General features: G+C 49.2%; 1 long non-coding RNA gene and 1 other non-coding gene across 2 annotated transcripts; one reads left to right on the forward strand and one right to left on the reverse strand.

Annotated features, from left to right (window-relative positions):
- Positions 1-5,448: 5,448 nt before the first annotated feature.
- Positions 5,449-33,941, reverse strand: LOC122706337. The gene is made up of 3 exons (XR_006344378.1): positions 33,905-33,941; positions 26,101-26,185; positions 5,449-5,502 (listed from the first exon to the last, which is right to left on the reverse strand). It is a non-coding gene; the product is annotated as an uncharacterized LOC122706337 (long non-coding RNA).
- Positions 13,195-13,267, forward strand: TRNAR-GCG. The gene has a single exon. It is a non-coding gene; the product is annotated as a tRNA-Arg (tRNA).
- Positions 33,942-72,089: the final 38,148 nt, after the last annotated feature.

The following is a 72,089-nucleotide window of genomic DNA, read 5'->3' on the forward strand; positions in this document are numbered from 1 at the left end:
CCCCGGGCCTCAAAGTGGTGAACTGGGTGAAGGCCAGCCTTTCTCAGGCATCCGAGCCCATGTGATGTTTGGACATATCTGAGCATCTTAGTTGCAGAGCCCCCCTGTCTAGAGCCAGCTGCCCCTCATTGTCCAGAGCCCTCTCTGCTCCCCTGGTGTCTGATCATTCACTTGGTAAATATGGGCTGTGCCCTGTTATGGATTGAATTGTGTCCAACCCACCCCCAAATATGTTGATATCCTAACACCTGTACCTGGGTGTGTAACCTTATTGGGGAAGAGTCTTTATAGATATCACTTGTTAAGGCACCCTTACGCTGGATTAGGGTGAACCCTTAATCCAATATGACTTGAGTCCTTATAAGAAAAGGAGAAGATGCACAGAGAGAAACGCAGAGAAGAAGGCAGGATGTCCATGGAGACAAAGATCAGTCCAGCAGCCATCTGAAATGAGAGCGGCAAGGAAGCATCGTCCTCTAGGCCTTCAGCAGGGGTATGGCCCTGCTGACACCTTGATTTCCAACTTCTGCCTCCCCACCCTGGAATGGTGAGACAGTAAACATCTGCTGTTGTAAGTCCCCCAGCCTGTGAAGCTTTTGTCACGGTGGCCCTCGGAAGCCGGTACACGCTCCCGTCATGTGCCAAGCCGGGATCGAGGCACAGAGAAGAAAGCAGAAGCTGAGATGATGGATGCTGGGTTCCTCCTTCCATCCTGGACCCCCAAGTATACACCTCTGCTGGCCTCTTGTTCCCACTTGGCACTTGCACGAACTTCAGACTCCTATTATAAAGGCAGAACTTGGGGAAGAGCAGAAAGTCAGTGGGGGAAATTCTAAGGGTACAGAAGGGCCTTCCCATCAGCCCTCAGATCACACCTCCCCCCAAGTAAACTCACACCCAGCATCTCCACAAGGCTGACTCTAAAACATGAGCCTGTGCCTCTGAAATCCTTCAGCCGCTTGAGGTGTTAGCTTGGCGTGTGGTCAGGTTTCATTTTCATTTTGGGGTTTAATAAACAAAGAATTTCAAAAAGTCAGAGACAACAGAGAATTAACCACTTTGCAGTGTAGCCGACGACCACTCAGGGCTAGGGATATGGGGTTGGATAGGAGTTGGGTCTCTGGAGTTCTACTGAAAAGTATTTGGGGTGAAACAGAAGACCCACTGGCCTCGCCTCCCCCACCACCCCTCACACTAGTGAATCATCCAAGCCAACAAAACCAGCCCAGCTCCTACACGTGCCAGATGGGAAAGAAAATTCTTTTCTTCACCCCCTCCCCTCCACCCCACCTCCCATGGACCCCTCTTAAGAAAGCTGAAGCCTGGGCAGGACTGACTCCGGATGGCTCTGTCACCTTCCAGCCTGTGTGTGCAGCTGTGGGGGAGCTGATTGGAGGGTTCACACTTCTGAGAAGTGCTGGGTCCACGCCCAGACACAGGCATCTGCAGCTCTGACCAAACGCAGGCATGAATGACGTGGATGTAACAGGACTGCCTTCCTGTTAGGCTGCGAAGGAGTGGAAACACGGGGATGGGCTTCCAGACGAGAACAGACACAGTCTGGGCCCCTACTACGCGCCAAGCCTGGGCTGGACTGTTGACATCTACCCTTCCAACGTCCCTCCCCACCAGTTGGATATCAGTTAGTTTCCCGGAGGGGAAACCAAGTTCCACAGCCAGCCCAGTGCTCCCAGGCAGGAGCTTCAGAGTTAGAACTCCCAGTCCGGTGATGTGGGTACCATTCATTTCTACATCCTCACATTAGTCAGCCTCAGACAGGCTGTGCTGCAGAAACAAAATCATCTCTAATGGTGACAGTTTGACACAAGAAAGGCAGATTCCCTGCACGTCAGCGGCCCTCCTGCCTCTCCAAGCCACTCCTGGTGGCCCCCAGGAGAAGAGTGATATCAAAATGTCCCCTTGGCTCTTACGTGCCACAACCGGGAAGGCACACATGTCACTGTTACTCACAGCCCATTGGTCAGAGCTAGTCATGCGACCCAACAAAACCTCAGAGGGGGCTGGGAACCGTGAACCAGCATCTGGAATGCTGGAGGGCTGTGCCTGTCAGTCACCATAGCCAGAAACAGCATGAGCTTGAACAGAACGGCAAATGGACCTGAACTGGAAATACCTCCACCAGTCAATTTGGGGAGCAGAAGTATGGCTCCGTGAGAATAATAGCATGCCTGATTTGTTACATAACTGTACTTAGGATTCTTATTCTGAGCTCTTCCCCCTGCCCCATCCTCTGATATTTACTGATGGCACTGTTTTTTTTTTTAATCCGTCTCTCACTGAGCTTGCCCCCATCACACTGAAGACGTGAGGGCCTTCAGAGTAACACAGAGACCTTCATCACTGTGCAACTTCCCACTGGGAGCAAACAAACCTACAGGATGTAGAGGGGAGTAGTCAGCTCCTCAGAAAAAGAGGCTCATGAGACAGAGCCCCTCTGGTCCAGAAATGTGTTCACCTGAGATGCTTGTCAAAAGAGACTTTCAAACCCTGGGAGCAGTGACATAACTGTGCTGTTGTCGTTGTTCAGTCTGTAAGTCATGTAAGACTCTGCAACCCCATGGACCGCAGCACCCCAGGCTCCTGTGTCCTCCAGTACCTCCCAGAGTTTGTTCAGATTCACGTCCACTGAGTTGGTGATGTTATCTCGCCACCTCATCCTCTGCCGCCCCCTTCTCCTCCTGCCTTCAATCTTTCCCAGCACCAGGGTCTTTTCCAATGAGTCAGTTCTTTGCATCAAGTGGCCAAAGGATTGGGGTTTCAGCTTCAGCATCAGTCCTTCCGATGAATATTCAGGGTAGGTGTGTAGGTTGATGTAAAACACCCAGGCTTCACTTCGAAACCCTCAAAATAGTGTTTGATGGATGGATTTAGATCAGAGAACTTTTCAACTGGGAGGAGCCAAGAGATGATGCGGTCCACCTACCTCAGAGGGAATCTGAGGCTGGGGAGGGGCTCACCCCCAGAGGGAGACCCCGAGCCCTGGGGGGTGCCCCCCTGTCCCTGTGTCTCCCAGGCTGTGGCCACAGCCCCAGAGGCCCCAAGTCCCCTTTCCACCTGTCAGTCATCACATGAGAAATGATCAGTTAAGAAGCCACAGGACTGTGTCTCCCATAGCCTGACAACGGCTTAGAAAAGCTCACAAACCTCAGCCACCTCAGATGACAATGGGTGACAGGAAAACGGCGGGCGTGATGGGAGCCTTCCATCGTCAGGGGAAGGAAGGGGCAGCTCCACACCGGCCTCCCTCCCCGCGCGTCATCTGCTCCTCGTCTCCCCGCATCCGCCCCTGGGTGCCATTTATGCCCTGCTCGAGGTCAGACCGGCAGCCCTCACCTGAGTAAGGTGTTGCCTTCCGGGAGGCCACCAGGTCCTAAAGAAGCAAGAACCGACTCAGGAGGCACAAGGGCATGGGTTGGGGGTGGGGCACCGTCCAGGCCACACGGCCCGCACTGAGCCCTGCTGAGATCCCGGTCGGGGCAGGGGTCTTGCCTTGGCACGCAGGCCACCCAGAGGCGAGCCTCACCACTCTGCCACGTCCCTGTGGGTCAGGAGGCCCAGCATCCCTCCAAGAGGAAAACGGAACCCCCAGCCTGCCCCAGACTCGCCATCCTGACAGGTCGGAATGGACACCCGAGATGAGTGGCTGAGCCCCAGTTGGTGACGGATGGGGACACTGAGGCCCACTGAAGCCGCATCCCCAGCCGGCCACCCCCTCCCTGCAAACCAAGCGCCCCTTCCCTCTCCCTGGGCAGAGGCATGGGCCCTGCTCCTGCCCAGATAACAGGCTGCACCCCGGAAGCCCGTCCCTCTCACCGCCCCCTTCTCAGGGTCTGGCTCCATCCTCCTGCCTCCAGACCGCGTAGCCCTGCTCCGGGGGCTTCCACCCCCACCCCGTCCCAGGCTTTAAGAATTTTCTGTCTGTCCTGAGCAGCTGCGGGCAGAGACCAGGGCTCACTCGCCTGTGTGTGGCCAGCCTTCCTTCCAAGGAGGCCCCCGGGGATTAATGAAGGGAGCCGCGACGGGAGGGGCAGCAGGTGGAGGCGAGGACGCGGGGCTCCAACACGCCACGGGGGCGGGGCGGGATGCGGGGCCGGACCGGAGTGACTCAGCGCAGGGCTGCTGGCCTGGAGGAGGAGGCGGTCGGCTCCCTCACCAAACACAGCACCCAACACCCCGCGCGATCACAGCTAAGAAAAAGAAGTGTGCGAAAGGAAATCTTCTCGGTCATTTTTAATACAAGGAAAAGAAAGAAAAAGAAAAAAGGGAGAGCGAGATTTAAAGGCAGAAAGAAGGGGAAAAAAAGAGGAAAGAAGGAAGGAAGGGAACTTCCCCGCTGGTCCAGTGGCTAAGACTCCAAGCTCCCAATGCAGGGGACCCAGGTTCAACCCCTGGTCAGGGAACCAGATCCCACATGCCACAACTAAGAGTTCGCATGCCGCAAGTAGAGGTCTTACAGACCACAGCAAAGACCAGAGATCACGCGTGCTGCAGCAAAGACCCAGTGCAGACAAATAAAAATAAACAATTTTTTTTTAAGAAAAGGAAGGAGGGGATGGAGGAGAGGGGAGAGGGGAGGGATAGGGAGAGGCCACAGAGGGCCCCCTGGAATTAGAATGTTTGTTTTCCTCAAGGCTCACCTCTTGGCCCAGGCAACCAGGTACAAAGCACTCAGCTCCCCGCAGCAGGTCCTGTGAAGGGTTACCAGGGATGCAAACCTCCTCCGAGCTCTGCGGCCAGGAGACAGTCTCCTCCTCTGGCCTCTGAAAAAAAAGCCTCACTTCGTTTTTGTGTCATCTCAAAAAAAAAAAAAACAAACAAACCATTTCCTGAGCCCCTGCTATGTGTAAAGGCCTCTGAAGTGAAGTTCAAAGGTTGCTAGATAGGGACCAAAACGAATTCAAATCAGAGCTCTGATACGGCCTGGCAGGGTGACCTCGGACAAGGTACTTCAGCTCCAGTATCTCACTTTGCTCATCTGTAAAGTGGGAGTCCTAACCAGACCTCAGAGCCCCTGCGGCCTGGCTGAGCTAAAACAGGCGAAAGTACTAAGCATCTGGATACGGCAGGTCCTGGACACACAAATGGGATCCAGATAAATAACCAGCACCAAGCAGAACGAAGCAAGTTCCAAGGCGACGAAGATGTGGGATGTTGTGCAAAAACAAAGGCAAGATAACTCTGACCAGGCAGATCAGGGAAGGCTTCCTGGAGGTAGGGGCTCCTTGCCTCCCTTTCAAGACTCAGCAGTGCCACTTCCTCCAGGAAGACTTCCGTGCCTGCTCAGCTGGGTCAGGCCCCTCTACAGGGCTTCCACCAGCCCCTGGGGCTTCTTCCTCACACTCCAGCCTGCCCTGGGGTGTAAATCTCTGTAGGTCCATCGCTGCTGCTAAAATGCATGGGGGGCAGAGATGGTGTCGCCTTACCTCTGAGTCCCCAGAGTCCCATGTGAATGACACATCCTAGTCGTGGAGTAAACAGCTCCTGTATTGGGGGTTATAATTAAAACATGCTGTGATTTCCCCACACCTCTCTCAGGGCACCACCCCATTTCTCCAAGGAATGCAGATTCTTGAAAGAAGTGATCTACTCTTACTCAGTTGAATTGCTGCCTCCCACCCCCTCCAGAAGCCACTCCATCAGCTTTGGCTCAGTCAGCTCCAGCCAGCCGCTCTTGACAAGGTCACCATTGCCCTCCATGCTGCTAAACCAAATGGTCACACTCGGTCCGCATGGTACCAGACCCCTCAGCAGCCTACAGTTCAGCCCACCACTCCCCATTCTTCAGCGGGCTTCCAGGAGGCCACAGGGCCAAAGTTTTTTTAAACCCTTTGCACTAGTCAGCAATCTTTTTTCTGGTCCCTCCCCGTCTCTCCACCTCTGGACATAGAACAACCCCAGGGTTCATGTCTTGGACCTCTTCTCAATTTACACTCACCCGTTTGGTGACATCAACTTTACAAGTCCTTTCAAAGCTACATGACACTGACTCCCAAATTTATGTCACCATCCCCTGCACTCTGACTCCATCTACCCAAACACCTGCTCGATCTCCTCACGGGGTCCCTAACAGGCACCTGACTCTTAACCTCTCCAAAACCACGCCCCGAACGTCCTCCCCAAACCTGTCCCCTCACCGGGCAAACGGTCACAGCCCGGGCTAAAGTCCAGAGTCCATCCTGACCTCTCTCTTCTCCCACACCTGACACCCACTCCGTCAGTCCATCCTATCGGATCTACCTTTAAAGTCATTGCAGACACAACCAGTTACCACCACCTCCTCTGTCACCTCCCTGGACCGAGAGCCTTCCATCGAGGCTTTCCCTGTCTACCCCGGAGTCTGCTCCCACTAGGCATTCTGACTGTTTGAAACATAAGTGAGAACTCAGCTATATTCTACTCAAAGCCCTCAGTCACTCAGAGTAAAAGCCAAAGACCCTGCGATGGCCGGGATGCTCACAGGTGGTCTGGACTCCATTAACTTTCTGACCTCACCTCCATCACTCTTCATCTCTCTTGCTCTCCACTGGCCTGCACTTTTGTTTTCAATTTACCAGGGACACGCAGGCCTCAGGGCCTTTGCACCTCCTGCTTCCTCTCTCTGCTGTACCCGCCCCCCTCCCCAATATCTGCATGAGGTACTGCCTCCGCTCCGTGAGCCCAGCTCCTCCCCACCTCTTTTTACATTAAAACACAGATAACGTCGATGAAATAAACTAATTTCTTTAAAAACACAGCAACTGAAATTGACATAAAAGCAAGCAGAAAAATCTCAGCAGTTGTGTCTATTAAAGATTAAATCTGTACCTTAAAACCTTCCTTCCCTCCTGCCTCTTCCCCTGTCTCTCCCCACCCCAAGCAAAAACAAAAACAAACCTTTAGGTCCAGAAGAATTCACTGATGAATTTTCCCCAACATTTAAGGAAAAAATGATACCAATTTTACACAATTTTAAACTCTTACAGGAAACAGAGAAAGAGGGAGCATGTCCTAACTCATTTGATAAAAGGACAAATACAATGATACACTTGATCTTAGACAAAAGGCCAAGAAGTGATAGGACAAATAATGCTCATAACTATACCTGATGAAGATACTATAAGAAAAAAAATGACAGCCCTTTATCCCTCATGAACACAGAGGTGAAAATCCTAAACAAATTATTAGAAAACTTTATATCACAATGTATTCAAAGGAAGATACACCATGACCAAGTGGAATTTATTCTAGTAAAGTATACTTGCCTTCTTCTTCAGCAACTGATGTACTGGTGTGGAATGATCTCCAGCATATAGTAGAGGGTGACAGAGTAAAAGAGTATCTATAGTGTATTGCATTTGGTGTAAAAGAAAGTGAAAATTAAAAAAATATACACTCATCTGCTCCTCTGCGCAAAAAGGAACAGGAAAGATAAATCAGGGACCAGTAACACTGATTACTGTACTAGCTTTCTAGGACTGTCATCACAAAGTACCACAAACTGAGGGGCTCAAACTACTGACATTGATTTCCTCACCAATCTGGGGGATGGAAGTCCAAGATCAAGGTGTCAGCAGGGCTGGATTCTTCTGAAGCCTCTCTCCTTGGCTTGTAGGTGGCCACCTTCCCTCGGAGGTACGTCTGTGCTTTGATCTCCTCTTTGAGAAGGGCACTAGTCCTACTGGATTAGGGGCCCATCCATCTGACCTCATTTTAACGTAGTTACATCTTTAAAGGCTCTGTCTCTGAATACAGCCACATTCTGAGGTACTGAGGGTTAGGACTTTAACATAGGACTTGGAAGTTTTGCAGTTCAGTCTGTAACAGTTACCTACAGGGCTTGGGTTAGAATGCGGTGGGAAGGATGGAGGGAATGGCAGATGGCAGGATAACATTTCTGAGTATGTGTGTGTGTTAGTCACTCAGTCATGTCTGACTCTTTGCAAACCCAGGGACTGTAGCCCACCAGGTTCCTCTGCCCATGGGATTCTCCAGGCATGAATATTGGGCTGGATATCCATTTCTTTCTCCAGGGGACCTTCCCCACCCAGGAATGGAACCTGGGTCTCCTACATTGCAGGCAGATTCTTTACCATCTGAGCTACCGGGAAGCCCTTCTCTGAGTACAGTATTTTATGTAATCCATATTAATGTTTCACATTCTCAAAAAAGAAGAAAATCAACGAGGATGGAGGGAAAGACCTAAATTAGAATAGAAATAAAACAAGAGCTGTATTTAAAACAAATAACTACACTGAATGGAGAGAACTAAGTAACTTTTGGACACAGTATTTGCATTACATGCCCACAGACAATAAAAAAAAAAAAAAGAATTTGAAGCAAACATGGAATTCTAATTAGCAAGCTCCTGTCTTTGCAGAGGTGGTTGCTGTTGTTCGGCTGCTGAGTCGTATCCAGCTCCTTGCGACCCCGTGGACTGCAGCTGCCGCCCGTGGGGTCACAAAGAGTCGGGCACATCTTAGCAACTGAACAATAACAACCACCACTTCTGCAGAAAGGAGGCTTACTAGTTAGAATTCAGGGTGGGTTAGCAATTTTGAAACTACTCTCCGCACATTCTAGGATGGGACAAATAAGTGAGTAGATTATTGATAACAGGAGCCAGGCTTTCCACTGCTGAGAAGGGAGTTACAAATACGGAGAGAGGGAGGGGGACTTCCTTGGTGGCCCAGTGGCTAAGACTCCAGGCTCCCTATGCAGGCTGCCCAGGTTTAATCCCAGGTCAGGGAATTAGATCCCACAGGCCACAGCTGAGAGTTTGCATGCTGCAGTGAAGATCCTGCATGCCACAACAGAGATCAAAATCCTGCATGTGGCAACTAAGACCCAGTGCAGTCAAACAGAGAAATTAATTAAAAATATAAATATCTTAAAAATACAAATATGCAAAGAGGGAAAGAACATGAATATGAGATACTGTTGGAAATTGGAGTCATTAGCGTGAACTCATAGTTTTTAATATATGTATAGATAGTTAAATACAGAAATAAGTGTAAAGGCACGTGGACATGTATGTATGTGTGTGTGTGTACAAAATTTCCCAGATCTGTTGATAACAGAGCTGAGTAGCAACGAGCATACACAAAGATGAGATCTTGTTTTATAAATAATATTCTCCACTCAAAGGAATCACTGGCTGATTCCACTGGTGCAGGGGAAGCACAGATGAACAACTTATGGCAAAAAGTAAGAAAATGTTCAAAAACATGATGGAGGCATGTCAAAAGTACAAGAACCAGACCAAAGGGGCCTCCACTTGGCCAGTCTGGGACAATTCAAACATCAAATAAATAATGACAAGTGATTATAACCTAAAGAATAAAGTAAGACTCTGAGTCCATATGATTCATAAATAAATGAAAAGAAGGACTCCCTTACAGCAGAAAGTCAACTAATAAAGGTAGAAAGAATGACATCATTAGAATTACTACTATTTGGTAGTAGTAATAATAATAATAACAACCCATTCTATCAGTAGAGTAGAAGCATAGAATAAAAACCATTTTAAAACATAAGTGGCCTGTGCCCTTTAAAAGTATCAGTGCCATAAAACAGGAGACTGAATGAGGAGGCATGATAAATTTGTCCAGTAGATGACCTTGGGTTTCCTTCTAGAATAAAGGACATTATAGGGACAATTTGTGAAATGGTGAAATCTAAACAAAGATTTAGATAATAGTTTTGCACCAATATTCATTTCCTGATTTTGATGACTGGACCATGGAGACATATACATTTGTATAGATGGATAGATAGATATAGATACATAAATATATTGATATGTATCTCTCTATATATATGTGTATATATGAGAAATTCTTATTTTTAGGAAGTACAAACTCTGAAATATTTAGAGATAAAGAACCATCATATCTACATCTTACTGTTGAATAATTCAGGAGAGAGAAAGAGAGGGACAGAGAAATGTAAATGTAGCAAAATATTAGCATTTGAGGAGTTTGGATGAATAGTATCTGAAAATTACTTGTACTGTTCTTACAATCTTTCTGTACATCTTCATTGTTGTTATTCAGCTGTACAGTTGTGTCTGACTCTGCGACCCCATGGACTGTACATCTTAAATTTTGTTAAATAATTACTCAATGTAGTAAATAGGATACCATTCTTGACACTTTCCATCTCCTCCCTGTGCTTTATTTTCTTCTGTAGCAGATATCAACATATATCAGTGTAGTGTATTTTACTAATTTTGTTTGTTGCCTGTCTTCGCCTGCCAGAATATAAGCTCATGAGGGCAGGAAGTGGGATCTATTTTGTTCTCTGCTGTATCTCCAGCAACTAAAACAGAGGTTGCCACAGAATTTTAACAATAAACGTTTAAATAAATCATTTGCCCAGAGTGGTGCTCAACATATATTTGTTGAGTGAATTAGTCGGGGGGAAATGAATGTGAAGTTGGGCTTGAGCACAGCGTTCATGTGGCCTCAAGTTTAACATCTGAATGCAAACGTTAATGGAAGCATCCTCCACATTCCACCGGACTTCCCAGGCGGCTCAGTAAAGAACCCTCCTGCCGACTAGTACAGCCACTATGGAGAACAGTGTGGAGATTTCTTAAAAAACTGGAAATAGAACTGCCATATGACCCAGCAATCCCACTTCTGGGCATACACACTGAGGAAACCAGATCTGAAAGAGACACATGCACCCCAATGTTCATTGCAGCACTGTTTATTATAGCCAGGACATGGAAGCAACCTAGATGCCCATCAGCAGATGAATGGATAAGGAAGCTGTGGTACATATACACCATGGAATATTACTCAGCCGTTAAAAAGAATTCATTTGAATCAGTCCTAATGAGATGGATGAAACTGGAGCCCCTTATACAGAGTGAAGTAAGCCAGAAAGATAAAGAACATTACAGCATACTAACACATATATATGGAATTTAGAAAGATGGTAACAATAACCCTATATGCAAAACAGAAAAAGAGACACAGAAATACAGAACAGACTTTTGAACTCTGTGGGAGAAGGTGAGGGTGGGATATTTCAAAAGAACAGCATGTATACTATCTATGGTGAAACAGATCCCCAGCCCAGGTGGGATGCATGAGACAAGTGCTCGGGCCTGGTGCACTGGGAAGACCCAGAGGAATCGGGTGGAGAGGGAGGTGGGAGGGGGGATCAGGATGGGGAATACGTGTAAATCTATGGCTGATTCATATCAATGTATGACAAAACCCACTGAAATGTTGTGAAGTAATTAGCCTCCAACTAATAAAAAAAAAAAAGAACCCTCCTGCCAGTGCAAGAGATGCAGTTTCAATCCCTGGGTCGGGAAGAGGCCCCTGGAGGAGGAAATGGCAACTCACTCCAGTACTCTTGCCTGGAGAATCCCACAGACAGAGGAGCCTGGCAGGCCACAGTCCATGGGGTCGCAAAGAGTCGGACACAACTGAGCTACTGAGCACACACACACACACACACACACACACCCCACATCCTGTCCCTGGAGCTTGCTCTCCAGTGCTGCTGCCTAAACCTGGCTTTGATGAGTCTATTCCCACCTCCACGAGGAGTGAGGGCACTGTTGGCCCCAGAAGAAATGTCTGCAACTTAGCTCTCCTTAGCTCCCAAGGTGAAGTGGAAAAAAATTCTCAAGCAGCCCCCAGAACTCACCAAGATCCAATCACAATCCCAGGACTATGAGCCAAACCTCCCCAAATAGTCTCTCGAGTGTACTCACTGCTTCTCCTCGTAGGCATGACTGGAGGGCAAAGGAAGATCTAAGAATGCCTGGTTTCCAGCACGGTTTGGGGAACAACTTGGGAAGATGCAAAGGGAACCAAGGAAGTTAAGGTAGCAGGAAAAAATACCTGCTCCCTCCTCTCCCTGTCTCCCCTCCCTTCCAGAAAATTTGTAATTCCTGGTGTTTTAGCATTCCTAGTCAGTTTCTCATTATAACCTCCACTCCTATTTTAAAACAGTTGTTCTCTAATTTGTAGGGCTGTGAGACTCACCTTAACTGATATGCAGAGTACATCATGAGAAACGCTGGGCTGGATGAAGCACAAGCTGGAATCAAGATTGCTGGGAGAAATATCAGTAACCTCAGATATGCAGATGACACCACCCTTATGGCATAAAGTGAAGAGCCTCTTGATGAAAATGAAAGAGGAAAGTGAAAAATTTGGCTTAAAGCTCAACATTCAGAAAACTAAGATCATGGCATCTGTCCCATCACTTCATGGCAAATAGACTGGGAAACAGTGGAAACAGTGGCTGACTTTATTTTGGGGGGCTCCAAAATCACTGCAGGTGGTGATTGCAGCCATGAAATTAAAAGACACTTACTCCTTAGAAGGAAAGCTATGACCAACCTAGATAGCATATTAAAAAGCAGAGACATAACTTTGTCAACAAAGGTCAGTCTAGTCAAGGCTATAGTTTTTCCACTGGTCATGTATGGATGTGAGAGTTGGACTGTGAAGAAAGCTGAGTGCCAAAGAATTGATGCTTTTGAACTGTGATGTTGGAGAAGACTCTTGAGAGTCCCTTGGACTGCAAGGAGATCCAACCAGTCTATCCTAAAGGAGATTAGTCCTGGGTGTTCATTGGAAGGACTGATGCTGAAGCTGAAACTCCAATACTTTGGCCACCTCCTGTGAAGAGTTGACTCATTGGAAAAGACCCTGATGCTGGGAGGGATTAAGGGCAGGAGGAGAAGGGGACGACAGAGGATTAGATGGTTGGATGGCATCATCGACTCAATGGACATGGGTTTGGGTGGACTCTGGGAGTTGGTGATGGACAGGGAGGCCTGGCGTGCTGCGGTTCACAGGGTCTCAAAGAGTCGGACACGACTGAGTGACTGACCTGAACTGAATGGTCTAAAATTTCCTATATTTGGTGGAAAATGTTAAGTTACAAAGAGAGAAACTAAACAAACTCTAAGCAGGATAAATACAAAGAAAATGACACCCAAGAACCTCATAATGAAAAGGCTAAAAGTCAAGACAGAAATTCTTGAAAGCTGTCAAGAAAAATGGTACCTTACATAGAAAGGAAAAAGAATAAAATTAAATAATGCCTTTTCATCAGAAGCAGTGATGATCAGAATGTATTAAAATTGCGTTTTCAAAGTACACAAAGAAAAATAAAACTACCAACTAAAAAAAAAACTGTTCTTCCAGAATGAAAACAGGGACTTCCCTGGTGGTCCAGTGGCTAAGACTCTGCACTGCGAATGCTGGGGGCCTGGGTTCCATTCCCAGTCAGGGAACTAGATCCCACATGTAGCAACTAAGAGTTCACCTGCTACAACTAAAGATCCACATGCTGCAGCTAAGACCTGACGTAACCAAAAATATATATAAATATATGTGTATTTTTTTTAATGAAAGCAAAAAAGCCAAAAAAAAAAGAGAAAGAAAGAGCTCAACATTAAAAGAAATGCTAAAGGAATCTGAAGGGAAATGACACCAGATGGTAATTTATTTCTATAGGAAAGAATAAAGAATAAAATGCACCAGAAAAGGCCATCATGTGGGTGAATTTTAGGATGTATTTATTTCTTGTCTTAATGTCTTTAAAAGGCATATAATTGCTTAAAGCAAAACAACAACACTGTATTATTAAGTTTATAATGAATACAGATGTAATATATGTGATAGCATTAAAGGAAACCATTGTCCCAAGGTTCTTCTACTTTACCTGAAATTTGTATAGAAATACAAATCCTAAGCAGATAAAGATGCCTAGTGTAATCTCTAGGACAACCATTAAAAACAATGTTAATATATATAGCTATAAAGATGAATTTAAATAAAACATCAGAAAATTTGGTTAACACAGAAAAAGAGAAACAGAACAACAAGAAGAAATACACAGAAAACAAATATCAAAATCATAGACCTAACCCCTACCAAATTAGTAATCAGTTTTTTTAAAAAATGAGTCACACAGTAAAATCAAAAGGCAAAGATTGTCAGACTAGATCAAAATGCAAAATCCAGCTAAATGCTGTCTGCAATAGATGTACTTTAAGTGCAAAGACTGTTTGAAAGTAAAGTCATGGCGTAAAAGGTACCATGCATATAGTGAGCACAAGAAATTTGGAGTGGCTCTGTTATTATTATACAAAATAGGCCTTACAAAAAGAAGCCGTACTGAAGTGAAATTCATAATGATAAAAGAATCAATCAAGCAGAAAGATGTAAAAATTATGAACATGTGTGCGTTTAAAATCGGGGCTTCAAAATAGAAAACAAAAACTAATAGAACTAGAGAAAGGAAAGCTGCCACTGGAGGCTCACGGGCAAAGAATCCACCTGCCAATGCAGGCGACATGGATTTGATCCCTGATCAGGGAAGGAGCAACTAAACCCCTGCACCCCAACTGTTAAAACCCATGTGCCCCAACTCTAGAGCCTGCGCTCTAGAGCCCAGGAGCCACAGCTGTGAGTCCACGTGTACGACATTTGAAGCCCGCTTGCCCTAGAGCAAATGTTCTGCAACAAGAGAAACCACCGCCGTGAGAAGCCGGCACCCCACAGCTAGAGCGTGGCCCCCTCTCTTTCTCTAGAGCAAGCCTCCTCGCAGCAAGGAAGACCCAGCACAGCCAAAAATAAATGAACTAACTAAATTGTTAAAACAGAAAAGGAAGTTTTAAACCAAATCCCTTATAAAAATACACAAAATCCTTGATAAATATTAGCAATCAATTCTAGCAATATATAAAAATGATAATACATCATAACCAACTAGAGTTTATTCTAGAAATGAAACAGTTTAAGATTTGAAAATCAATCAGTGTAAGTTACCATATTAATAGAACAAAGAAGAAAGCTGACATAATTATCTAAATAGATGCAGAGAAAGCATTTGAAAAATTTCAGCACTCATTCTTGATTAAAAACTCAGCAAACAGAAAGAAATTGCCTCATCCTGCAAAAGGGTATCTACAAAAAAAAAAAGAAAACTATAGCTAACATCATACTTGGACTTTCCTGGTGGCTCAGTGGTAAAGAATCCACAGGCGACAATCCATGGGGTCACGAAAGAATCAGACATGACTTAGGAACTAAACAACAACAACATCATACATCATGGTGAAAGACTAAATGCTTTCCCCCTGATAAACAACCCAGATGTCTATCAGTGGTAGAATGGATAAATAAATCTTAGTATGGTCATACAACAGAAACGACAGATCAATGAGCAAATATTGATAAAGGAACCATTGAAATATGCAACAAAAGGATGAATCTCATGAAACCAGATACAAATTTTTACATACTATATGAGTCCATTCCCATAAAGCTCAAAAATAAACAAGCAATTAAGCCACAGTGATAGAAGTCAGGATAGAGGGTACATTTGAAGGAAACAATGGCTTCTGGGGTGTTGATAATTTTCTATTGCTTGATATATGTGGTGGTTATACGAATAGGTTGGCTTTTAAGAAATTCATTAATTTATACCATTGTGGTCTGTGTATATTTTTCTATGTATGTTACATCTCAATTTTTAAAGTTACTTTAAAAATGATGGTGCCTCCACTCTATAAAATGCCAAGTAACCATTTTTTAATGAGGTAGCTTTTCCTACATGTACTAATTTGAAAATCTCCTCAAGACACCTTAAGGGAAAATAACAAAAAAAAAAAATCATATAGCATGATAGTACATTTTAGAATGGGCTATTTATTATGCATGTAAGTGCTGTGTGTGTATACACACATTCACATACATTTTAGATGGATAGATAGGTATAGAAAGATAGATATTAAATTGAAAGTTTTGAATGAAGCATGAAGATAGAATAAATTTGAAATTCAAAAATGAGAGTCCCAACCGAGATGAAAATTTTCAAAGGAAATACTATGTCAGTGGCATATCATAGTACCAAGTGTGGCCCCATGAGAATAGTCCACTCTGGGTGCAGACAATTGTCTATACATAATTTGAAAACAATAATAAAGCTAAGTAGGCATTACTCTGCTTTTTATTAACACCATGCATTGGCCATTCTAAATAATGCTAGTAATAAAATACTCCTCCTGGAGTGGGGAAACCTTTTGTTGATCTAAGTTCTAAATAATTGCTACTATCACATTTGAGCTTTAATAATATGTAGGCAAGTTTAAAAATTAGCACATTTTATAATGTACCCTTTATAAAATATTGTATCCTACAAGGAAGTTAATGCAAAGAACTTCCAGTTAAATGGTTTGCACCCACGACACATAAACTCAGTTCCATGTGTTCATTTGGAAAGTAAGTTCATAATGGTGGGAATTATTCAAGCTCGCAAACTGAGAGATATGGTGTCTTTGACATGAGCATATTTCAGCTCATGAATAAAAGGTTTTACTGAATTTAAATGTACTTAACATTGGGCTTCCCTGGTGGCTCAATGGTGAGGAATCTGCCCGCCAATGCAGGAGACACAGGTTTGATCCCTGGTCTGGGACGATCCCACATGCTATGGGGCAACTAAGCCCTTGCATCACAGCTATTGAGCCTGTGCTCTCGAGCTTAGGAACCACAACTACTGAAGCCGGTGCTCACTAGAGCTGGTGCTCTGCAACAAGGGAAACCATAGCAGTGAGAAGCCCATGGACCACAATTAGAGCGTAGCCCCCTCTCTCCTCAACTAGAGAAAAGCCCACACAACAGCCAGGATCCAGCACAGTCAAAAATAAATAAATAAAATTATTTTTAAAAATGTACGTAACATTGGTAAGTTTTTTTTTATGGTTGTTAGTTTTTAAGAACAAAATAGCAGCCAAGAAAACAATTATCACTGATTATTATGTGATCATAACTAAACATTTTATTATACAGAAGAAGTGTTAAAAATCATTGACTTTGGGTGTTAACTACTCTAAGTATGCTACTGACCACAAGGATACTATAAAGATTCAAAAAGAAAATATATACAAAACTTATGGCATAGTGCCTAGTATATAGTAGATGCTCAATTTATGGTAGCTTTTGTTATTAACATTCATAAGTGATTGATCCCCATTCATCCTCTTAAACCATGTATCAATTTCCATCCTTTGAGAAGCTGAGATTCAAACTGAAATCAAAATTTCAACCATGTGCCAAGCCCTGTGATTAGTGTCTTATATGCATTGTCTAATTTATTACTCACAGAAACTCTAAGAGCACTATTTTTATTCCTAGCTAATGTATGACAAAACTACAGAGCTTTTCCTCAAACTTGTTTTCTTCAACTCATTCACCTAATGTGAAAGTGTTAGTAGTTCAGTCATGTCCAACTCTTTGCAGCCACATGGACTGCAGCCTGCCAGACTCCTCTGTCCATAGAATTCTCCAGGCAAGAATACTGGAGTGGGTAGCCATTCCCTTCTCCAAGGGATCCTCCCAACCCAGGGATTGAACTCAGGTCTCTTGAATTGCAGGCAGATTTTTTACCATCCAAGAAATGTAATGATCAAACCTATGTTCCTTGATATTAATCCTTCACTCTTTCTATGTAACCATCCTGCAATTGTTATACCGTCATCATCAACAACAACATCATCACTACTACCGTTTATGAGCATCACATACCAGATACTCCCAGGCTTTGTTTTACATTGTCCATATGAGACAATTGTGGGGGGCTTCCCTGGTGGCTCAGAGGAAAAGAATCTGCCTGCCAGTGCAGGAGACACGAGTTCAATCCCTGATCTGGGACGATTCCACGTGCCATGGAGCAACGAAGGCTGTGCGTGCACCACAACTATTGTGCCCGTGCTCTATAGCCTGGGAGCCACAACTACTGAGCCTCGCGCTGCCACTGCTGAAGACTGCATGCCCTGGAGCCCGCGCTCCACAGCAAGAAAAGCCACCAACGAGAAGTCCATGCGCCGCGACTGGACGGTTGCCCCTGCTTGCCACAACTAGAAAAGAAAAAAAAATCCTGGGCAGAAACAAAGACCCAGTACAGCAAAAAAAATAAGTAAATAAATTTTTTTAAAACACCATTTTTAACCCACATTTTACCACTTTCTTGGATCTCCCTTCCTTCATGCCGCTCATACACTTCATGGAGTCATTTTCCATCTGCTTAACGTATATATATCCTTCAGAGTTCTTTTAGTGAAGGTCTATTGGTGGCAATTTTTCTGGTTTTGTTTGTCTTAAATAAAAACTGCATTTAATCTCAATTGCTAAAAGATATTTTCACTTAGAATCCCAGTTTGATTTTTTTTTTCCTCTGCACATTTAAGATACCATCCCACTGTCTTCTGACTTCTATTGTCTCTGCTTAGAAGTCAACTGCCAGCATATATCTCCTTTGCGTGTGTGTGTGTGTTAGCCACTCAGTCATGTCCGACTCTGCTATTCCTTGAATTGTAGCCCACCAGGCTCCTCTGTCCATAGAATTCCATAGTATTCAGGCAAGAATACTGGAGTGGGTAGCCACTCCCTTCTCCAAGAGTTTTTCCCAAACCATGTCTCCCACACTGCAGGCAGATTCTTTACCACTGAGCCACCAGGGAAGCCCTTTATGTATTATCTATCTTTTCTTATAAAAGAAAACCTTCTTCTAGAATCTTTTGGTTTTGGTGCCCTGAGGTTTCATTGTGTTATGTTTTACTTCAATTTGCTTCTGGGAATTGTTCTTTCCTCAATTCTGGAAAGTTCTCAACTGTTACCCCTTCACACTACTGGCCTTGCCCCATTCCCCCACCCCCATGTCATCTCCCTCTCTCTCGTCTTTTCTTTTCTTCTTCTCTTCTTTATTTTTCTTTTTTTTTTTAATATTTGCTTATTTATTTAGCTGTGCCAGGTCTTAGCTGTGGCATACAGAATCTTTTATCTTTGCTGAGTCATGCAAACTCTTAGCTGCTGCACATGAGATCTAGTTCCCTGACCAGGGATCAAACCCAGGCCCCCTGAATTGGAATATGGAATCCTAGCCACTGGATCACCAGGGAGCTCCCCTTCTTCTTTTCTTTCTTTTTGCAGTTGGACTTCTTTCTTTATCTTTTAGGTCTCTTACACTCTTGTTCATATTTTCTGTATCTTTGTCTCTAAGCTAATTATCAGTAATTTCCTTATTTTTATCTTCAAATTCACTAATTCTTTTTTATTGAAGTATATAGTAGTTGATTTACAATGTTTCAGGTATACATTCAGTTATATATAACTGAATCACTTTGATGTACACCTAACACATGTGTGTGTGCTTGTGTGTCTATGTGTGTATATTCTTTTTCTGACACTAATTCTTTCTTAAACTTTTTGTAAACTATTATTAAGTCTGTCCATTGAGTCTTTAACTCCAATTCTAATATATTATTTACATTCCTAGGAGTTCATTTTCTAACCTACTTTCTTCCCACTCATTCCAAACTTCCTCTTATATCTTAAATATATTAAACACAATTTTGTGCGTTTTTTGTATAATATTGATATCTGACATTGTTGAAAGGCTGATTATGCAGTACCTGATTTTGCTTTCTCCCTCCCCATCTCATTTTCTTGTCTGTCTAGTGATTTTTACATTGAAGTTGCTCATTTTCCATGGAGAGATGGAAAGTGTTTAAAAGCCTGGGATGAAACAGTTTCCTCTGGAGAGCGTGTTTATTCTGTTCTGTAGGTACCTGGAGTCACCACCAGTCTGGGGCCACTTTAAAGTCTCAGCTTGAAATTCTTTGGGCTCCCAGGCTGCGTGAATTTGGGCTACAAACCCTCCTTGTCTACAGATTCTCAGAGGAAGCTTCATTTTCCCTCTCACCCAGCCCCACAGTCCAAGACAGACGTCTTCCCTCTCAGTCTCGGGAGGGGAGCATTGATTTCGAGTCCTGTCTCACAAGAGGGTGTGCCCTCCTGTACTCCTAACTTCAGAACCAACTTCTCATCTCGAGCAGGTCCTGAACTGTGTCCTCTGACGCCCTGTTCTCAGGATATATAAAGTCGGTTCTCACCTTCACCTGGTTCAACACATGTCCCCAAGGCAAAAACAAGCTTCAGCCCTCTGCTGACCTTCCTGAGTCTCCATCTTCACTCACAACCTGCCCTCATAGACCTTCTTTTCTCACCATCTCAAGGATGCATTTAAGATTTTTTTCAATCCAAGATTTGTAGTTTTTTCCAGTAAGAGAAGTGTCCATTTGGTCCACAGTGTTACCTGAAATAGAAGTTCCTGGGCCTCAATGTTCCTATCATTAAAACAGGCTACTACCCATGCCCCCTGGGATCATTGGGAAGACCAAATGGGCTAACAGTTTTTAAGATAATTAGTAAACCAGTGATGCTGTTGGGAGAAACCAGAGTCAAATACCTCAGAAAGCCATGAGGGTGCACGTAGAGACGCACAGTCCAGGGCTCCACGTGGATCCAGCTGGGGGAAAGGCCGTCATTCCGTGCTCTCAACCCTCAGCATCTCAGTTCCCTGCAACTAAAGACTGGGGGACCCAGGCTTCAGAGACGAGGCGGTGTAGGAGCCGACCTTGAGGGGGCTTCAGGGGGAGCTGGGGAGAGGCTAAGGAAGAGCATTCCAAAACGGAATTGTGGACAAAGGTACATACACATGTCTTGGCCACTCAAGTCATGTTTGACTCTTTGTGATCCTCTGGACTGTAACACACCAGGCTCCTCGGCCCATTTGATTTTGACTGTAACACACCAGGCTCCTCAGTCCATGGGATTTTTCAGGCAAGAATACTGGAGTGGGTTGCCATTTCTTCCTCTAGGGGATTTTCCCAACCAGGGATAGACCCCGCATCTCCTGTGTCTCCTGCATTGCAAGCGGATTCTTTACCCGCTTAGCCATTGGGAAAGCCAGACAAAAGCACAGAGGCCTGCAAAGAAACTTGCCCATGAGAGCAGTGAGGACTGAGGTTAGAAAGCGAGGCTGAGCTGGATGGTTGACGCCTCGATGGCCAGGCTCAGCAGTCCTCACTCTGTCCTCAGGCATTGGGAGTCCATGCACGCTTGTGAGTGACGTCATCAGGGAAAATGGAGGAAATTTCTCTGTTTCACTCATCAGTTTATGTCCAATAGCAGGTTGCAGGCATGCAACAAACATTTGAGGAATGAATGGATAAGTGAATGAATGAATGAAGACCATTGGCGTGGTCTCTTTAAATTGTGGCCACATTATACGTCTTTGCTAGTTTAGTCTGGATTTGTTTGGAGCTACAAATGTGGATGGAATATTAAATAGCTTCAATAAACATTTCCAAGCATGCATTCAAATGTTCCAAGTGATCAATACTGTCATTGACAATGTACTGGCAGTTCCTGAATTCCCTTCTTGTCCTTGAAGAGCTTCTCTGGACATTCTCAGGCAATTCCCCGGACATCCAGTCACCTTCCTGACGAGCTTCATCTTGTTGCTGTCTTTTTCAGTCCAGTCCAGCTCCTCATCTGGGTGTTTGGGGAACAGATCCCATCCCCTAACTGATAGGATGAGCCCACAATCCAGGCTGAGCCTGCTGGTCACCATGATTGGTCCAGACATGGCCATAGGATGCGAGGCCAGTCAGGCCCTCCCCCAGAATGTCTTCTGGATAGACCCAATGGAGAAGAGTTGTCTTTGCTCTCAAGTCACTAGCTGAAAGCGTGTGATTCCAGAACTGTCTGGGGCAGTATATTCCTCCCCGTCTGTTCTGCACACACATGGAAGCAGCGTGCAGAGAGGAGCTGAGATGATTAAAAGATGGAGGGAGAGAGCCAGCCAGCAATGCTGTCCAAGCCTCCATCTCCAGGCATTCCGAGGTCATCAGTACCCTGTCCTGGAAGGTGTTTTACCATCTGAACTCTTTTACACCTCGACCCAACATGAGTTGGAATTCTCTCATTTGCAATCAAAAGGATTCAGCTAATTCAGAACACTCCGCATGACATGCTACTTTGAGATTATTCATTCACTCATTCATTTATTTATTCAACCATTTGTAGACTACGAAGGCAGTTTTCCACAAATTGCCTCAGGCAACTGGTAGCACAGAATTTTTCCAGATACCATCTCCACCTGCTCTTCTTCCAGAAGCCTGTATCTGTCAGGACCTCGGGCCAGGTGTGCTGGCTGTCAAGGGACATGTGAGATGATGGGAAAATAAGGATAATCTGGCCACCAAGCATCACCTGTGTGTGTGTGTGTTTGTGTGTGTGTATGTGTGTGTGTTATATATTGTGAGTGTGCACAAGGAACTGCTGAGATTTTCCAAGCTACTCTGACTCTGAATTCCCACACCCACACACACTTCTACACACACACACACACACACACACTTAGAAACCTGGGTGGGGGCAGCTTACCCTGAGGAGATGCCCGTGGTTCCACCAAGGTGCAATCCCCTCCTCTCCAAGTTCACCCAGCAAATATCACACCTTCCCCTCATCTTCCAAGGGAAAACACCAAGGCTCAGAGAGGTTCAGAATGTGCCCCAAATGACACAGCTACCAGGAGATGGAGCTGGACCCTGAGTCCAGGTTTCTCGGCTCGCATCCAGGGCATTTCTTCTGGAGACTGTGAGGTTTGCGGGTGAAGATGAAGGGGGAAGACCTGGATGCAGGCAGCACCCATTTGGATACTTACTGCTGAGTGACCCTCAGGTAATTACCCAACCTCTCTGAGCCACAGTGTCCACCTCTTTAGAGCAAGGGAATGTGTTTCGCCAGTGCCTGGTGCAGATTAACCACTACCGTATGGCGAATAGATGGGGAAACAGTGGAAACACTGGCTGACTTTATTTTTGGGACTCCAAAATCACTGCAGATGGTGATTGCAGCCATGAAATTAACACACTTCTTGGAAGGAAAGTTATGACCAACCTAGACAGCATATTAAAAAGCAGAGACATTACTTTGTCAACAAAGGCCCGTCTAGTCAAGGCTATGGTTTTTCCAGTAGTCATGTATGGATGTGAGAGTTGGACTATAAGGAAAGATGAGCACCGAAGAATTGATGCTTTTGAACTGTGGTGTTGGAGAAGACTCTTTTTTTTTTTTTTTTTTTTGGAGAAGACTCTTGAGAGTCCCTTGGACAGCAAGGAGATCCAACCAGTCCATCCTAAAGGGATCAGTCCTGGGTGTTCATTGGAAGGACTGATGTTGAAGCTGAAACTCCAACACTTTGGCCACCTGATGCAAAGAGCTGACTTACTTGAAAATACCCTGATGCTGGGAAAGATTGAAGGCAGGAGGAGAAGGGGATGACAGAGGATGAGCTGGTTGGGTGGCATCACCGACTCGATGGACGTGAGTTTGAGTAAGCTCCGGGAGTTGGTGATGAACAGGGAGGCCTGGCGTGCTGCGGTTCACGGGGTTGCAAAGAGTTGGACACGACTGATCGACTGAACTTGTATTTACAAGACGAAGAGTAAATTGGTTAGGGTGGGGGTGGTTGTGGAAAGCGGTGGGGGGTGGGGGGTAGGACTATAAAGGGGAAGCACAGGGGGCTCCTTTGCCACAAGAGAAGAGTTCTGATCTAGACTGTGATGGTGGCCGTACGAATCTACACGTGTGATAAAACATCATAGAATTATAACCAAAAACAAGCCCAAAAGACCAGTGCAGGCCACAAGTGGCACAATCCAAGTGAGGATTTGTACTTTAGTTCATCACCTTGTGCCAACCAATTTCTTGGTTCTGATAATGGACAGAATTATGGTCACATTTCTCCATTGGAAGGAACTCAGTGATGACTAAATGAGACCACTCTTCTATTTTTGCAATGTCTTCTAAGTCATTATTTCAAAACAAAACTTGTTAAAGAAAAGAAGTATAGGCCGAAAAAAAAAAAAAACAACCCCACAGAGGTACAGATGGTTCCTGTGACTTTGCAGTTACAGATATCTCGCAATATAACTTTCACTCATCACTACTTAGAAATGACAGTGGTTGGTAGATCTGGTCATTGGCTAGGGCTTGTAACTGACATGCATTCATAAAGAAGCCTGTGTTTTTCTGTATCCCACGTTTCTTTTCAAGTATCTTGATAGCTGTATTTCAGTATAATCAGCTCCCTTTGTAATCTTCCAGATTTATATTATGCACTAAGACCTTCTGCTTCCCCAGCTCCATAGCACAGAAAAGATTAGGAACCTTGTCTGGGGCATGGAATGTAAGCTAGCCATGGTCTAGATGAGGAAACTAAGGCCAAGGATGGGGGCTGGTTAGCAACATCACGAGGTCTCTGATCCCCAGACTCACCCAGAAGGAAGTATCTCTGCCAGAAAAAGAAGACAACTGTTCTCCCTATTTGCCACCAGCCACATCGGGGGGGAGGTGTTTACTCTGCCAGGTGGGGTCCGTCTGGGTCCACTCTGGGGCCGCACGGTGGCCTTTGAGACAGAGAACAATGCCACATTGTGGCTCTGGCCTCAGATAAAAGGGAAACTTGGCCCAACTGCCCAGGCAAGGGTGACTGTCCTCTTAATATTAATACACGGAGGGTGTGCCCCCTGCCCACACCCTCACCACTTTTGCCGTTGACGGTTGTATAGAATGTGATCCCACTGCCTTCTAATGGATGGTCAAAGGCCAGTGTGCCGGGCACTTTTATTGTCAGCTGCCTCAGTAATCTTTAACCTCCCACTGGCCAAAGGGCTGAAACCCAGAATGACAAAACAAACATGGGCTGGGCACCAGAGGAGTGATTGAAATGATCCGGGGCTGGAGGGAGCCAGCTCACCCCCTTCTCAGCTCACCCCCCAACCCTGGCCAGTCTGGATGCTGGGGGACAAACGCCCACCCCCCGGATGCCATCAACATCTCTCCCTTGCTGGTGGTGGGAAGCAGGACTCCTGGTAACAGTTGTTCGCTTGTCACCGCAGGTCCAGGGAAAGACAGCAAATGCCACGTTAGCCATGGTCACGCCCAGCCTCTGGCCAACGTGTGGGGACAGCTGGGCCCCTCCAGAAGCAAACATTTCCTCCGGGTCAATCAAGGAGGGAAAGAGGCTCAGCGGGCAGTGGGGTGTGTGTGCATCAGATGGGCTGGGGCTGACCCAGCCCCACCATTCACTTGAACCCCCTCTTGGAGCCTCCGTTTCCCGGCCTGTGAAACGGGGCCACTGACATCTCCTCTCAGCACCGGCACCATCTGCTGCCATTTGCAGAGCATGTGCCACCGCCAAGGGCAGAATTGACTCCAATTCTCACAACTCTGGAGAAGTGGCCTCCACGCTCCCCGCTCTGCAAGCAAGAAACCGGAGCCCAGAGAGGTCGACTTGCCCAGTGGCGACACTGAGATCTGGACCAGGTCCCCATGATTCTGAAACGTTCCTCTTTCCACTCGATAGCACACGGCATGCCCTTTCAGCACGCAGGACCCCTTGCATGATGGCCGTGAGGTAGGAATCTTGGCTCCATTTCACAGATGAAGACACTGAGGCTCAGTCCCCGCAGAAAGGAGGAGTGAGTCCTGCCCAAAGCCCTCATCATTTGATTCCATGTCTTCTTACTTCCTCTCAGGCTGAGGAGGGGCTGCCCACACCCATGGGCGACACTTCTCGTCACTATCATGAGAAGCTATGGACACAGAGCCAGGGCCTGAATCTATTTCCAGGTGCAAAGACAGAGATCTAGGCGTCCCTAGTGGCCCCTGGTGACACGGGGCAGCTGTCCCTTTCAGTGGCCTTGCTCTCTGATCAGAGCTGTCGTCATTATGTGGGGAAAGGTCAGACAAGGAGAAAGCAATGGAATCCACTCCCCCAATTCTTGCCTCTGAGGTGCAGGGACTGTTAGTCGCTCAGTCGTGTTTGACTCTTTGAGACGCCATGGACTGGAGCCCACCAGGCTCCTCTGTCCGTGGGATTCTCCAGGCAAAAATACTAGAGTGGGTTGCCACTTCCTCCTCCAGGGGATCTTCCCGACCCAGGGATTGAACTCAGTTCTCCCGTGTTGCAGGCAAACTCAACCCGCGCCACCAGGGAAGCCCTGTGAGCTGAAGACAGGGGAAAATACGCTGGAGGTAGGCAAGATGCTATCAGCCTGGATTGGATTCCTTAATTCCTTTCTCCACAAGCTGGGTGGCTCTGGGTCCTTGCTGCGCTGGCAAAATCCGCACCTGCCCCCAACCCTTCTCTGACCATCCCAGGCTGGGGCCCCAGCCAAGCCCTCACCAGCCCTGCTAATAAAGTTACCTTCTGTGCGTGGGGCAGAAGGTCAGGAAAACCCAGCAGCGGTTTGAAGAAGGCGATGGTCTTGCGATCTGCAGCAGGGTGGGGCCTGGGGAGGGAGCAAGATAAGAGTGGACAATAAAAGATAGTCAGAGAGAGGCCGGGGCAGGGGCGGGGGGGTGCTGGCACAGGAGTGCGGCCCCCGGGGGTGCCATCTCTTTATGACCCATAAAGGACACACACTCTGGCACCCGTGCCAGCCTTATCTGCCCCTCCAGATCTGTAAATGATCACCCAGAGTCCACCACTGGCTTCAGAAACGACAGTTGCGCTGGTCACACTATGGGAAGCGAGCCATCGGGCAAAGGGGAGCCCAGGACGGAGGGGCTCTGCTGGGCTCCGCCCACGGGCTGGGAGACCCGGCCCAGCCAGGCAGCCCCACTGTGGGAGTACAGGGCCCATGGCTACTGAGCAACAAGGCCCCGGAGGCTTCCATTGCAAGGAGGTGTGTTACAGGTCAGGGCTACCCCGGTGGCTCAGATGGCAGAATCTGCCTGCAGTGCAGGAGGCATGGGTTTGATCCCTGGGTCGGGAAGATCCTCTCAAGAAGAAATGGCTATTCACTCCAGTATTCTTGCCTGGAGAACCCCATGGACAGAGGAGCCTGGTGGGCTACAGTCCATGGGGTTGCAAAGAGTCAGACACAATTTAGTTACTAACACTTTCACTTTCAACATAAGTCAGGGCAGCTCCCCACCCCTACCCCCCCAACACACACAAAGATAATGGCCCAGATGGGGCCAGGGGCCCCTTCCCTTTAGATGGTGCAGGCCATCGGGGGTCAGCATTTGTAGGGTAAAATGTTCCTGGATGGCAAGGATCACAGTAGAAAAACTGACCCCCATTGTGTGAGAGATGCTTTCTTTGTCCATTATTGTGAATAACTTAGCTGCGTCCAAAGCGGTCCACAGGATGGCATAAGCACATGATAAATGGTGAGTGCTGTTATACTCATAATTCACACAACAGGCCTGCAAGAGGTGCCTTCTGTCCGGAGCCCAGGAGAACTCCAGACTCCAGGCTCAGGGGCTCCACTGACCTGCACACCCCCTGCAACACCCTGGAATTCATCATCTCTGCATTTGCAGTGGGGCCGAGGCCTGGCTTCCCACCGGCCACTCCCAGCATGGCAGGGTCCTCAGAGGCGGGCAGGCATGGAGCCCTCTCTTCCTAGGGTCCTGCTGAGATACCAGGAATGTCATGGATATTGTTGTTATCATTCTGTCACTAAGTTATGTCTGACTCTTTGCAATCCCATGAACTGCAGCATGCCTGGCTTCCCTGTCCTTCACCATCTTCTGGAGCTTGTTCAAACTCATGTCCATTGAATCAGTGATGCCATCCAACCATCTCATCCTCTGCCACCCCCTTCTCCTCCTGCCCTCAATCTTTTCAGCATCACGGTCTTTTCCCGTGAGTCAGCTCTTCGCATCAGGCAGCCAAAGTACTGGAGTTTCAGCTTCAGCATCAGTCCTTCCAGTGAACATTCAGGGTTGATTTCCTTTAGGATGGACTGGTTGGATCTCCTTGCAGTCCAAGGGACTCTCAAGAGTCTTCTCCAACACCACAGTTCAAAAGCATCAATTCTTTGGTGCTCAGCCTTCTTTATGGTCCAACTCTCACATCCAGACATGAGCACTGGAAAAACCGTAGCTGTGACTAGACAGACCTTTGTTGGCTAAGGAAATGGAGTGGGGACGGAGGATGGAGTGGGGATGGAGGATGGAGTGGGGGCCCTCCCCTGGGGCCCGGCGTTGGTGGTCAGGGCCCAGAGCCACCCGGAGCCTTGGTGACTGTGAGCATCCTCCAGGTGCAGCACCAGCTCATCCACAATCCAGTCCCCGCCCCTTTCTGTCTGCCCTGTGCCCCCATTTCCTGTTGGGCCCAGCCAATGGGAAACCGCAGTTGGGGATGGGAGGGAGGACAGAGGGAGAGGCTAGGTCTTTCTTGCCTTTTTTAGCTTTGTCCTCAAGCGACTGGGGCGACTGTGCACCTGTCAGGCGCCTCCCCTCCAGCGGGCTCCCTGCTTCCCCAGGCTGCTGCTCCCGGGCGCAGCAGCGTCCTCCCGACTCCTTCATCCCGGCTCACACCTCTGCGAAACGTCCCAGCGTTACTTTCCCGTCCTGCATGGGATGCCGCCGCCTACACGGCCTTGCTGGCTGAGGACCAAAGCCCACTCTCAGGGAGGCTGGGCGGCTGGCACCAGGAGGGTGTTGCCCTTGACCATCACCCCCAGGCAACCACAGGAAGTGACCGCCACCCCTCCCCCAGCTTCCTGCCAGAGCTTCTCTCTGCCGGCCGGGCACCTCTGGGGGCAGTAGGTGGGCCGCCCTGCCCCAGCAGGCCTCTCCAGGGAGCCGAGAGAGACCAAGAAAGACAGACAGTGGCGGAGAGGAAGCAGAGGACTGCGAGGGGGTGGGGGAGGGGCACGTGTGAGTCTCCCAAAGGCCAAGAGGATGAAGGGCCAGGGATGGGGTCTGGGCCCCTGCTGCCTCCTCACCTGAGACGGCCACCTGGGAGAGGGTGGGTGCTGGTTGGCGGCCAGAGGCACGGGAGGACCTGCTGCCCAGGGGCCAGGTGAGCCTGCCAGGGAGCTGGGCCCTGGGGTGGCCCCTGCACTCACATCGCCTCCCCCATGAGAGTCATCATCCCAATGGGGCCGGCCGCCCAGGGGACACCAGGTGTCCAATCAGATGGGCGGGGAGCCCTGCCCTGGATGTGAGACTGTGGTTCTCAGCTGCCCAGGCTTTTGACAAGGGTCCAAGGGGTTAAAAGAGGGCAAGGGTGAGGTGACACAGTCCAGACGGGGCCAAAGAGTGCAGAAAAGCTGAGACATTTTGTGTCTGGGTCCAGCCCACCTGGAACCAGTCTGTAAACCAGACACATCGGGCCAGGTTCCCGGGCTTATAGAACTGGGTTTGAAACACCTAAGCAGAAACGATCCCAACCAGTGAAGCTGGTTGAATGGTATCACCGACTCCATGGACAGTTTGCTTAATTTGAGCAAACTCCAGGAGATGGTGAGGGACAGGGAAGCCCGGCGTGCTGCCGTCCAGGGGGTCACAGAGAGTCGGCCACGACTGAGCAACGGAACAGCAACAAAAGCTGGAAAGAGGACAATGACTGGGCACCCTCTGCCTGCCCCCTCACCTCCTTCCTCTCCAGGTTCAGTCCCCTCCTTGGTGCACACGTCCCTGCATGCCCTGTCCTGGGCTGAAGCCACAGCTCCAGAGGAATAGACGTTGTAACGTAGCTGGTTGCAGAACCAGCTACAGCACGCGCTGCCTTGGGACCACGGTACACCGCACAGCAAGGAGCACGCCCCCCAGAGGTCAGAAGAGTTTAAACTCAAAGTCAGAAGACGCGGATTATGCAGAATCTCTGTACCCATCTCCTTTTTCGAAAAAAAAATCTTTTGGCAGCTCCATGAGGCATATGGGATCTGAGTCCCTGAACCAGGAATTGAACCCACATGCCCTGCATTGGAAATGCGGAGTCTTCACCACTGGAGAAGGGGGTGTCAGAGGATAAGACAGCTGGATGGCATCACCAATGCTACGGACCTGAACTTGGGCAGACTTCGGGAGGTGGTAAGGGACAGGGAGGCCTGGCGTGCTGCAGTCGCAAAGAGTCAGACGTGACTGGGTGGCTGAAAAACATCCACGGGACCACCGGGGAAGTCCCATCTCTGATTTTTAAACATTGAATGCACACCCGCTACACATCAAACACCACCGAGTCCTTCTACACATGTTATTCCATTTAATTCTCATTACAGCCCCAGGGCCTCCCTCACTGCATGACCCTGAACCTCAGGCCCTGCATCTATAAAATGGGGCTCCTAATATCTACGTGACTGTCTTAGACTGTGGGTTAAGGGGATCAGCGTCCCAAAGGCTTTGGAAATGGAGCGTCTGTGAACTTCTGTCCCCTGATGGTCCGTGAGCCCTCTGAGCACACAGACCTGCCCTGTCCATCTCACTACCCCAGTTCTGTGGATAAAGCCAGACATGGGGCGAGGGTAACCCCTGGGAAGTTAATTTACTACTTTAATATAAATAATTGGGGGCCTGTGATTTTACAGGTAGACGTAAGAGACATGGTTTCAATCCCTGGGTCGGGAAGATCCCCTGGAGAAAGAAATGGCAACCCACTCCAGTATTCTTGCCTGGAGAATCCCATGGACAGAGGAGCCTGGTGGGCTATAGCAAAGAGTCGGACATGACTGAAGCAACTTAGCATGCATGTGATTTTAAAATAGATCCAAACCACATACAAATGAGCTAGCTTTTATGCAAGGTCAGTTGGCAGGGTTTTGCTGCAGCGTGATGGGACAGAAATCTCAGTAAACGAACACAGTTGGAATTAAGGTAAGTCGCGTCCCCCACCCCGCCCCACACACACACTCATTTTAAAGCTCATCAAGAAATCATATAAAGTCAGTGGTGGGAGCGGGTAGAGGGCGCTCTAAACTGTGTTTGGGCTCTTGCCACACGGGGGCACCACCTTAGCTGGTAAACGGTCCTCCTGGTATCCTGGTCCACATGGTCCCTGGCTGGAGGGAGGTCTGTGGACCCCAAGCTCCAGGGGACCAGGCACCCCGTGCAGAGAGCCAGCAGGTGGTGCCAGGGCACCGGGGTGGGTGGAAGGCCCTCCTGGAGGTCTGGTGGGACGGACCAGGACAAACGGGCCAGGAAAGGCCAGTCCCAGAGGTCAGGTGGCTCCTCCGTGGTCCAGGAACCCCCTGGGCCAGTTTCCGGTGTGGTCTGAGATGCTGTCACGTAAGCCCTGCAGAGGCGATCCCCTCCCCAACGCTGGGGGTCCAGGGTGACCTTCCAGAGTCAAGCTGGGGCTGCTGGCCGCGAGGCGCTGGGCCGGCTGGGCAGGGCCTTTGCAGAGGGGGAGCCACGCCTGGGCTGGGCTCTCACCTCCGCCCACCCATTTGCCCCCTGCTTCTCTTTCCACTTCGTCTGTCCTCAGCCCTGACCCTCACTCTGGGGGTGCCCTTGGAAGGAATGCAGATCTCCCTCCTGCTCCAACTTCCTCCAGTGCTCCTGTCCCACCCTCTCTGCTCAGCAGACAGGCCAGGGGACCCCAGGGACAGACGGCCAGAGACACCTGGCCCTCCTCGTCCTGAGGATACTGCAGCCACATAGCAACGCCACCAAACCACCAGGGTCGGCTGCCCACATGTGGGTGGTCAGCATGTGGCAGGACACGAGCTGCCACCCTGACCGGGCACACGGCCAGCTGTCCAGGGAGCAGCTGGGCCCTCGGACACACCTGGGCGCCATCAGGGCTGGTCTGCTGGGCCTTGGCCTCCCGCGCACCCGCTCACTCACCGCCTGTTCGTAGCGTGCTGGTGGACATGTGCACATGCACAGTCGCACTTGGGTTACACACTCACGTGTGCCCCAGGCACGCTGAGCACCTCAGGGAAGGAGTCTGAAGGTCTCCCGCTGCGTGTGCATCTGCAGCCCCGTTCTCTGTCTCCCCCTCCCATCCATCCACTCTCCTCCGTCAGCCCAGCCCCCGAGAACAGAGGGGGTCCCCTTCCTCAGTCCTCCCAGGATCCTCCACTCTGGTCACACCCCAGCATGAGCAGGACACGCCTTTGCCGGCAGCCACCCTGTCACCCCGGGAAGCCTCTTTGGGAATCAAGGTGACTCCATGTGCCTGGACATAGACCCAGGCCTCGGGCTGGTCGCCTGCGTTCAAACCTTGGCCTCACTCACCTATAGCTTCCCATGTTAACTCCGGGCAAAACTCTCCTAACACCTATGAATCTCCATCTCATTGTGTTTCAACATCTCAGATACATGCCCAGGTGGAAACACCCCTCCCACTCTGGCCTAATTCCAGTGTATGTCATCTGCCGATTCCTCCAGGAAGCCCTCCTTGAGCTCTCCAAGCAGAGTCCGTGCCTTTCCCCACTGGCCACGTTTGTCCTCCCCCACCTCCCATCTCTGCGCCTCTCCACACGTGCTGTAACTCCCAGGGGGCCCATGGCTGGCGGCCACGCAGAGCCAGGCTGGAGGGACCCCAGTCATGTCCCCGGAAGGCCCCGGAGGGAACAGAGAGGAAACGGAACGGCATGCTGTGGCGGGACGGCTGCCGCTCCCGGCGGCAGGCAGCGTGGAAGACTCTGGGTTTTCCATATGCCGAGTGCTTCTCCCCTCCGCGGCATTCGCCTGGGAGCGAACTTTGGGTTTGGCAGCGACCCCAGGACTCCGTGTTTCTCTGTTCCTTCCAAAGCTTTAGGAAGCAGCCTCCTGCCCGATGACAAAGTTTGGATCCTGGGGACTCTGTGAAGAGGCTCCCCTCCCCAGGGCGGTTCTCCCTCCCAGGCTCCCCAGGGCGAATCCCCCTCCTAGGCACCCCTCCCAGGGCAGTTGTCCCACCATTGGTGGGAAGGTCCAGAGAGGCTCCACCTGACCTGAGCCAAGAGCCCTTGCCCTGGCCGTGCCCTGGGAGGCCAGCCCCATCTGGGGGACCGATGGCCCTGCCTTTGTCCGCAGTTCCTCCAGCCCCCCTCCTCCCCCAGCACTGGCACTGATGCTTGGCTCCTGACCTGGTCCTGTGGCTGTGTCTTTGCTCCATGAACTCCCACCTGCTACAGCCCTGACCCTGGCCCCAGCCTCCAAAACCACCCTGCTGGAGTGAAGAAAGCAGGGTTGAGACTTGGGGTTGACCTATTATCTGCCCACGGAAACTGGGCCTCACTGTTCTCATCTGTAGAATGGGGACACCAGCTCCAACACAGCAGGGGCTGAGGATCCCCTGTGCCCGGTCCCACCCTTACCTCCACGGTGCCTCTGTGGCCCTGCATGCACCTGCCAGCCCACCCATCCTGCACCCTGACTCTGGCCAGGCCCAGCCTGGACTGCCCTTTTCCCTCCTCCGCCATTCCAGTGTCTCCTCCTCCAGGAAGCCCTCCTATTGCCCAGCCTCAGGGGTGGCTCTCCCCCAGGGCCCTCAACCTAGCATCACGCCTGAGTACCATCAGACTCCCTGGCCCTTCCCTCTGTTCATTTCTTTTCTTCCCATCTCTGAAAGCAAAGACGGGCTTCATCCACATGCCAAGCATGCTGCCTGGGTTGTTAGGGGTGTCCCGGGCCTCAGGGGGCTGGAGGAGCCTGACTCTTCCCCTTTTGGCTGCAAATCACTTCCCTTCTCCGAGCCTCAGTTTCCCCATCTGTACAACGGGGATGAAATGGGTGCTGCCTTCTGGAGTGTGGTTAGAACTCCTGGAGGCACACGCGTGAGTACTCACAGAAGTGTTTCATAAATGGCAACAGAAAACAAGCCTCTTCCTCCTCCTCCCGTCTTCCCGGACATCAGGCCCTGTTTGGGCATAAACTCCTTGAGTCCCCATCCTGGGCCATCTCTGGTGACATAGATAATTCTGGCAGCCCACTGGCCCGTCCCTGCTCTGGGCCTCTTCCTGTGAGTCTGGGCACTCCTCCTGGGGCTGGGAGGCAGTGGTCAACAGACACCGCCCGAGGACCATAATTTGAGTCCAAGCTCCTCTGTTTCAGCTGTGTGACCCAGGGAGAGTTACCCAGCTTCTCTAAGGCTCAGGGTCATCATCCATAAAATGGAGACAACAATGAAGATTAAATGAAAGAATGTATATACAGTGCTTAGCATGTATAGCACTGGGCGTCCCTGTAAAGAATCTGCCTGCAACGCAGGAGACCCAGGTTTGATCCCTGGGTCAGGAAGATCCCCTGGAGACGGAAATGGCAACCCACTCCAGTATTCTTACCTGGAGAATGCTATGGACAGGGGAGCCTACAGGCGGGCTACAGTCCATGGAGTTGCAAAGTAACGACTGAGTGACTAACAGTTTCACTTTCACACTTGCAGTGCTTAGCACAAAGGCTGAGCGCTGGTTACTATGACTGTCATTGCTACCATTATTAGTCTGGAGGATTGCAGGCTTGGCTTCCAGGGCTCTTCTGAAGGACAGAGAAGCCTCCTGGGGAGGACCTCAGGCCCTGGAGAGGTGTGTGTGAGCACAGGACGGCAGGTCCCTGTCACTCTCACCCTGGGGACCTGCAGCTGGGCCCAAGACGTGCAGAGTCTTGCCCAAGGCTGTGGGGTGTCGCAGAGACAGTCAGCCCCAGGGGGCCAGTAGTGCAGGTGGCCCAGGCTCTGGCAGCCACACGAGGCCATGTCTGAGGGTCCCCTGGACAAGGGGGCAGAACCAGAGAGGAGGAGAATGGCAGGCACCTGGGGGGCACTCTTGGAAACATCTAGGAACCTTCTTGGGGGGGCTTTACTTCCTGTTGCAGCAGGTAGAGCCGAATCAGGGAAATACCGTCAGACTGTGCTCCCGGATTTTATTAATGGGAAACATTTTTTTTCTTTTTTAGAGGAAACCAGGTGAATTGGGCAATTCAACGTGAGCTTCCGTGAGGTCTATGCGACCGCCTCCTGCCCTCTGTGCTCCTAAGGACACCCTTTCTCTAGACTTACAGAGAAGGGTGCCATTTGTTTACCCGAGTATTGACTGACGGCCCTGCAAGTGCCAGACCCTGCTGATTCCGTGTTGAGCAAAGCCGAGCCCCAGTCCTGCCCACGGGAGCGGACTGACCGTCAGGGCTCCAGCTGCCCAGAGCGAAAAGAGTGCAGACTCAGAATCGACCACACAGGCTCCAGTTCAGACCGCATCTCTGCCACCCCCTGTGCCGTGACTCTGCATGACCGTCTGTGAAATGGGCGTGCAAGCTGACACATCAGGTGTCCTGAGAAGTTCATCCAAAGATGCTTTTTTATGAAGTTTTTTGAAAAAGTAAAACTAAACAACACACCTTTTCTAATCCTCACATGTGAAAAGTGCTTTAACTTTCTGTTTAAGTTTTGTTTTTGTTTTTTTTTTCTGTTTAAGTTTTGAACACAACATTCAGGAGTGTGGTTCCCTGGGCAGGGAGAACAGAGGCCCTGGGTGGAAGCAAGTTATAAACAATGTTCTGGTTCTCACGTTGGGTGGCCAATCCTTGGGGTTTATTATTTACAGACGTAAAATATTAATGAAAACACACTGGGCCAGTCATGAGCATCTGGCATAAAGTAAGGACCACAGTGACCAAGTCCTATGTTCCCAGGGTCCATACAAGGGTGAAAACGGGATGATGTGGTGCCTACAGGAAGCCTAGTTCAGAGAAGATGCTTCATAAATGCCTCCTCCCCATCTTCCTTCCTGGAAGGTGACATTTCCCTTGCTTTTAAAAAGCAGATTTATGCCATTCCAGTGAACTTCAGAAGAAACAAAGAGCATGTCTCCCTGGTGAAGAATCAATCTGTTTCCTCCTCGAAGCAGCTCCGAGAACCCCTCAGACATCACACAGGCAGGTGACAGGTGTCTGCTTTGTCTGTCCAGGCAGAGCCATTAGGACATACATCTTTATACAAAGAGGTTTATTACAATGCATCGTTTGTCATGATTATGGAGGTGGGCAAGTCAGCAGTCAGCAAGCTGAAGAGTCAAGGAGAGCTGACGTTTCAGTTGGAATTCAAAAGCAGAAGAAGCTAATGTCCTAGCTCAAAAGCAATCAGGCAGGAGGAGTTTTCTCTTACTCGGGGGAGGGTCAGCCTTTTGTGCTATTCAGGCTTTCAACTGATTTGGTGAGGCCCACCTTAGGAAGAGCAATCTGTTTTACTTTTTTTTTCTTTCCAGTGATCTGTCTCTCTTTTTTAAGTGTACATTGGAGTGTTGTTGATTTACACTGTTGTGTTAGCTTCCGTTGTACAGCAAAGTGACTCAGCTATGCATTACATGTATCTATTCTTTTTTTCGAATTCTTTTCCTATTTAGGTTATTAAAAATTATTGAGCCAAGTTCCTTGTGCTATACAGTAGGTCCTTGTTGTTTACCTATTTTAAATATAGTAGCAGTGTTAGTCATTCAGTGGAGTCCAACTCTTTGATACCCCACGGACTGTAGCCCACAAGTGTCCTCTGTCCATGGGATTCTCCAGGCAAGAATACTGGAGTGGGCTGCCATTTCCTTCTCCAGGGGATCTTCCCGACCCAGGGATGGAACCCGGGTCTCATGCATTGCAGGCAGATTCTTTACCATCTGAGCTACAGGGAAGTCCATTTTGAATATAGTAGTGTATATATATATATATGTCAATCTCAAACTCCCAATTTAGCTCCCCGCCCCTGACTTTTCCCTTTGAAAACTGTAAGTTTGTTTTCTCTGTCTGTGCTATTAAATGTTAATCTCACCCCAAAACATCCTCACAGGAACACCCGGAATAATGTTAAACAAATGTCTTTGGCAACCCATAAAATCCACCATCACAACTGTCAAGAGCTCACATGGGGCTCAGCACCGAAGGACCTCCTCACTTGGACCCTTAGATCAGGCCTCGCTGAACTACACTTTGGCATTTTCCCCTAATCCAAGACAACGTAAGATGCTGCTAGGAAAGAGAGCTGGCACCTTGAGGGTGCTGACAGCACCGTCATCCCATCTCCTTGGGGTGTACTTTGCCTGACTTGGTGAATAAGAACCCAGCAGGCCCAGCTAAATGTGAATTTCAGAGCACTTGAAACAATTGCTTAGTGTACTGGTGTCCCAGGAACTACTTCTACAACTTCATCTGACTTCCCTACTGTTGTTTCTCCTTTATTCTGATTCCCTCGCTTCCTTCAGGTTTAGGAGATGAACAGAGAGACTAGGCTTGGGGCTGGGCTCCCCGCCCTGGCTTGGGTTCTGTGTGAGTCACCCTCAGAGTGGCCACACTATGCATGCAGGGCCCCTCTGTGACTTCCACCCTCTGCCTTCCCCTCACAGAACTCTCTCTCTCCCTCCCTCTCTCTCTCTCTTCGCACCCTTGGATCAGAGCATATTTACTGAGCAATATCATCTATGTCCACAGCACAGGGCCCGCGGCTCCTGTTTCATGAAGACCCAAGCTGCTCCAGGTCACATCTCCCAGGGTGTTCACATGACCCCAGGGGCACCTGAAGGTCAGATGCTTAAGCCCAGGGTGGGAAGAGCCTGAGACCAAAATGCTGGTGCCAGGACCACCCTGCCGGCAAGATGCTTCTGCTTGGGAGATGGACCTACCCACCTCGAACCCCTTCAGACAGGCTTGTGGGCTGGAGTCTGATCACAGATAAGAGTGGCTGCCCTGAGAGCTAGGAGAACCAGGCTGCACCCCACCGTCCATGCAAGGTTTCTGCGCCATCTTAAATGATCTGCTTCACCTTGCAAGCTTGTTTCCTCATCACCAGAGTCCTACTTGTCAATCTAACGTTTGTTCTTCTACCCAAAGTCCTGTGACCTTTACAGGTAAAGCAGATAAGCTGGCTGGTGTCAAGGTAGGCAGGGTAGAGAGGCTCATCCAGCCTTCAATCTGCCCCCAGAATAAACACTCATCCGTTTGTTCAACAAACAGAGAAGGTTTGCTCGTTAATGGTGCTTGGAAAGCGTCCCCCACACGCTAGAAACGCTCACAAATGCTGACTTCCAGGGGTGCCAACTTAACAGTGAAAATACTGGAAAGAATGGTTTGGTCTTCCAAGATCAGATGTTGGCCAGGGCCATCTGGTTAATGCCAAAAGGAGCTAGTTGATTGTGACATTGGCAGGAGCCCACATTTTGCCATTTTCTGTGCATTGTGCTTAGCGGGAAAGACGGAAGAAAGAGGGATGGACACAGAGATGCAGAGGCCAAGAGATGGCTGGTGATAGAGAACCTTCTGGTCCTCAACCGTCCCTGCCTGTACCACACGGACACCAAGTGAATCCTCGCTAGATGGGCATCTAGTGGGTCAGCCATCAGCTCCCTCCACAAGCTAAGTTCACATCATTTTGCTGCTGCCAAATCTCTCCCCCAAATGACAGATTATTATCAGGTTCCCCATAAGAATAGCTTAGAAGGCCTTCAGACTCTCCACCATAGTAGTAAAAGTCATTCAAGTTGTAAAGACCCATTAAACTTCAAACTGGGATACTTCTAATAAATCACCTATGCCTAACATCTTAGTCTATGTTGAACAGATGGGGAAACTGAGGCTCAGAGAGGGAATGTGACTTGTCAAGATTGCACAGACAGCCGGGGTGGCTGACAGAGGACAACTCTGGTCCCTGAACCAACTGGAGAGACCATAAAAGCACTCTGGGGCCTCGTCACAGGATGCCTGCCCCCTAAACTGCCAAGACACCAGACTCGACCAGCCAGTTCAAAAAGCAAGGGCAGCTTCTCTGCAGTCAGCAAAGCCCTGTCCGTCTGCCCCTGCTTTGGGCCACATGGGGGCTTCTACCTTCGGAGGACAGTGGACGTCCTCATGCCAGTAATTATCAATCCTGTGGCTCAAAAAAAAAAATCCTGTGGCTCCAAAAACCAACATCAATGACAAACAGACTTTGCCTCCAGTTCTTAGACAATTGGATGCTGAAGAGAGTCTGTGCTGAGACCACACATACATCCTGATGGCTTTGCTGGCCTCTGAAATCCGGGCTGCACGTGGAGCCCTGCTAACCCCTCCATCAAGCCCTAACATGCTGCCAGCATCTCCCTGGCTCGGGGGCTCTTGTGCTTGATAAAGGGATGGCCCAGGAGACAGAGGAGATGAATTCCAGGAATGTGATCTTTCAACACCCAAGGAGCTGGAGCCTGGGGTGAGAAATTCCTTCCTGCCTCTTCAAGTGGCTTCAGTGCTTCTAGGACATGACAGGGCTGGGCCTTCTTCTAATCCGTTCTCATTCACCCACCCAACCGCTAAGAGGCAGAGAGCACCGGCAGTGTGCCAGGCCAGGGGCCGTGGGGGCTCCAGCTCCATGGAGCCCTGCTTCCCCCCCACACCCCGTGCTCAGGACCCTGTGTCCACCCTCTCAGGACACACATCTCCTGAGCATGTGTCAAGTGATCCCCACCCCCTTGCACCTGCCATTGACCTGTCCGAACCCCTCCCCAGACCATGATGCCCATGGGAGACTCACACAGAATAAGGTCTTTGCTGTTGGTCAAGCTAAGATGAGGTCAGGAAGGTGGACCTTAATCCAGTATGCATGCATGCATGCTCAGTCGCTTCAGTTGTGTCTGACTCTGTGTGACCCCATGTAGGCCACCAGGCTCCTGTGTCCATGGGATTTCCCAGGCAAGAATACTGGAGAGGGTTGCCATTTCCTCCTCCAGGGGATCTTCCCGACTCAGGGATCGAACCTGCATCTCTTGTATTGGCAGGCAGATTCTTTTCCCCTGAGCCACCAGGGAAGCCCCATCCAATATAACTGTGTCCTTATATAATGGGAAATGTGAACACAGATGCACACACACACAGACAAAGCCATGTGCAGATGAAGGCAAAAATTAGAGTGATGTGTCTATAAGCCAAGGAAAGCCAGAGGCCGCCAGCAACCAGCAGAACTCCATCATGCATGAACGCCGGACGCCCCACGCACAGTTAGGTCCGCCTCTTCCCCCACTGCCTTTGTTCCTGCGGTTCCTTCTGCCCAGAACGCCCTTCCTGCCATCCGGCACCCGTGCTTCCTTCATTCACTCAGCACCGCCCTGGCGGCTGCGCAGGTTGCCCCAGAACCCCAGGGGTCTGCCGCCTCCCCACCTGCTCTATGCTGCACCCCATGGGGGTCCCTAAAATGTGCCAAAGAGCAAGTGCCTCACCCGCTCAGAAACCATCCATGGCTCCCAAGGCCTTCCCCCTTCCTGAGTCTGCCCCCCACCGTCCGCCCCTCTCAAGCACAGCCCGAATTTGTCCTGTGCCCTCCTGGGGGCTGGATGCACCTGGGTTTCACTTTCTGCTCCCATGTGACCTTGGAAGCGATACCTGCTCACTGAACAGCAACCGCCCCCCCACCCCCACCAAGCTGTCAACAGGAAGCTTGAACTACAGGTGTCTCTGAGCTCCCTTAGGGCTCCCAGGTCTCGATGCTGGAGGAAAAGCTCATTGAGAACATCTATGACCCAGCAATCCCACTTCTGGGCATACACACCGAGGAAACCAGATCTGAAAGAGACACGTGCACCCCAATGTTCATCGCAGCACTGTTTATAATAGCCAGGACATGGAAGCAACCTAGATGCCCATCAGCAGATGAATGGATAAGGAAGCTGTGGTACATATACACCATGGAATATTACTCAGCCGTTAAAAAGAATTCATTTGAACCAGTCCTAATGAGATGGATGAAGCTGGAGCCCATTATACAGAGTGAAGTAAGCCAGAAAGATAAAGAACATTACAGCATACTAACACATATATATGGAATTTAGAAAGATGGTAACGATAACCCTACATGCTAAACAGAAAAAGAGACACAGAAATACAGAACAGACTTGTGGACTCTGTGGGAGAAGGTGAGGGTGGGATGTTTCGAGAGAACAGCATGTATATTATCAATAGTGAAACAGATCACCAGCCCAGGTGGGATGCATGAGACAAGTGCTCGGGCCTGGTGCACTGGGAAGACCCAGAGGAATCGGGTGGAGAGGGAGGTGGGAGGGGGGATCGGGATGGGGGATACATGTAACTCCATGGCTGATTCATGTCAATGTATGACATAACCCACTGAAATGTTGTGAAGTAACTAGCCTCCAACTAATAAAAAAAAAAAAAGAGAGAGAGAGAGAGAGAACATCTCACCACGCCCTCGGGGAAGGGTCTGGCTCCTCCTGCCCGCAGCCTCCGAGCGCTGGTGCTGTGACCCTACCGTGTGATCTGCAGAAACCACTAACCTTTGGAGTCTCCGAGAGGATTAAAATAGGAAACTGTCTCCGCCTCCCACACGGGGTAGACGGTTTTCACAGTTCACACGGCACTTTGGCTCAGCGAGCCACGGCTGCCGTTCCAGCATCTTCAGACATGACGATCAATACTTAAAAATGGATAAAAAAAAAAGAGAGAGAGAGAAGGTGAGTGGTGGTGGCGACAGGAGGTCTGCCCCCCGGGGCCTCCACGTGCCACCAGAACGCGTCCTCTTGTTTCTGAACAGGTCTGAGGTGGGACGTCACACACACACACACACACACACACGTGAACATGCATGCAGACATCCCAAGTAATGCCTGTAAACACTCAAATGCACCAACATCCACAAACCCGCACACAGCCAAACACTTACATCCGCCCTCCGCCACCCACAGGCGCGTCCACCGGCCACACACACGCCGCGTACCCATGTGCATGCACCCGTGTGCTTGTATGCACACCTCCCCCTCGTTGTCTGACCCGCCTCTGAGCGAATCCACGGGATGGCACACGAAGACACGAGCCCCACGCACCTCCTCGACCACCGAGAGGCACACAGCGCACGGGGCGCCCACATGGACCTCTCCGTGGGGCGGGTGTTCTGCGGGATGGGTGGAGCTCCAGCTTCGGGGCTCCCCCGCACTGCGGGGTCCCTGGAGAGTCTGGTCGGAGTGGAGGTCCGGTGGGCGAGCGGAGCCGCAGAAGTCAAGGCAGCGAGTCTGGCCAGGACGACCACTTCCTCGAGGAGACGGAGGAATTCAGATGCCCGGAGCCGGGCCTGGGGAGCGGCTGGACGGCCTTCACCCGCAGCATCCTGCCAATGAGGAAACTGAAGCCCAGTGGTGGAAAAGACAAGCCGCCCACCCCAGGCTGGCCACCTTTTCACACCCGCTGTCCTCACCTCGGGGGTCCAGATACAGGTGACCCCTCCTCTTGGCGGCCAGCCCGGCGATAGGAAGGACTTCAAGGCTTGACCTCAGTCCACGTGCAAAAGGCTGGTCTCCAGGAAGCGCCGTTTGTTCACTGGACACAGACAGAGGGCTCCCTCCTACGTGCCAAGGCCCCAGGGGGTGGAAGTGAAGGATGCAATCTAGAAGATGAAGGCCTGCCTGGGGTGGGGGGCTGCCCTGGCAGAGCTGAGCTGAGGTGGGGGGTTTGGGAGGGGCTGTCAGGAAGGGGACTCCGGAGGCTTCGGGACAAACACGCAGAAGCTACAAGCGGTGCGGGGCAGGAGCCCTGAGCGGGCGCAGGGGCGCTGGCACTCATCGCCAGCTTGCCTGGGCGCGGGGCGGGCTCCTGGCAAGCACAGCGTTTCTTCTGGAGCTCCTGGCTCCAAGAACCCAGAGGAGGAACTTCCCTCGGCTCCTAGCTAACAGTTTGCATTCTGGGCAACCTTTACCATCTCCGAGTTACGTGCTCGGAGGAGATCTCAGGGTGTCGCGCTGACATTTCAACTCCTCCAAGCGGCTTGTCACCTCCGTGTTTTATTTCCATGCGGCTCCGAAGAGGGTGGTGTCTGGCCAGCCGCGGAGCCCAGGGAGCGGGTCTGGCCTTTTCTTGGGGAACATTTGAAAGGCTCTTGGCAGAACCCCGAACGCATATGGGAGGGGGCTGGCGGGCCCACTGGAAGAACTCCAGAGCAGGAGAGAAGAGAGTTCCAGAAACCCTGAGGACTTTCTGAGCCTCCGGTCTAAAGAAAGCACCTGCTGGCAGGCTTCCCCTGGCGACCGGGTCAAGGCAGGCAGGGCTGGACATCTGTGAAAGGTGACCGCCCGTCAGAAGCAGTGGACTCAGGGGCCGCAGGCGGGACCTGCGTTTTGGTCCTAGTCCCATGCCTTTCTGATTGTGGGATGCTTGTCTGCTTGACGAGGGCCTCCAAGCTTCAGTCACATCATTTCCAAAACTGGGATAATAATAAATAGCTCATGGGGGTCCTGTGCTCTGTAAAAGGCCCATGCTTTTAAAGTGGAAAAACATCTGTGCAGGAAGGATGATGACTTTCCCCAATGACAAATAGGATGGGGAGGCGGGTTCAGGATGATGGGGGGACACATGTATACCTATGGCCAGTTCATGTTGATGTACGGCAAATCACAATATTGTAATTATCCTCCAACTGAAATAAATAAATTAATTAAAAAAAAATAGGATGGAAGGGTGGACCTGTATCCCTGAGTCATCCCCAGGAACAGAGCCACCCACCAAAGGAGCCTGCTCGCCCAGGGCCAGTGGAAGTGGGACCCCTCCCATCTTCATGAAGCCACTGGGTTTGTGGGGGCACCTTGGTTAGCAGAGCTCAACCCTCACCCTGACTCACACATGCTCCTTTGCGGGTCACCCTCACAGGGTGGCATTTCATCCTCTAAGCATCATTTCACATGTGATGTGATTGCCAAGGGACCAGCAGGCTGGGCAGCGTGCAGGTCGCCTGGGGAGACTGGAAAAGGCAGAAGCCAATCTGGAGAGGGCTGAGGGTGGAGCGTGAGAAAAGAGTGAACAGAGCAATTCTTACAGGAAGTCTTCACTGGAGGGCCATGTAGAGTCAAGGGAGGGGTTTTGTTTGTTTGTTTGTTTTTTAAAGATTTTTAGCTTAAGTATTAGTAGGAAGGAACCAGATGTGGGGAGGTGCCAATCAATTGATTGTATAAGGTCCCTGAGAAGGGAGGAGATAAGTTTTGATGCATGATGGAGGAATCAGTCTTATGTAGAGGAGTGGACCCATCTCAGGAAGCTGCTATGGATATTTAACATAAACCTAGACAGTGTTAGGTCCTAGAAAGCAGAACCTAAGAAAGCAGAGACATCGCTTTGCCAGCAAAGGTCCATAGAGTCAAAACTGTGGTTTTTCCAGTAGTCATGTAAGGATGTGAGAGTTGGACCATAAAAAAGGCTGAACGCCAAAGAATTGATGCTTTCAAACTGTGGTGCTGGAGAAGACTCTTGAGAGTCCCTTAAACTGCAAGGAGATCAAACCAGTCAATCCTAAAGGGAATCAACCCTGAATATTCACTGGAAGGACTGATGCTGAAGTTGAAGCTCTAATACTTTGGCCACCTGATGTGAAGAGCCAATTGATTGGAAAAGACCCTGATTGGGAAAGATTGAAGGCAGGAGGAGACGGGCATAACAGAGGATGAGATGGTTGGATGGCATCATTGACTCCATAGACATGAGTCTGAGCAAACTCCAGGAGACAGTGAAGGACAGGGAAGTCTGATGTGCTGCTGTCCATGGGATTGCAAAGAGTCGGACATGACGGAGTGACTGAACAACAACACAATATTAAGTCCTTAGCAACTTGGTAGCACATAGCAAAAACTATTTCATATTAAATAATATTATTGAAGAAAAGGAATAACTGTTCATTTGAGCCAAAGGCCTTTTAGATATCTATTGTTGTTTAGTCACTAAGGTGTATCCAACTCTTCTGTGACCCCACGGAGAGTAGCCTGCCAGGCTCCTCTGTCCACGGGGATTCTCTAGGCAAGAATACTGGAGTGGGTTGCCATGCCCTCCTCCAGGAGATCTTCCTGACCCAGGGATAGGACCCATGTCTCCTGCATTGGCAGGCGGAGTCTTTGCCACTGAACCACTATTGAGATATAACAATATATATCTGTGATATGATTTCTTATACTAATAGATTTTCCTTAACATTAAAACATTTTTACATTCCTGGGACAAGGTCTACTGGACTTGGATGAATAATTAACGTGCTATTGAATTTGACTTGTGAGGATTTTATTTAGATTTTTAACATCTGCATTCACAAGGGAGACTGTGTAATCTTGGTGACAAGATTACTTTAACTTCGCAATAGTATTTGGGCAAATTTTGGTCTTTTCTATGCTTTGGAAGAGCTATACATCTCTTCCTTAAATATCTTAAACAACTACATACAAAACTATTACTACTTGACCCCACAACCTTCTTTTAAAAGTGCCCATCAGCAGACAAATGGATAAGAAAGCTGTGGTACGTATACACAATGGAATATTACTCAGCCATTAAAAAGAATTCATTTGAATCAGTTCTAATGAGGTGGATGAAACTGGAGCCCATTATACAGAGTGAAGTAAGCCAGAAAGAAAAACACCAATACAGTATACTAACGCATATATATGGAATTTAGAAAGATGGTAACGATAACCCTATATGCAAGACAGAAAAAGAGACACAGACGTACAGAACAGACTTTTAGACTCTGTGGGAGAAGGCAAGGGTGGGATGATCTGAGAGAATAGCATCAAAACATGTATATCATCAAATGTGAAACAGATCCCCAGTCCAGGTGGGATGCATGAGACAAGTGCTCGGGGCTGGTGCACTGGGAAGACCCAGAGGGATGGGATGTGGAGGGAGGTGGGAGGGGGGTTCCGGATGGGGAATACATGTAACTCCATGGCTGATTCATGTCAATGTATGGCAAAAACCACTACAATATTGTAAAGTAATTAGCCTCCAACTAATAAAAATAATTGGGGAAAAAATAAATTTTAAAAAGTAGTTTTATAAAATGTTCAATCATTTATAAAATATTTTATCATTATTTACATTTTTGAAGTTTTTATACATTCACAAAAGTGTTGGTAATCTACCGTGTTCCAGATAATTGCCTATTTTCTTTGAGATTTGCAAAGTATTTGCATAATTATATATATATTATTCTTATTGTAAACTACCCTTCTGAAATTATATCCTCTTTATCATATTGTTTGTATTTTGTATATTTTTATTTAATTACAGTCACTAGATTACTAAAGGTTATTTTTTCAAATTGACTCATGTTTATATGTCAGCTCCATTTTTCACTACATTAAGTTTGGCTTCATCTTTTTTTATTTTACCACCACAGAGGGTAGCCATTCCCTTCCTCCAGGGGATCTTCCCAACCCAGAGATCGGACACAGGTCTCCTGCTTTGCAGGCAGATTCTTTACCGTCTGAGCCACTGGGGAAGCCTCTTTTTATTTTATTGGGGTTGCTTTTCCCTTCTTTCCTAATTTATTGAATTGAACACTTAAATCATACATATTTTAACTCTCTTTCTGGATAAATAATTCATTTAATAACTATGGGTCTGCCTGGGAGAATAGCTCTATTCCTACCAGGTAGAGAGTTTTTATTTTCATTAGTTTCAAAGTAGTCTGTAAATGTATTTTGTCCCTCTGTGTTCCCATTGTTATTAAAAAGACCTTTTAAAAATTAGTTATTTATAGTTTAATTTTGCATTGATCAGAAAATGGGACTTATTAAATTTACATTTTAGGGAACACAGTAGGATTTTTATGACCTAGCATATCCTCCACTCTGGCCAATATCCCACAGATGCTAGAAAATAAGGTAAATTCTTTATGTGTAAAATGGTAGACACTTGGGAGTTCTCAGCAGTACAGAGGTTAGGACTCCGCAATCTCACTCTCAGGGCCAGGGTTCAATCCCTGAGCAGGCAACTGAGATCCCGCAAGCCACACGGCATGACCAAAAATTTTTAAGGTAGACACTTTATTAATATTACTATTCTGATAGTTTCGGCCTTTTTAAAATTGTTTAACTCGTTTCCAGCCTTCTTTCTGTTGTCTTATTTTCTGCTTTCTGCTTCTTAGTTTCCTCGTTATCTTTTTCCTCCGTTTCTTGCTGTCTATATAAGGAATTGCTCGCTTTTACCTCCCCCCCTGGAGGAGGAGGGAGGGAGGGATGATAGGGAAAATATTTAGGTGTGATGATTTGCTCACAGTCTCAGGGGGGATGATGGCTGCACAGGTGCACACCGATGCCAAAATGCGTGAAATTTTATGTCTGAAATATGTGCAATTATAGTATGTCGATTATACCTTAATTATACCATTTTTAAAAATGCCTGCTGCATGGCTCCAAAAGACCTGAACACTCACTGGAGATCAACCCCATGGAACCCAGGCTCCCTCCCCAGCAGAGGTCCAGCCCCGTGCAGACCTTACAGGTGTGTGGATCTTCCTCTTACACAAACGTGCAAAACCCTTCTACCATGGCTTTTTCTCATCGAACATATTTTGGTACAAACTTTTAGCTCTATTAGTGATCTCCTTTCTGATAAGCAAATGCACATGCAAGCTAATATGTTTTATAGTTTCATTTATGAATTTATTTTTGGCCACATTGGGTCTTCACGGCTGCTTGTGGACTTTCTTCTGTTATGAAGGGCAGAGGCTACTCGCTAGTTGCGATGTGCGGCCTTCTCATTGCGGCGGCTTCTCTTGTCGTGGAGCATGGGCTCTAGAGCACAGACTCAACAGCCGTGGTGCACGGGCTTCATTGCTCCACAGCACGGAGGATCTTCCCAGATCAGGGATCAAACCTGTGTCTCCTGCATCGGTAGGTGGATTCTTTACCACTGAGCCTCCGGGGAAGCCCTCAAGCTTATATGTCTATATTTGCCAGAATCAAGAACAATATAATAAGCCTTGACAAGCCTGAAGAAAAGCTTTATTTTGTCCTAGTGTGTAGTATTCAGAGGAGAAATAAAAAACAAGCCTATTTGTGCTTCCTTTATAGTTAAGCTGTTTTTTAATATCTCTCTGCTCAGTGAAGAAAACTTGGGAAACACAGAGAAAAATAACTGATTGCCTAGAACCACACCCAACGTAGATAAGGCTGTTGATACTTTGGTGTGGGTCTTTCTGATCTTTTCTCCCCTCTGTAAGGTACGGGGAGTTCCCTGGTGGCCTAGTGGTTAGGATTCTGGGCTTTCACTGCCAGGGTCTGGGTTCAGTCCCTGGTTGGGCATCAGAGACCCCACATGCATGCAGCATGGCCACAAAAAATATAATGACACATACCCACTTGAACTGAGAACAAGATCCACAGATTAAAAAGCATAGGAAATGTTTGGTTGAACTTTTCCAGCTATTTGGAAGAGAATTAATAAATGACTCTGCTTCTGAATGCATTTTTTATTAACAGAAAATCCCTTTCTCCTTCAAGGGATGAAGAAATTCTTCAAGAGATGGGAATACCAGACCGCCTGACCTGCCTCCTGAGAAATCTGTATGCAGGTCAAGAAGCAACAGTTAGATCCGTACATGGAACAATGGACTGGTTCCAAATTGGGAAAGGAATATGTCAAGGCTGTATATAGTCACCCTGCTTATTTAACTTATATGCAGGGTACATCATATGAATTGCTAGGCTGGATGAAGCACAAACTGGAATCTAGATTGCCAGGAGAAATATCAGTAACCTGAGATAAGCAGATGACACCACCCTTATGGCAGAAAGCGAAGAAGAACTAAAGAGCCTCTTGATGAAAGTGGAAGAGGAGAGTGAAAAAGTGGGCTTAAAACTCAACATTCAAAAAACTAAGATCACAGCATCTGGTCCCATCACCTCATGGCAAATAGATGGGGAAACAATGGAAACAGTGACAGACTTTATTTTCTTGGGCTCCAAAATCACTGCAGATGGTGCCTGCAGCCATGAAATTAAAAGATGCTTGCTCCTTGGAAGAAAAGCTATGACCAACCCAGACAGCATATTAAAAAGCAGAGACATTATTTTGCCAACAAAGGTCCATCTAGTCAAAGCTGTAGTTCTTCCAATAGTCGTGTATGGATGTGAGAGTTGAACCATAAAGAAAGGTGATCATTGAAGAACTGATGCTTTTGAACTGTGGTGTTGGAGAAGACTCTTGAGAGTCCCTTGGACTGCAAAGAGATCAAACTAGTCCATCCTAAAGGAAATCAGTCCTGAATATTCATTGGAAGGACTGATGCTGAAGCTCCAATACTTTGGCTACCTGATGTGAAGAACTGACTCATTGGAAAATACCCTGATGCTGGGAAGATTGAAGGCAGGAGAAGGGGACAACAGAGGATGAGATGGCTGGATGGCAACACCATCTTGATGGACATGAATTTGAGCAAGCTCCGGGAGCTGGTGATGGACAGGGAAACTTGGCGTGCTGCAGTCCATGGTGTTGCAAAGAGTCGGACACGACTGAGGCATTTAACTGAACTGAACTGATTCTTTGGGAGAAAAAAAAAAAAAATACTGAATGAGCTAGGAACTTTTCTGGAAAGTCTAGCATAGGTGGTTGCTATATTGTTCTTCCTCCTCTGTAAGAAAAAATAGAACAAATGGAGACAGACCTGCTTAACCACGCACAAATCTTTGAGCCAAAAGTTTTTCATCTGAGAAGTGAGGATGGTAATGTGGTCATTGGGAGTACTTAGTAGGAGAGAGAGGAGCAGGAGGTAACAGGGTTGTAATGAATGAAAGGGGCTTTGAAAGTTACAAACTGTGACAGTGCTAGATAAATCAATCCCTTGTGATTGGCTCCATGAGTGCCTCCTCTTTGTGTCCCCTCCCCTCTGTTATGGGACATCCCTGTTATGGGACACTCAGGGAAAATCCCCTCTACCCAGCCTAAGAATTTCCATCATCCTCATGTAACCACTATCCCCCCTTACGGGGAAACAGATGGGATTAACAGATTGTCGCTATTGTCTCTTGTTCTTAAGCAAGGTACACAAGGATCTGTGTGTCCCCTTACAGAAGAGAGGCTCTATCGCTGCCACAGAGAAGGGAACATGTGAGGTCCACAAATACCCTCAGAGTTCCTCTCTGTTTAGAAATCAAGCTTGCTTGGTGTATCAGTAAGGATCATGTTCAACCACGTGTGACTGAAACTCAAAATAACAGTGACTCAAACACAAGAGAACTTTATTTCTCTCTCACATTAAAGAAACCCAGAAGTAGGAAATACAGAACTGACATGAAGGACACAAGGCCATCAAGAACCTCGGTTCTCTCTAGCACACTGCTCCACCATCACTAAAATGTGACCCTTGTGATCTAAGATGGCTGCTAGCACTCCAGCCATCACACCCGTATTCCAGACAGCCAGACACAAGAAGGATCCAAGAAGGGCATGCTCCTAATTTTTTAAGATGAATTCTGGAAGTCCCACAAGACACTGCTGTTCATATCCCATTCGGCCATAGATGACTCACTTAGCTACAAGGGAAGCTGGGAAACAGTCTTTGGGATGGTCAGCAATGGGTGAGTTAAAAATCAAGGTACTGAGATGGCTCCATGTAAGGTCAGCTGGTAGAAGATTCCAGGGACTCTTGAAAGGAGAAAGCATTATTCTTATCCTTGAAAGGAATAAGAGATCTTATTAGGTGGCTTGGAGGGCGGCGGTGCCTGTTGCTGGAATGCAGTTTGATTGGTCACCCTGGCACAAAAAGGAGCATCTAAAAAGCCATACCTGGGAGTCCCAGCCTATCTATGTTAGGACCGTGGTTCTCTAATGGCTGTGATAAAGACCCCCAGTCTCAAGGGGGATTGTCTGAGTAGGACTCAGTGGTCACACAGCCACCGAAGTCTTGCTGAGTCCCTGCCTAAAGTCCTTGGATCATGACCAAAGGAGACTTTAGGGACGGAACCCCGACCTTTCACTCCAGGATCCACAAGGATGACAGGCTCTGAGGCTGATCAACTTGAGTAGTAAAAGTGTGTGTGTTGATTCTCCCGAGTGCTGAAAGAGAATCAGTTGTACATGAAAATGCAGAGCTGGGTCTCAGCATTCATGGAACCTGAGCCCCTTTTTTTTTGCTGAAGGATCCTCGGGTATAAAAGCATGAGGCTGTGATGGAGAAAACAGTGTTAGACTTTGTGCGTGAATCCATTACCCTAGCACTTGTATCCTAGATAAGCAGAGAGCCGGTGCCATAAAGAATGGAGCCTGGAAAGGCACTTAAAGATCACGTGCATAAACACACAGGCACGTGAGCGCACACACACACACACACACACACACACACACACACACACACACACACACACACACACACACACACACACACACACACACACACACACACACACACACACACACAGCCTTCCTTCTCAGATGAGAAATGAGGCCAGAGAGGGAAAGACTTGGCCCAGGATGCAATCCGCTGTCAGGAGGTAACCCAAGGGGGAGGTAACTGTGAGGAAACTGCCCAAAAGTCAGAAATGTGGGGCAATTAACTGACTGCCATTTGACCTAGGGTGGAGATAATTCTTCCAGACAAAGACAGACAAGCCAGTCCCCAAGGAAGCAGGGCCCAGCAAGGGACTCTCTGATGACCGTCACACCACGAGGCTTGCTCTGATCCCTGGAACCCAGGTCAGAATTCAGCAAATGGGAAAATCTGCCGAGATTCAAGACCACCTAGCTTTCTAAGCAGAGCAGCGTGATAAAGTGGAACCACGTGTGACTCCAGGGCAAGTTAATCAATTCTGAAAAAGTGCCAAGCCAGGTGCCCCTAAATCCTCCATGTGTGCCCTGAGGGGGCAGAGATGCAGCAAGACATATGCATTGATGGGAAAGACACTGCCCTGCACCCAAGGACCTCCCTCTGGACCCCTGAGGCATCTTGAACAGGTCCTACAATGTCCCTGAGACTCTGGACCCTCAGCTGCCACGCCGACTAGTTGATCTCCAAGTCCCATGACAGCTCTGCAAGTTCCTCTCTGTGCAGGGAGGTCAGTGGACCTAAGCCTCCCTGAGGAAGGAAGGATGGGAAGGGGAGGCAGGAGGGAAGCACCTGGGCATTTGTGTGTCTGAACCTCAGTCTCCGGGTAGCCTTTTCTCTTCTGTGCCTGTTTCCTCATCAACAAAATGAAAATGAAAATCCTTGCCCTCGACGTCAGAGGATTATTGTTAGGATAGAAGCATAATGTTTTGCCAACTGTCAGACACTTAGCGCCATGCACAGGTGGGCACTTTTAAATTTGTATCTATAGTTAATTGGATGGAGAATCAAGAGTATAGACACCTGTGGTGTGATCCTGGGTGAGCCTCTTCTTTCCAACTGGTCCACTGAACAAGCACAAAGGTTCCTGAGCTCACGTGTCATCTTTTCTGTGAACAGCTACTGTCTCACTTGAGCCTCCAACACCCCAGGAGGTAGATGCAACAGGCGCTGCACTCCTGTGTGCTCCGACTCCAAAGCCTGCCCTGAGCCTGGTGATGGGCTGACGTGGACCTCTTCTTGTCTCCAATCCCGCAGGGGCAGAGGAAGAAGGTGTGCTTGCACTGTAGTATTTAGGACTGACCCTGGTGGCTCAGACAGTAAAGAATCTGCCTATAATGCAGGAGACCTGGGTTTGATCCCTGGGTTGGGAAGATCCCCTGGAGGAGGGCATGGAAACCCACTCCAGTATTCTTGCCTGGAGAATTCCACAGATAGAGGAGCCTTGTGGGCTACAGTCCATGGGGTCGCGAAGAGTTGGATATGACTGAGCGACTAAACACAGCTCACAGCACTGTGTATAAGGGCCTCAGGGGGCTCAGATGGTAAAGAATCTGCCTCTAATGCAGGAGACCAGGGTTTGATTCCTGGGTCAGGAAGACCCCCTGGAGAAGGGAATGGCAACCCACTCCAGTATTCTTGCCTGGAGAATCCCACAGATAGAGGAGCCTGGCGGGCTACAATTCATGGGGTCACAAAGAGTCGGACATGACTGAGCGGCTAACGCAACACACACACTACGTTATTACACGTGGGTTTTATTTGACTCTAAGTGCCACACTGATGAGTGAATGTTCCCAGAGGAGGCATCTGTCCTGCGTATCCTGGCTTTAGCTCGTTTGCGTGTCCATCACGGCTTGCTTGAATCGTAAACCATTTTAGGTAGAGGGGAAGGAGCAAATCCTATGTCATAGGCCCATTTTGACTCCATCACTCCATGCAAGCAGTGTATTTTTTTTAAAAAGGCCTGAGGGCTCCCTTCAGGGGGCAAAAAGCAGAAAAAGACTTTGTAAAAGCCCTGTGGAATTTTGCCTGGGTTTCAAACATTTGGAATGGCCACATGGAATTTGATGGGGTTCTATGCAACATTCTGGGTAACATGTGTGGGGTTTCCAGAAGTCCTGATGGAGTTCCAGGAAGGCTGGGGTAGGCTCACTGGTCATTTCACAAGTTGGCGGAGGGATCCCACTAGGTCTTAGATGGAACTGGGTTGGGAAGCCAGGAAGATCAAGTTTAAGGATGTGGTAGGTGCAGAGAGCTCTGTGTGCTGAGGTGCAGAGTTGGGGGAGTCCCAGCCAGCTACCCCAGGGAAGGGCAGAGCCATCCAAGTGCAGGATCCAGGAGGAGGCAGGGCCCAGACGAGAGCCTTTCTAGAAGATGAGGAAGAAAGAGGTCCTGCCTTTGAGAGGCTCTAACAGGCCAGGCCAGAGAACCCACGTTCCCAAAGGTAACCAGGGGCCAAGACAGGGAGTGGGGTGTAGAAAATGTGCTTGCATCTGGGTGGTTAGGTTCATAAAGGGAAAAACATGCCTCACTATATCCCTGAAACGTGACTCTCCTAATACTAGCCTTTTATTCGTAATTCTTTCAACTCCCAAACCCACTGTGACTCAGGGGCACTCCCTCCCGTGTTCTGCCTCTTCTTGCCCCAGGAACTCAGCCTTGTGCACAAAGGCCGCACGGGAAAGGCTGGCAATACCAAGACCCCCGTGACAGTAACTGTAGGACTGGGAAGTTATTCCACATCCAAGGGTATGAATAGAAATTCAACGGAACCCATGTTCCAGGCTCACTCAAACAAAAACAGCACATGAGTTTTCTCTGCAGGACACCCGTCAGTCTGGCTACAGCAGTAGTTCTATGCATCTTTGGTTAAAAACCCTGAGAACAAATCAAGTATCACCTTAAAATGTTATGTGTTTAATAGACATTTTTTCCCAAAATGTGGGGTTCCTGATGGGAGGAGGTGGGTGAAGCCAAAAGCGAACCACTGATGTCTGTCTGTGGCCTAACCTGCTGAGCCCTGGAGTAAGGACTGAGGGAGCCCCAGCTTCCTCACTGACCCCCAAGAGGCCTTGCTCACGATGGGAAAGGCTGGTGAAAGCTCCACCAAGGTATTTGTTTAATGAACAAACGCAGGGCCCACGGGCCACTGTTTCCTGCTCCTACCTCCTAACGAAGGCCCACAGCTTCCTACAAATCTCCCCAGTAAACACACACACACCAACTCAGGTGTTTGGGGGTCTCCCACTGGAGGGGCTTAGGCAGCCTTACGCTCAAGAGCAGTAACTGTGGGACAGGCCCAGGCGGGCCCACCTTTCCCCTCTGATTCCAGCTTTTCCATCACATGTAGCCCCACTGCCTGTTACCAGCACCCCAGAAAGGCATCCACTGCTCCTGCAGGTCACCCCGCATTCCCAGAGCACCACTGACTGCTAACAGCTCCCCGCACCGCCCCCCACCCCAACCAAGGTCCCTGCATGCTGGAACCATGAGGACCAGGAGCAGGCATGATTCTCCAGGCTTCTCAGAGAGTTCTGGACAGAAGTGGGCGAAGGGCTCTCTCCACGTTATTGTTACCTTTCCCCACCTGATTGGAGGCCCATGGACCCAGGCCTCATCTGATATTCTGATGACTTAAGTCCGGATGAAGGAAGTAGATATTTTCAAGAGGTTGCTCACCACCAATGCACCAGTGGAAATTAACAATGACCATCTAAGCAAAATCCATCCGTTCACTGAAGGGGCATCTTTGGACCTGCACCATGCTAGGTGTTTCAGGTAGATGTATTAGACTCACGAGGAATCAAACACAGCAATAAATAATTCAGAAAAGTACATTAGTTTAAAGGAGAGGCTGGCAAACTTTTTCTGCAAGTGGCCAGAGAACTATGTGGGACTTCTCCGGTCATTCTGTAGCTCCAATATTTTGGCCACCTGATGCAAAGAGCCAACTCATTGGAAAAGATCCTGACGATGGGGAAGATTGAAGGCAAGAGGAGAAGGAGGTGGCAGAAGATGAGACAGTTGGATGGCATCATTGGCTCAGTGGACACGAGCAAACTCCGGGAGACAGCAAAGGACAGGGAAGCCTGGCGTGCTGCAGTTCATGGGGTCACAAAGAGTCAGACATGACTTAGCGACTGAACAGCAACAAGAAATCTCTGATACAACCACTCGACTCTGCCACTGTGCGCAGTGTGACAGCCGCCCTAGACAATGTGGAGGTGAATGAGCGTGTGTTTCAATAAAACTTTATTTATCAAAAATACGTGGGGGCCAGGTTTACCCCTTGGGCTATGGTTTAGAGTAAACCACATGTTGGCTGCTGCCATATGTTGATTTCTGCTCTGCGGGCAGCTCCCCTCTACGTCTGAATTCAGAGCCTCAGGCTCCTACCACTATGCTGCTCCAACATTTTCCACGTGTGTGTGGTACTGAGGGCGCTGTGCTCGGGAGCGTTGCCCCGTGAAGGGATGACAGAGAGGATGAAGGACCTGCCTCTTGGGCACCTTGCTGGCAGCAACACACACCGCTTTGTCCTCGGGTCCTGTGGGCAAGAACACGTCCCAGGGCTCCAGTGAGATGCAGTGGTTCCTGGGGAAACCCCTTCCAACCTTGACTCCTCACTGAAGCTGGGAGCAGACAAGTGACAAGGAAATTACTAGACGTATTTCCAAGCCTCAGAAGTGCAGATTAAGTCCGGACAGAACTGAGGTTTTAACAGTCACCTAAGTCTCTCAGCCTGCCGGGGGTGAAAAAGAGAGCTTGTTCTTCACTGAGGACAGGAGGAAGAGCAGTGAAACCAGGCTGGGGTGGGGGGAGGGTTGGGCCTGAGCACGGGGGCTCACCGGCAATGCCCAGGAGCCCAGGCTTCATCTCTAAGACAACGGAGAATGAGATGGGGAGCAAGGCGATTAGATGTATTACAGATCACAAGGATGCAGAGGCGGCTCAGTGGTGAAGAATCCACCTGCCAATGCAGGAGACGAGTTCGATCCCCGGGCAGGGAAGAGCCCCTGGAGAAGGAAATGGCAACCCACTAGGCTATTCCTATGGCCAGTGCAGGATGGCTTAGAGAGGAGGAAGATTGGAGGCCAGGGAACAAAAGAGGTCTTCAACAGTTCTAACCAGCAGGAAGCAAGAGGGGAGGGTTCTAGACCATTTTAGGATGTAACGCCACAAAAATTTGTGAGGGGGGTTGTAGGCGTGCAGGTTTCCTGGCTGGGTGACTGGGTGGGTGGTGGGGGCTTCTGCAGAGACCAGAGAGCCAGGAGGAGCAGATACGGGGAGGCGGGTGAGTTTTCAGGACATGCTGAATTGTGGGTGTCAGGGGACGTCCAGGTGATGGGACTGCTGGGTCCACTGGGCTGCTGGCCAAGATCACAGAAGTCATCTCAAAGCGAGCCAGCAGGGCATGGGGCCACCAGCCCACACTCCCACCCGCGGAGCTGTCTGGAGAGGGAGACGAGCCGGGTGCAGCTCGGGGGATGGGTCATGATTTACACCCGAGAATACTGATTTCAAACAGGTGGAAAATCCGAGCCGGCAAGGGAAGACAGGAAAAAGACGCTGATACCCATTCATCAAGGGCTGCAGATCAAGGAGACCAGATGTTGCTGGACAAAAAAATGCAAAGAATTTCATAATTTATCCCGCAGACAAGAAGAGCCTGTTAAGGTCGGGGCAGGCAGCCTGGAGTTCCAGGTCAGCCGGGAACTCTCCAGTGGGGGCGGTAAGTGTGACCGCCCGTTACCAATTGATGCCAGGCGGTGTCAGACACACACCTCTGTAAACACCTGCACTGCGGGCAAAGAGCCTCCACGGACAAGCGGCCTCCTCTGGATCCAATTGTCCCAACGCTGGGCTCCTGGAGGGAGCCTGGATGAGCTTGACAGTCTCAATACCCCTCCTCTGGTGCACTCTTGACCTGAAAACTCAGTGTCGCTATCGTCCCCTACCCGGGGCCAGGCCCATCCCGTGTGGTTGAATCCTCACCACGACACAGGGGCTGTTTCCACCACTTGTGGGGTGCGGTGGGGAGGGGACCCCAAAGGGTGGAGAAGAAAGGGGACTGCCCAGTTCCTACTGCTGGAGCCAGCACAGCACATTTCCACACAAGCTTTGGAGTCAGGACTGGGATCAAGTGAGTTCATTTTCTTAAACGTTTAAAGAATGAATGTCTGTCCCTATCATCAATTTTTAGAGAAATGCAAATCAAAGCTACCGTGAGGTATCACCTCACACTGGTCAAAACTGTTGCTGTTCAGTCCCTCAGTTCTGTCTGACTCTTTGTGACCCCATGGACTGCAGCATGCCAGGCTTCCCTGTCCTTTACCATCTCCCGGAGTTTGCTCACACTCATGTCCATTGAGTCAGTGATGCCATCCAACCATCTTGTCCTCTGTCGCCCCCTTCTCCTCCTGCCCTCAATCCTTCCCAGCATTAGGATCTTTTCTAATGAGTCAGCTCTTCGCATCAGGTGGCCAAAGTATTGGAGCTTCAGCATCAGTCTTTCCAGTGATTGATTTCCTTTAGGATGGACTGGTTTGATCTCCTTGCAGTCCAGGGGACTCTCAAGAGTCTTCTCCAACATCACAGTTCAAAAGCATAAATGCTTTGGTGCTCAGCCTTCTTTATGGTCCAAATCTCACATCTATACATGACTACTGGAAAAACCATAGCTTTGACTATACAGACCTTTGTCGGCAAAGTAACGTCTCTACTTTTTAATACATTGTCTAGGTTTGTTATAGCTTGTCTTCCAAGGAGCAAGTGTCTTTTAATTTCATGGCTACAGTCACCATCTGCAGTGATTTTGGAGTCAAAAAAAAAAAAAAAAGCCTGTCACTGTTTCCCCATCTATTGCCATGAAGTGATGGGACTGGATGCCATGATCTTTGTTTTTTAAATGTTGAGTTTTAAGCCACCTTTTTCTCTCTCCTCTTTCACCTTCATCAGGAGGCTCTTTAGTTTCTCTTCACTTTCTGCCATAAGAGTGGTGTTATCAGCATATCTGAGGTTATTGATATTTCTCCTGGCAATCTAGATTCAAGCTTGTGCTTTATCCAGCCCAGCATTTCGCATGATGTACTCTGCATAGAAGTTAAATAAGTATGGCGACAATATATAGCCTTGACATACTCCTTTCCCAATTTGGAACCAGTCCATTTTTCCATGTCTGGTTCTAATGACCTGCATACAGTTTCCTCAGGAGGCAGGTAAGGTGATCTTTTGTATTCCCATCTCCTTAAGAATTTTCCACACTCTGTTGTGATCCACACAGTCAAAGGCTTTAGCGAAGTCAGTGAAGCAGAAGTAAATGTTTTTCTGGAATTCTCTTGCTTTTTCTATGATCCAGCAGATGTTAGCAATTTGATCCCTGGTTCCTCTGCCTTTTCTAAATCCAGCTTGAACATCTGGAAATTCTCATTTCACATACTATTGAAACCTGGCTTGGAGAATTTGGAGCATTACTTTGCTAGCGTGTGATGCAGCACTACTTTGCTGCAATTGTGCAGTAGTTTGAGCATTCTTTGGGATTGCCTTTCTTTGGGATTGGAATGAAAACTGACCTTTTCCAGTCCTGTGGCCACTGCTGAGTTTTCCAAATTTGCTGGCATATTGAGAGGAGCAATTTCACAGCACCATTTTTTAGGATTTGAAAGAGCTCAACTGGAATTGTATCACCTTGACTAACTTTGCTCATAGTGGTGATTCCTAAAGCCCACTGGTCAAAATGGTCATCCTCAAAAATTCTACAAACAATAAATTCTGGAGAGGGTATGGAGAAAGGGAACTCTCCTACACTGTTGGGGGGAATGTAAATTAATACAACCATTATAGAGAACAGTAGGGAGTCTCCTTAAAACACTAGAAATAGAACTGCCCAGCAATCCCACTCCTAGGCATACACCTGGAGAAGATCATAATCAGAAAGATAGATTTTCCCCAATGTTTACTGCAGCACTATTTACAATAGCCAAGACATGGAAGCAACCTAAATGTCCAACAACAGAAGAATGAATAAAAAAGATGTGGCACATATATACATATGAATATGTATATGGCTGAATGGAATACTATTCAGCCACAAAAACGAATGAAACTGTGCCATTTGCAGACATGTGGATGAACCTAGAGACTGTGATAGAGAGTGAATTAAGCCAGAAAGAGACAAACAAATATGCAAATATCACATTTTAATGAACAAATGTGTACTCTAGAAAATGGTGTGTTGCTGTTGCTCGGTCGCTAAGTCACGTCCAACTCTTTGTGGCCCCATGGACTGTAGCCCACCGGGATTTCCCAGGCAAGAATACTGGAGTGGGTTGCCATTTCCTTCTCCAGGGGATCTTCCCAACCCAGGGATTGAACCCGCATCTCCAGCATTAGGCAGGCATTAGCAGGCAGATTCTTCACAGTTGAGCCACCAGAGAAGCCCTTAGAAAATGGTATAAATGAACGTATCTACAAAGCAGAAATAGAGAGACAAATATACGGAAACCAAGGGAGGAAGGGAGTGGGATGGATTAAGAGACTGGGACTGATATATATACGCTACATGTATAAAATAATTAATTAATGAGAACCAACCATACAGCACAGGGAATTCTACTCGGTGATCTGCGGTGATCTAAACGGGAAGGAAATCCAAAAAGGCAGGGCTAGATGTACACGCAGAGCTGATTCAGCCTGCTGCACGGCAGGAACTAACACAACACTCTAAAGCAACTCTGCTCCAACGAAAAATAAAAAAAGAGTGAATGTTTGATCAGTTCAAACCCCCTTGGACTCCCAAACCAAGCTCCTTCTTTTTAGCTGGACTGGTTCCCAAGATACCTATGATGGTGTGTAAGAAGAGGTGCCTGGGTGTTTTACACGGGCAGAATTGCTCGTTATTTCCTGCTGAATACGATACAAACCAGAGTCGTGACTTTTACCATCAGTCACAGCAAAGTCTCAAGTCCTGCAAAAACAGGACCTCTCAGCTTGTGAGGCCTGGACTCAAACTGAAACTTCTAACACATAGGAGAAGAAACCAAGGAATTTGAGCTGAGAGTCCCCATTGGCCCAGATTATTCTCAATGACACATCTGAAGACTCCTACACCAAGCAGGATTTTCCCTGGGATGCATGGATGGTTTAACATACACAAATCAATGTGATACAGCAGAGTAATAGACGAAAAGATAAAAATTATGTGATTGTCTCCATAGTTGCAGAAAAAGCATTTGACAAAATTTAATATCCTTTCATGATAAAATACTCAACAAACTGGGTATAGACGAAACATGCTGCTATTTAGTTGCTTGCAACCCTATGAACTGTGGCCCACCAGACTCTTCTGTCCATGGGATTTCCCAGGCAAGAACACTTACATCCAAATAATAAAGGTCATCTATGACAAGCACAAGAAAACATCACACTCAACAGCGAAAGTTTGAAACTCTTTCCCCAAAGATCAGGAACAAGACGATGGTGCTCATTCTCACCACTACTATTCAACATGGCACTGGAAGTCCTAGCCAGAACAATTAAGCAAGAAAAAAATAAAAATGCCTCTAAACCAGACAGGAAGACATGAAATTGTCATTATTTGCAGATGATGTGGACTTAAACACAGAAATTCCTAACAACTGTTAGGCTCAAAGAAAAAACCCGTCAGAACTAATCAACAAATTCAGTAAAGTTGCAGGATATAAAATCAACATATAGAAATCAGTTGCGTTTCTGTACACTGATCAAGAAACACTGGAAAAAGAAATTTTAAAAACTATTCCTTTTATAAGAGCATCAAATGCAGTAAAATACTCAGGAATAAATTTAACCAAAGACAAGAAAAGATCTGTACAATGAAAATTACATGACTTTGATAAAAGGAAGTGAAGAAGGCACAAACAAATGGAAAGATATCCCATGTTCTTGGATTGAAAGAACTAATATTGCTAAAATGTCCAATATTACCCAAAGCCATCTATGGATTCAGTGCAATCCCTCTCAAAATTCTTAGGACCCCAGATTGCTCTTGAAAGGGACCTCATTGAAAGTCATCAGCCCGTCACCGCCCTCTGGCGTGTCCTCCAAGGGACACTGCTCCTCTGCTCAGCCCATCAAGAGCCCTGTGGTCTGAATCACACTGCCCGGGTGAGATGCCGACAGCAATGGGGTCTACACTCAAGTCCGCAAAAGCAACAAAGATGAGAGCTAGCTGGTCAGGGAAAGGGACCTGGGAATGACCACCTATGGGCCAGAAATGACCCTGGCAAGGGTCTCTGCTCTTACATACCCACCCCTGGATCTGGCCAGCATATGTGGTAGGGGGCTGGAGGAATGGGAGGATGGAGGAACACTGAGGAGGGAAGGAAGGAGGCCCCAGGGTCAAGGCACTGGAAAGAGCAGACTCCGTGTCTGGGGGCATCACAGACCTCCTGGGGTGGCTGCCTAGGAGATCTTCAGAAAGGAGAACCCCTGGCCAAGGTCTATGTGGTGCCTGGTCGCCATCTCTTCAGGCTGGTCAGGCTCAGCTGCTGGGTCCCCACAGCCCCTGGGCATCCTCTCCCATAATCCTGAATTCAGGGTACCACGCTGTTGCCGTTTTCTGTCTGCCTCGTAGGCTGGGTCCTCTACGTGTTCACACCATCATTGAGAAGGAATGGATGCACCTTTCTGGGAGTCGAGGGGTAGGGGGTTGGGATGGGGGCTGGGTGGACAAAGAGGCGGAAGGAGGTGGGCTTCCTCCTCCTCTGTCCCCTCCCCGCCACCGGCCCCCTCAGTCCCGAGCGAGCGGCTGGGCCCAGCGAGGGAGCCGGCAGACACAGCGTCCTGACTGCCGGGAGCAGTGACTCAGCCACCATCTGTTATTTAATGAGAAGATGACAAGCCAATTGGCGTGTTTCCCCCGCTTCTCTTTAATATGGCAAATCGAGAAATGTGACTTTCTTGATCTATATTTTAATGATTCTGACTTGCTCACTCTTACTTCTCTTAATTCAGCAGTAAATAAAGCTGTGATTTGCACAGGAATCCCTACTGGGGTTTCTTCTCATTTTGCTTTGGGGGTTTGGGTCTTATTTGGTGAATGGGGGGGATGAGTAAGAGGGTTTGACCAGGTGACGCCCATCCTGATTCTGCCGCTAGAAGGGGCCAAGTTCAATCCCAGGGTCTGCTCCATGAATCACAAAGAGATGGGGCCCAGGAAAGCCCTCCTGACCCAGCCCACTCGAGAGGGGCCAGCCCGCCGTGGCAGGTGGCAAGCTCTCCTTGCACAAGTGTAGACGAAGCCTGAGGCTGCGCTGGTCCAGGCGGGCTCTGCCACTGACCCTGCGTGACCCTGGGAGGGTCCCGCTCCCCCTTGGGCCTGGGGTTCTCGGGCCGTAGAGGGAGGAGGCCCCCCCAGGTCCGGCAGCTCCTCAGTGCAGGCTGGGATTCTTCTGGACGGATGGTTTATGTCTCACTACTCACTCCTTATGTGACCTCAGGCAAGTTCCCCACGTAGGGGACCAAGTCTTCAGCTCTGAGCTGTGCCCAGGGGAGGGCGACAGCGCCCACGCTCCTCACAGCACCCCAAGGAAGGAGTGCGGTCTCCCTCTGGAGAAGGAGCCACGCAGAGAGGGCATCTTGTCCACCATCACATGCCTCCTGGCCTGCAGGGGAGCTCGGGTCTGTAATGGGACGGCGGCTCCCCACCTAGGACCCTGCTGTCTTTGATCCCCTAAGTCCTCGGGAGCTTCAGTAGCTTTGCAGGAAGCCACTTGGCTCATGAGGACATGGGTTCTGGAGTGTGACAAGCCACTGTTTAGATCTGTTTATCGGCTATGTGACCCCGGGCCAGGGACCCCTCTGAGACTCAGTTTCCCCATCTGTTCAGCAGGGCTGAGAAGCCTACTCAGCACTAGCAGAAACAACGTGAAAAGTCAGGGGGCCTGCTGTGTCTAGGAAAGAGACTGCCGCTTTGCCCCACTGGTGACAAGTTCGGCCCCAGGCGCCGTGCCCCTTGGCTCCCCGCGCGAGCCACCAGACTCCTGCCTGGATGGACGGCCCCGGGGCGGGGGGCGGGGGGCGGGGGCCCGGGGGCGCGGAGATCTGGCCACGTGCTCTGCCTCAGTCCAAAAGCCACGCTCACGTGACCATCGGCAGCGGATTGATGAAATTAAGCACAGATGGCTACTTTGTTGTTGTTCTTTGAACTGACAGCTGCTGGTATAAAAATAAATTAAATTAAATTTCACATAAGTCAGACTTTTTTGTATTTTTTTTCAAATGATCTAAGTTTTTTTGTGTTGTTGTCGTTAAATTGTTTTCTTTCTTTTTAACATACGGAGGCAGAGAAAACTCCAGGGCAGCAGAAATAAGAATGAGAAGAGAGCTCCAGGGTGACCCCTAGATTTGGAGAAAAGCCCCCACTATGCCTTCCCAAATCCCCAACCCCACCCCCCAAGGTTTTTGAAGGACCACAGAGCTGCAGGGTTAAAAAAAAAAAAATCTCTTCGCTCCTTTGTCTTAAGAGGCATCGGCCAGGGAGTCAAACAGTGTGACTTTGAAGCCAGTCTCGGCCACCAGCCCATGTGCCCTTGAGAAGTCATTCAGCTGTCCCCATCTGTAAGGAGGGAAGTGAGGCTGCCTCCCTGGGGGGCACCTAAGTGCTCAGCATTCTTGGCCTGTTATTACTTGCATGATCCAAGTAGCTAGAGAACCCTCACTCACTTGGAAGGATTATTGTGAAGGTTAAATGCAAGAGGAAATATGGAAAGAAGCCCCCAGCAACCCCTGATTCCCAGCAGGTTCTCAAAAACCACCTCCTGTGGCTGGCCTCACCCACTCACTCAACCCACCTCCTGCCTCCTTGCCCCACATCTTGTGCACCAGGTCCAGGCTGGGCATGGCCACACGATACACAGAAGGACTGGGCAGCTACAATGAATGCCCCTGGGATCCCCATCAGCTGCCCTGTGGCTGTGTTCTGAGACAGTCCACCTACTGGCCATAGCCAAGTGGTCCAGGGGAGAACATTTGGGCCAGGCAGGCCAATCAGATCCCTGTCCTGAGGTTTTTCTAATGAGAGACAGAGAGAGAAAGAGATTGACCTTGCATCAGGTGATAAGCTGTGAACCTTTGGAGAAGGTGGTCGGGAGAGAGAGGATGAGGACAGCCCATGATGAGAGGCAGAGATGAGAGATGGGGAGAAAACCAGAGGACCATTCATTCTCTGGTCTTCCCTGCATCTCTGCAGCATCCTCACCCTTCCCACGATTCAGCTGTTCACCCTGGCTATAGACCTCTTTCTGCCTAAGCTGGCTCCAGCTCAGCGGCTCAACCAAAATGCCCTGTTCGTCCCTCCCAGGCCAGCGGAGGAGACCGCATGCGTTATTGACAATAACAGTAGGAAGAATCCACAAAGGGTCATAGGAGGGGTGAGATAAAAGGCGGTGGGCACCCTGGAAGGGAGAGGTCAACTCTGATGGGCAGTGTGAAAGCTTTCTGGGAGGAGGAGAGACAGGAGGGACGGGGCAGATTTGGATAGGTGAACAAGGTGATGCTCCAGGCAGAAGGAGCAGAGTGAGCAACGCCACGGAGGTGGGAAAGACAGGCCTGCATTATGTACACGGTCAACAGTGGGGAAGCACACTAGGGGAGTGGGCAGGGTCAGATCATAAAAGGTCTAAGTGCTATTCTAAGGGATAAATGTTTCTCTACGGTCAGGAACCATGAGGGCACACACACCCCCCACACACAGGCTGCTCTTTCCTCTCAGGCCCCTGGCAGATCTTATTGACCCAACTCCTCACTGCGGTGGGACATGGTTTCAGGGTCCTTCTTGAGGCTTAACGCTCCAGGCTGACGGGACATAGCATGTGGAGTAAAATCTATTTGCTACCCATATCACCCTGATGGGGAGGCTACTGGTCCACACACACCCCCACCCCCCTCCCTACCTCCAGGCAGTGATTTGGTCCTAATCAAGTATTAGCACTGACAACAGTCACTACCGGCTTTCGACAAGACCCTGTCCTGGCCTGGCACTCCAATGGCCGTCCATCAAACAAGGAAATGGACAAGACCAGTGACTTCCAAGTCTGTGTGTTTTAAGCATTTGAAAACTTTACTCAAATTCCACAAACCGCTCTCCAAGTACACTAAAAATCACTCTCCTGTCTGCTCTAGGGAGAGGCGGCAGAGATCCACCCGGGTTACGAGCAGCTCTCTGTCCAGAGGTGCCTGTGCCTTCTCCCTGAGAATGGGTGTGTGTCCACGCCTAGTCACTCAGTCCTGTCCGACTCCTTGTGACCCCGTGGCCTGTCGTCCACCAGGCTCCTCTGTCCATGGGATTTCCCAAGCAAAAATACTGGAGGGGGTGGCCATTTCCTACTCGAGGGGATCTCCCCGACCCAGGGACCAAACTCGCGTCTCCTGTAACTTCTGCCTTGGCAGGTGGATCCTTTACTACCGCGCCATCCGGGAAGCCCCAAGGGTGGGCACAGAGGAGTAAACCTGGACTCCCGGGTTCCCAGGGCAGGAAAAGGGGAAAGGCAGCTGAGAAGAGGACGTGGTCTCACAAACGGCCCCAAGCAGCATGATTCTGATGGAGCACCAGGGGCCGCTGGTCCTCTGGACCAAGGCATCCTATGGGATAAAGGGCTGAACTCCCAAGTCCTGTGGCCCACATTTGGCCTGGGAAGCAGGGCTTGAGTTCAATCATTCAACCCCAGGCTATGACCGTGCCAAGTGCAATAAGCAGTAAGACAGGGCTGGTCAAGAATGGTGATGATGCGGGTTCATGTTCCTTGGAGAACAGCTGCTTCTGAGCAGTTCAGGGGTCCTAGGCAGACACCTTGGGCTGGGGGTTTTCATGCCCTATGACATTAACCTGACCCCAAAACTCCCGGAAGTGACCACTGGGGCCAACTCCCAGGGCCTCTGCTGCTACCCAGCCTTTGGGTAACTTGGTGGAACACAGGCCTCCGCCACTCTGGTGACCACTCATTATTTAGCAGGAAATGTCCCTGAGAGGTCCCTCTGCATGGGGACCTGACAAGTCAAGGCAGTTGTTTTCAAATGCCGGTGGTTTCTTAAAAATATTTTTGGCTGCATCAGGATCTTCGTTGCATCACATGGGATCTTCCATCACGTCTCAGTTGTAGTGTGCTCGAGTTTTCATTACAACACAACTCTCTCGTTGTGGCACATGGGCTTAGCTGCCCCTCAGCATGTGGGATCTTAGTTCTCCAACAGGGATCAAGCCCACATACCCGGCATTGTAAGGTAGATGCTTAACCACTGAACTACCAGGGATGCATGTGCTTTTATTTCTCCATCTGTGGGGAAGAGAAGGCAGAGGGCAAAACAGAGTTCTTCCAAGTCTCTTTTGATCCCAGGTTGAGTGCGGCATTTCCCTTCTCTTGACTTGGTTTCCCAGTTTGTAAAAAACAGAAGCTGGACCGGCGACCTTTTTGGTATGTAAGAGCTAGGACTTTCTCCAATTCATTAAAAAAAAAACACACAAAAACCGTGTAACAACAACAACAAGGATAAGAATGATAAACAACCATGGCAACTACTATTTGGAGAATGTTTGCGTGTCGCCAGACACCAATAGCTTTACCCTGATGCCTGTGTTGCCACCAGTGAGGGAGGGATCATTGCTTTGCTTTGAAGAGCCGACGAAGCCAAAGCTCAGAGAGGTGACGCAGCTTGCTGAAACTCACAAAGCCCACCAACAGCCACTCTACGGCACGACTCTCAGCTGATTCTCCCTCTCATGTCAAAGTCCCCATCCTCCCGGCCTCTCAAGATCAGGAGACCTGAGAGCATATCGTTCATGGAGTCCAAATATCAGACCCACAAGCATCATCTGATCCCATCCCCTCAGTCAGCAGGTAGAGGCCAAGACGCCGAGGAGGGAAGGGATTGACCTTGGTGCCACGCCATTGAGCCAGTACCTCAGGCCATGAGCTGGCTCCAGGAAGATGGGAGAAAGGTTTGCATCACTTGCAACCAGCTCCTTGCTGATCTGGACAGGCCAGCCGTGTGGAAGGAGCCCCTAGAACCGACACACAGACTGTCCTACAGGGAATTCCCGTGGTACCACTGCTCTAAGCTCCTCGGTTCTCTGAACCTGTCGCCCCATCTGAAAATGGGGGACCCCTGCGCCCTCTTGCTAAAGGACAGTGGCTGCACTCGGGCACAGGGGAGCAGCGCTGGGGGCTCAGACGGTGCTGCAGTCCAAGGACCGAATCCAAGGATGAGAGGTCCTGGCCAGGAGAGGGCCGCCCGGGGAGGGACTGCACCTGAAGCAGCCCATCCCTCCCCTGGAGGGAATCAGTCCTCGGGGCCGAGTCCCCAGCCGCTCGGCCGGGAGAGCCTGGCAGCCGCCCGTCCCAGTAGCACCAAGAAAAGAGGATTTCAAGCAAATTAAAAACAAGCATGTGTGTTTCTCCTTGGCCCATCTGTGGCAGTTTCTCGAAGCACCAGCTCTCTTGGAAGGGGGGAAGGAACAAGGAGGAAGTCGAATGGCTCTTGGAGAAGCTGGAAAAATTAGCAATTAGGAGGGAAAATTGTAATGAGAAAATGAGCCTTAATAAGGCAAACACAATACTGCAACGGCTTTTTTCTTGCTCTCTCGCGAAAACAAGCGGTGACTTCATGTCTGGGTTTCTCTGCCTTCCTGCAGCAGAGCCAACTGGGAAAGAGCGGAAGAAAATGTCTCCATTGTCCCTAGACAGCGTCCGTGGCATCCAGGAGAGAGATGGCCTGCTAGGCCGTGATGAGCAGGGGAATCTCACCGGTACCTTCTGTGGAACCCCTACTCTGCTCTTGGCATCACACACTGTGTACCCACACTCCATTAGTCAGGATGGGCTGGGTCCTGCTGCAGTAACCACCCAAACTCTCACTGACTCAACACATAAAATATACATCTCAGTCACATTAGATATCCAGAGGGTTGGCTTGGCTACGTGCTTGCATGGATGTCGCTGGGGGTGGGGGGTATAGTGAATTTTTCAATCTCTCACTGGCTCTTACAGTTTTTATGCATAAAGGACACTTAGCATGCATACTTCACTAGTCAAAGTAAGTCACTTGGCCACACCCAACTTCAAAGAGGCATGGACCTGCATTCCTCATGTGTACCCCATGCAGGATCAGGAAAATCTGTGATTAGCCCTAATGACTATCATGCATGTGTTATCTAACCCTCTCCAAGGGAGGTAGATAGTAGCTATTAATGATAGCATCCTCACTTCACAGGTGAAAAGGCTGCGCCTAGAAGAGGACACGAGTCCTTTCATGCATTCAAGTATTCATCCAGCCTTGATCACTTGCACTTTCATTCAACAACTAAATAAGTCTCGACTTCTTGATATAACTTCCTATAATGCATTCAACATTCAGCCAACATTTCTTGAGGACTAGTGCTGAGCCTGGCACTGGGGATACTGGAATGAATAAAATACACATATGCTCTGCCTTCATGGAGCTCACGGTCTAGCTGGGAGACACACAAACAAGAAAGCGAGTGAAGAAACTGGAAAAATGACATTATGAATCCTAAGAAGGACAATACTAGAACTGTGAAATGAGCATGCTGAATGAATGGGTACACTAGGGAGTGAATGAATGTTCCCGCAAGACCCAACTCAAGGGCCAGCCAGGCAGCTGACAGCAGGGTTTGGAAGCTGAAGCTGAGCTGCAGACTCCACTGCCACCACTTCCTAGAGCTATGATCGTGAGTAAATCACTTAATTCTGCAGGCCTCGCTTAACAGAAGAAAGCTTACACTGAGAGCTTTACCTATCTAGAAAGAATTTATATAAGGTGCCCAGCACAATAAATGTACTCTAATTATTGCCACCTATAGATCAGGGACACAGAAAGAGACCTTAGAGTAATTCCAATGCAAAGAAAACGGAGAGCATGAGACAGGGTAGGGGCTGAACTCTGCTCCTGCCGGGGCCAGCTTTCCAACTTGCAAAGTGGGTTCTCTGGGTATTCCAGGCCCTCCGCTCTGATATCTCTGGGCCTAAGAATTAATATCTTTAAAGCCCAGCAGACAGGCACCTTTCTTACAGAAACAGCTGCATCCTTCATAAATATGGAGGGGGATCAATATCCCTGGGCCTGTCCACTGATAACTTCAACAGGCCATCTGCAGACACTGGAAATCACCAGTGGTGACATCACTGAAACCCGTGCCCGGCCGGCTGCTACCACACGGGCCTCTGCTAATCTCCAAAGGCCTGGGCCGGAAACCTCCAAGTTCTCACCTGGGGCTGTTGGCACCACCTGGGAGTTCAGTTCCAGGGACGCAGGTACAGGCGAACACAGACCTCCTAGAAAGAAGCGTGGTGGCGCCCAATGCAGGCCGCACTGAGCACTTATAGCTTCCCCGTGAGAGGCTCTGATTGGCTCAGGTTGCCACACTTGTAGATGGAGCGTTCCTATTGGACAGAGCTTACATCTGCCACCACCCATCTGTTTGTCTTTGGCTCCGCCCCCAAGCCCTGGTCCAATCAGCTACGCAGGAGGGCACCTGGTGCTGTTGTCTGGCGCGGAGGCAGCGGCCACTCCAAGAGCATGCAGCCAGGAGTGCGCAGTCACCCCTAAAGACACAGACATCCTGGATGAGTCACTTACCTTCTTATCTACAAAATGGGTCCAGTGGAATCCCCTAGTTATGCTGCTCATATCACCCTACACACGCCCCAGGAGTGGTTCCGAGCCAGTTCCCGCCACACCCGGGAGCGGTCAGTCCAACTGCCACATGCATGGTACCTCGAGGATGCGAGTGGGGAGGGGGAGAGAAGAGGAAGGTGGCCCCTGGAAGGCAGCCCAAAGGCCCCAGCCCCTTAGGCAGCCCAAAGGCCCCAGCCCCTTATATGCACAGCGTGCAGACAGCACCTGCGACGCGTAGCCCTGCCCCTCCACGACCATTTCCTCTCCATCTAACTTTTCGAGCATCGGGCGAGCTAGCGGGGCACCGACACCATTCCTGCTGTGGACGGAAGGCTCTTCGCTGCCAAGGAGTTACAAGTCCAACACATTAAGGCCCAGAGTAGCTGAGCGTTTCCGGCCCTCCCGTGGCCAAGCCTCTCCCTTCCAGCCCAGGAGGGCGAGAGCTGGAGAAACAGCTGGACTGCCTGTGCAATGTGAGCTAATGGGAGTTATAATTTTTCGAGTGCCTCCGCCTAGAAATGGGAGCGATGTGCATAATTTATGGGGGGTCTGGGTCTGCGCTACCAGGCTGGGCGCCGCTTGCTCGCAGTTGGACAGATGTGGGAGAAGGGAAAAGCTCCCAGAGGAGGACCTGCCCAGAGCGGCTGCCCTGGCCTGGCTCTCAGCCCCGTTCTGTAGGAATCTGATCATCTGCGGGCTGGAGAGAAGGCCTAAAACTAGCATTTCTCTGGGTTCAGCTGTCTGGGGGCAGTGGATGAATGCACTTGTTTTATTATTGATGGTGGCTTCTGTAGCCCTGAGTCTCAGCCCCGCTGAGGAGGGGGCATTTGAGCAGCCTTGGAGGGGAGGTCCTCTCATTTGCCTTCCAGCCTGATGCCAAGCTGGGTATTTGTTCATTTTCTGACTTTTCCCCGCTAGAACATCAGCTATGTGAGGGCAGGAGTTTTTGTTTCCTGACTTCTGTTGCTTTAGCATCTAGAATAAGGCCTGGTCCATAGTAGGGACTCAATAAATGTCTGTTAACTGGCTGTGTGAGCTCAGGATCTCAGCAGGAATCAAGGAGACAGTGTGGTAAAGTTGCAAGAAACAGATATGCGTGTGAATCCTTATTCTGCCGCTGATTTGCTGTGCGGCCTTGAACAATTTGTTGTTGTTTTTCATTCACTAATTTGTGTCTGGCTTTTTGCAACCCCATGGACCGCAGCACACCTGGCTTCCCTGTCCTTCACCATCTCCCAGAGCTTGCTCACACTCATGTCCATCGAGTCGGTGATGCCATCCAACCATCTCATCCTCTGTCATCCTTTTCTCCTCCTGCCGTCAGTCTTTCCCAGCATCAGGGTCTTTTCCAATGAATCAGTTCTTCACATCAGGTGGCCGGAGTATTGGAGCTTCAGCTTCAGCATCAGTCCTTCCAATGAATATTCAGGATTGATTTCCTTTAGGATGGACTGTTTTGATGTCCTTGCAGTCCATGGTACTCAATTTAAACTCAGGACCACTGCTTCCTCCTCCAAAAATAGGGACAATGGGATTATTCTCTTGGGACCCTAATGGGGTATCTCAGGTTGGGAAGAGGGGTCAGTCAAGCATCAGGCAGAGTTGGCAGAGCAGTTATGAAGCCTATCACAGAATCAACCTGGGCTCAGGAATCCTTTCCTTAGACCAAAGCTCCCCACTTGGAGGAGACTTTCTCCTCCAGGGGACCCTTGGTTCTGTCTGGAGACATTTTTGGTTGTCACACTGGAGGAAGACTGGCATCTAATGGACTGAGGCCAAGGATGCTGCTCAGTGCCCTCCAGCGCACAGAACAGCCTCCACAAAAGGATTAGCCAAACCAAAAATGTCAGTAGTGCTGAGGTTGAGAAACCCGGGTCTAGACCAAGGAGGGCATGCGGAGCTGCAGAGTCCCCATCTGCACAATGGAAGGAGGGCAAGGTGACCACAGCATGGGCAGACTCCCACTGAGACAGAGCTTTCCAAGCCCCTAAACCCGCCATTGCCCAGAGGGAGCTGTGAGCATCGGGGGCCCTCCTGGGGAGTGTGCTTCCCCTGAATGCCGGAGGAAGCAAGGGGCCTCCAGGGTCTCTCTCCACCCATGTAAATCAGCCCAGGAAGGTAGGAGCAGTGGCAGCCCTAATTGAGGCCAGAGAGCTGTGTCAAAAGTTCAAAGAACATTCCAGGATTTCTTCCTTAATCGTATCTTTAAGAGCAAGCCCCAGACCCCGGCGTTCTTTGCCGCCAGGTGCGCCATAAACCATCTTTGCATGACAGGCTCTGTCCCAGAAAGCTGAGCTCGGGAGGGGGCCGGTGAGCTCTGCACAGTGCGCCTGGGAGCTCAGGTTCTGGAACCACCCCCAATTCTCCAGCCACCGACTCTGAGAGTCAAGAAACCACCCCCAAGGCTCCGGAGCGCCCACCAGGACTCTAGAGCCAGTGGCTCTGGGATTCTCAAACTGGGCACCTGGCTTTCTGACACTAGCTCCACAGCCAAGGGTGCAAGAGGGCCAAGGCTCAAGAAGACGTGTGCCCTGATGATTCTGGGAGCATGGGCTCTGGTATTCCACCTCCGGCTTAGGGACCCCGTTCGCCTTGACCTCAGGGGACCCCAGCTAGCACAGACAACCAGGGTGGTGGGCTGCATCCCACAGACCAGCAAGACCTGTACTTACCCAGCCTCAAGCCCCAAGAGGGAGCCTGGAGTTAGCAATAGAGACATTGGTGGTTTAACGCATGGGGGATCTTACACTTCAGAATCGAGGTCCTGGAGCAAC

Source organism: Cervus elaphus, chromosome 13, assembly GCF_910594005.1.
Source record: "Cervus elaphus chromosome 13, mCerEla1.1, whole genome shotgun sequence".
Classification (NCBI taxonomy): Eukaryota; Metazoa; Chordata; class Mammalia; order Artiodactyla; family Cervidae; genus Cervus; species Cervus elaphus.